The 67701-nt window shown below is 45.7% G+C and overlaps 2 protein-coding genes across 2 annotated transcripts; both read right to left on the reverse strand.

Moving 5' to 3' along the window:
• Window positions 1-49819: 49819 nt before the first annotated feature.
• Window positions 49820-50899, reverse strand: LOC124663858 (CASP-like protein 1C1-1). The gene is made up of 5 exons (XM_047201508.1): window positions 50745-50899; window positions 50558-50663; window positions 50328-50454; window positions 49946-50012; window positions 49820-49859 (listed from the first exon to the last, which is right to left on the reverse strand). The coding sequence occupies exons 1-5, from the start codon at window positions 50897-50899 to the stop codon at window positions 49820-49822; spliced, it is 495 nt and encodes a 164-aa protein (XP_047057464.1).
• A 3333-nt stretch (window positions 50900-54232) lies between these two features.
• On the reverse strand, window positions 54233-59915 carry LOC124665118 (40S ribosomal protein S15a-5-like). The gene is made up of 3 exons (XM_047202519.1): window positions 59717-59915; window positions 55635-55795; window positions 54233-54667 (listed from the first exon to the last, which is right to left on the reverse strand). Exons 1-3 carry the CDS (start codon window positions 59844-59846, stop codon window positions 54569-54571), a joined length of 390 nt encoding a protein of 129 aa, XP_047058475.1. The 5' UTR covers window positions 59847-59915; the 3' UTR covers window positions 54233-54568.
• Between the last annotated feature and the right edge of the window lie 7786 nt (window positions 59916-67701).

The following is a 67701-nucleotide window of genomic DNA, read 5'->3' on the forward strand; positions in this document are numbered from 1 at the left end:
ATAAAGTTGCTGAATTGGCGCCAGTCTCTAATAACCAGGCCTTGATCAGTCAGTCGGCGTAGGACAGTCAGCGTCTGCCAGTCGTCGTGGGCCAGTCGGCGTATGACAGTCGGCGTCTGCCAGTCGTCGTGGGCCAGTCGGCGTATGACAGTCGGCGCTAGCCAGTCGTCGTGGGCCAGTCGGCGCGCATTTACCATGAAGACACGTGGAGGAGCCAACGGCTGGATTTCACGTTGACCGAGGCGTGAGCCACTTGCATGCTGTTTGACCGTTGGGCCTGACGTGACCGCTAACGGCTAGTTTAACGGCTACTCAGCCGGAACCGGCGCGGATCTCGACCGTTGATTGCGGGGCGGCGATTCCGGGACGAGTTAACGAACAGATTTCATCCTTAATCTGGGCGAGTGCGGGTGGTATAAAGGATCACCCCTGGGATTAGGGTTCGTCACTCCTCCGCACTCTACTCCCATCCTCTTCCCATCTCACCTTCATTCCAAACTCCAGACGTATCCATGGCGACGAAGGGCTGGGGCAAGTCGAAGGTCACGCGGGAGTCTCTCCTCCCGTACGTTGCGTCCGGGGTCATCCCCGAGTTCAACAAGGAGCGGTGGCGGGTTCCGCCGGCGAACGAGGTGGAGCCCCTCCCGCGGCCTGGGGAGTTCGTGCTCTTCCTGAGCTTCCTTGATCGCGGGTTCGCTCTCCCCACTTCCGATTTCTTCCGGCAGCTGCTGGCCTTTTACAGCATCAAGGTCTCCGACCTCGGTCCGCACAGCGTCCAACAGATTTCTCTGTTCGTGGCATTGTGCGAATGCTATTTGGGCTGTCCGCCATACTTCCCGCTGTGGGTGTCCATCTTCCACGGGCGGGCGACCCGGGCCAACAAGAACAGCGAAGCTCTCATCCCGAACGGCGGGATCACCTTCCAAGTGAAGTCCGGGGAGAGCTTCATCGACATGGCGCTTCCCAAGAAGGCGCGATCCACTGTGGCGCCGCTTCTGGTTTTATGCCAAGGAGTACACTCCTCCCGGCGAGGTCTGCATTCCTCAGTACAGCCCCGAGCCAAGCGTCCCGCGGCGCCTTAACGTCCGGTCGCTACCGCGCGAGCAGGAAGAGGTGGTGAAGGAGATGCGCCAAGCGATCCAGGCGCTGAAGGATAGTGGCCTGACGGCGGTTGATATGTACAACTGCTGGCTTGGTCGGCGGCTGATCCCCTTGCGGTGCCGGGCTCACCCCATGTGGGAGTACCGGGGGCAAAACGACTGCACCCGGTCGACAGCGACTGAGTGGGACGAGGGCGAGTACCGGAAGGCGCTCGCCAAGGTCACCACGGCCACTTTTACCTCCTTCGAGGACGGCCTGCAGCCCTTCTCTGAAGAAACCCCGGCACCCCAGGTATCATTTTAGAATAGGGACTCCGCATGGATTGGCCTCATTTTCTTGTTTCTGACCCGTTTCCTTGATTCAAATGCAGCGCTGGCAGAAAATCGCCGACCACCTTCCCCCCCTTGCCGGGAAGGAACCACCAGAAATGACCGAAGGCGAAGAGGAGGAGGTCGATGATGAGGAGGAGCGCACCGAGTCGGACTCCGAGGCGCGAGATTTCATCAGACTCCCGCGCGACGAAGAGGAATGTCGGGTCCTCGTCCCGAGGCGCGGTTGAGGAGGAGGCGACCTCGCGTCCGGAAGGCGAGGCGGAGCCTTCCAAGGAAGGGGCCGAGCCGCTGTCGAAGCGCTTGCGCCCCACTCTTCTGGAGGGTTCTATGAGGCTTCAGCGCCCTCTGAAGGATGCGATCGACGCGGGAGCTCGGGCCGGCCCCGGCGTAAAAGCAATCCCCACCGTGAAGTAAGTGCTTCTCTCCAGACTTATTCTCCTTGTGGCGGGATTGGGTGTCGACTCACCTTGCCTCCCTGTAGGTCCAAGAAGAAGACCTTGGTGAAACCGGCCGTGGCGGGGGCAGCGGCCACAAAGGCGGCTGAGGCGAAGAAGAAAGCCGCAGAGAAGAAAGCGGCGCCGTCCGATCTTGGGGGCGCGGGATCGGCTCCGGAAGAGCCTGCCGCCGCGAGCCAAGCTGAGAAAGTGGGCGCCCGCCACACCGAGTCCACCGCCAAGGTCTTCCCTCTACCCAGCATGGCTCATGGGGGGATGGCGAGTGCAGCGACCGAGTCGGACGCCGTTCCGCCCATGGTGGAGAAGGGGTCAGCGGTCGTCGAGTCGACCAAGGAGCAGGAAGCGCCCGAGGTCGAGGATATCGTCGTCGAGAAGGGCGGCCTCTCGGAGCCATCGAAGGAGCGCCGGTCCAAGGCTGCCAGGGACCGAGCCCCACCTGGTGACTCCGACACTCGGGTGGGTGAGGCGCCGTCGACTGAGGCGGTGACGCAGGCTGGAGAGGCGACCGGGTCGCGCCACCCGCCGCCTTCTACCTTGACCTTCGCCGAGCTCCACACGGCACTTGGTGAAGCACACGCGGTGAGTGTTTCTGAACTCTTAGTCTAGTCGCCCCCAGTCCCCGAGGGTCGACTTGGTCTGAAGGGGCGAGTCGAGTCTCCTTTTGTTTGTTTCCTTTTGTTGACCTTTTGCATTGTTCGTGAATTTTTGCAGGCGGAGGTTAAGAGATTAACCACGCTCGTGGAAGAGGCGGCTCAAAAGAACCGCAAGTTGATTGCCCTGGGCAGTAAGTCACGCCCACTCGCCTTCCTCTTTCGGTATCGCTGTTCTTGGATGAGCTTTCGGTTCTCACCATTTTCTATTTTTGGCAGCAGAGGCGCAGGAAAAGGCTCTTGCCGAGGCTCGGGAAGGATTCGTCAAGGAGTCTTTCTACCGCGAAGCCGACTTCCGGGCGACGCAGGCCGAAGAGGCCCGGAAAAAGGCGAAAGCGGAGGTGGCCGATCTGACCAAGGTCCTGGAGCAGAAGGGCCGGGAACTGGAAGACGTCATCACCGAGTACAAGGGGAAGCTGACGGCCGCGACTGAAGCGCGGGACTCCGCGCGTGGGGCTGCCGCGTCTCTGCGGGAGGAGATTGCGGCCTTGAAGCAGCAGCACGCCAAGGAATTGGCTGCAGAAAAGGAGGCGTCCGAAGGCACCGTCCTGGCGGTACAGGCCGAGAAGACCAATTTCGAGGCTTTCGTCCGGGAGATGTCGCGGCAGATTCTCGGTAAGCCCCTGTGCTCAGGTTTGCTGCTTTTTTTTATTTGCCGAGGCGTCGAGTCTCCGGTCGCGGCAGCTTGGCTTCGGGGGCCAGTCCCCGAGCATGGCGAGTCGGCTTCGAGGGCCGGTCCCCGAGCATGGCGAGTCGGCTTTGGGGGCCAGTCCCCGAGCATGGCGAGTTGGCTTCGGGGGCCAGTCCCCGAGCATGGCGAGTTGGCGTTGGAGGGGAGTTCTCATTTTTCCCTTTGTGTTGTTGATGGCAGGTACGTGCGACTTCGTGGAGACGGCGACCCCGCGGGAGTGCCTGTCGACCGCGACCGCGCGTATCATCGCCTGTGCGGGGGAGATACTGGCCGCGCTCCAGTACCTGAGTCCGCGGGAGGTGATGCCGCGGGACACGTAGTTTGCGCTGTTCGGATGTAGCGCGCCACTCGTCGTGGCTCGGTGAGCCAGTCGCTAGGCGACTCCAAAGGGGGTCATTGCGGGCGTATTTTCCTTGGCGAGCCGCGGGTCCGTTTTGCGGGGTCCCTAGTCGAAGTACTTAGCCACGCAAGTCGCCTGCCTAAGGTAGAGGAGGGCATTGTTGTGCTGTATATCGTAGCACGAGGCGGTCGCCGTGGCCCGTGGGGCTGGCCGAGCATGCGGCCCTGCTGTGGGTTCCAGTCGCCGTTTTCACCCGACAGCGTAAGGGGTGGTGGGTGGCCGGACCTGATGTTGCGACCGGTCACTCCGTCATGCCCTTGTTAGCTCGGTTACTTGGCCGATCGTGGACTTCGCTCTTCCAGCAGCGGCGACCGGAGGTCTCTCAGTACCTAATCGCTTATCGCGGCGACTGGGCCGGTATATACCGGGATGAGAGATGAAAATATCTGGCGGGTGAGGGTGAGGTAGTCGAAGCTGGAGATCAGAAATGGTCGGCGATTTTTATTAACCTCTGAATTGTCGGGCTACATTTTTGTCCTTAGGTATAAAACCGTCGGAGGAGGTTGATGTTCCAGGGACGCTCCACCTCTTTGGTGAGTGGCTCGCCTTTGTCGTCCTTGCGGACGTCGATGAGGTAGTAGGAGTCGTTGCCGAGTACGCGGCTGACGGCGAACGGTCCTTCCCAGGGCGGGGACAGCTTGTGCATCCCTTTCTTGTCCTGGATTAGCCGAAGTACCAGGTCGCCGACTTGGAAGGAGCGACTCCGAACACGGCGACTGTGGTAGCGACGGAGGTCTTGCTGGTAGATGGCGGTTCTGGAGAGTGCGAGGTCTCTGGCCTCGTCAAGGAGGTCGACGTCATCTTGGCGAGCTCGCTCGTTGTCTTGTTCGGCGTAATTGGCGACCCGAGGCGAGTCGTAGGCGATGTCCGTGGGCATGACGGCTTCGGCTCCATACACCAGGAAGAAAGGCGTGAAGCCGGTTGACCTGTTAGGCGTTGTGCGGATGCCCCATAGCACCGACGAGAGCTCCTCGCCCGAGCAACCGGCTGCGCGCTCTAGGGGCACGACCAGGCACGGTTTGAGTCCGTGAAGGATGCTCTGGTTTGCCCTTTCTGCTTGGCCGTTTGACTCGGGGTGGGCGACTGAGGCGAGGTCGAGTCGGATGCCCTTCTCTTCGCAAAAATCAGCCATCTCCCCCTTCGCGAAGTTGGTGCCGTTGTCGGTTATGATGCTGTGAGGGTAGCCATACCGATAGATGAGCTCGCGTAGGAACTTTGTGGCCGTCTTCCCGTCGCACTTCTTTATGGGCTTTGCTTCCACCCATTTGGTGAACTTGTCTACCGCCACCAGGAGGTGAGTGTATCCGCCGGGGGCCGTTTTGAATTTTCCCACCATGTCCATGCCCCAGACGGCGAAGGGCCAGGTGAGGGGGATGGTCTTCAATGCCGACCCTGGCATGTGCGATTGGCTTGCATACTTTTGGCACCCGGCGCACGAACGGACGAGGGCGACTGCATCTTCGTGGGCTGTTGGCCAGTAGAAGCCGTGACGAAAGGCCTTGGCGACGATTGAACGCGCGCCCGCATGGTGGCCGCAGTCCCCTGCGTGGATGTCGCGCAGGATGTTGCGCCCTTCCGTAGTAGCGACGCATCGTTGGAACACTCCCGAAACACTGCGCTTGTATAGCTCATTGTTGATAATAGTGAAGGACTTGCATCTGCGCACGATGGCCCGTGCTTTGGCCTCATCCATTGGCAGTGCCTGGCGCTCGAGGTAACTTATGTATGGCTCGGTCCAATCGATGCTATCGGCGGTGACTGCGACCAAGGTGGAGTCGGGAGCAGGTGGCTCGGCGATGTCCAGCTCGCGTGGTGCGCGCACCGAGGGGTGGCTGAGGATGTCCAGGACGACGCCCGGAGGGGGTTGGAGTCGCTTGGACCCGATTCTGGCTAGCGCGTCGGCTTCTTCGTTCTTGCGCCTGTCGACCCATTCGACGATGTGGCCGGCGAAGCTAGCGCCGGCTTGGTCGACGGCGCGCTTGTATGCGATCATGTTGGCGTCGGTGGCGTCGCGAGTGCCGGAGGTCCGGTCGGCGACTAGGTCGGAATCGCCGAGGCAACGCAGCCGTGTTGCGCCCATCTCTTTTGCGACTCGCATGCCGTGTAGGAGCGCCTCGTACTCGGCCATGTTGTTGGTGCAGGGCTCGAATCTAAGTTGCGGGACGTACTTCACCGTGTCGCCCTTTGGTGATGTGAGGACGACTCCGCGCCCGCCCCTTCGAGGTTTTTACAACCGTCGAAGTGCAATGTCCAGTGTTTAAGGTCCGCGGGCGAGCTTGGCTGCCGGGCCTCTTCCCAATCGGCGAGGAAGTCGGCGAGTGCCTCGAGATTTGATGGCGTGGCGCGACTCGTAGGTGATGTTGTGGACGCCGAGCTCGATCGCCCACTTGGCGATCCGGCCGGTTGCGTCGCGGTTTCGGATGATGTCGGCGAGTGGTGTTGAGGCGACCACCTTGATGGGGTGCTCGTGGAAGTAAGGGGCCAGTCGCCGCTGGGCCCTGAGGACTGCGTACACCAGCTTTTGGTAGTGCGGATACCGCTGCTTGGATTCGATTAAGGCTTCGCTGATGTAGTAGACCGGGCGTTGTACCAGTTGCTCCCTTCCTTCTTCCTTCCGTTCGACGACCATGACCACGCTTATGGCGCGATCCGACGCGGCGACGTATAGGAGCATGGTTTCTTTTGGCAGCGGGGCTGCGAGGATGGGGGCAGTCGAGAGAGCGTGCTGGAGTTCTTCCAGGGCCCGTTGCGCCTCGTCTGTCCACCTGAATGATTCTGACTTCTTGAGCAAGCGGTAGAGTGGCATGGCCTTGTCTCCTAGCCGGGGTATGAAGCGACTGAGGGCGGCGACTCGACCGGCGAGTTTTTGCGCGTCGACTAGGCAAGTCGGCTGCTTGGTGCGCATGACCGCCAGTGTCTTCTCCGGGTTGGGCTCGATGCCTCGCTTGGAGACGACGTAGCCTAGCGGCTTGTCCCGATGGGACCCCGAAGGTGCATTTCAAAGGGTTGAGCTTGATCTTGTACCGCCGTAAGTTGGCGAATGTTTCGGCGAGGTCGCTGACGAGGTCGGCCTGGCGAGTCGATTTGACCACCACGTCGTCGATGTAGACATGCACGTTGCGGCCGATCTGGCTTTCCAGGCAGCTGTTCATGCACCGCTGGTATGTTGCTCCGGCGTTCTTGAGGCCGAAGGTCATGGACGTGTAGCAGTAGGCGCCTAGGGGCGTGATGAATGCTGTCTTCTCTTGGTCTTCCTTGGCCATCTTTATTTGATTGTACCCGGAGTATGCGTCAAGGAAGCATAGCGACTCGGACCCGGCGACCGCGTCGATAATCTGGTCGATTCGCGGTAGGACGAATGGGTCCTTGGGACACGCACTCGTTGAGGCTTGTGTAGTCGATACACATTCGCCACGTCTTGTTTTTCTTTAGCACTAGGACTGGGTTTGCCAGCCATTTTGGGTGCTTGATTTCTATGATGAAGCCGGCAGCGAGTAGCCGGTTTACTTCTTCGGCGATTGCGCGTCGCCGTTCTTCTCCCACAGGGCGCATTGCCTGCCTAACGGGTCGCGCGGTGGGATCGACGTGTAATTTGTGCTCAGCAAGTTCTCTCGGGACACCCGGCATGTCAGACGGTTTCCATGCAAAGATATCTCGATTCTCACGGAGGAACTTGATGAGCGCGCTTTCCTATTGGGCGGACAGGCCCGTCCCAATGGTAACTTGCCTACTTGGATCATTTTCTACAAGATCTACTTGGCGAGTGCCTGCTGCGGCCTTGAAGGTTGTTGCGGACGAGTCGAGCTCGGTTGGCTTCTCCAGGATGGCGGGGTCGTTGCGGTCGACTGGGTACTTGGCGAGCTCGGCGGAGTTGTCTTGTTCGTCGGCGATGACGGCGTCGGCGAGCTTGGCGCTGTCATCCTCGCACTCCAGCGCCATCTCCGGATCGCCGTGGACGGTGATGACGCCTCGAGGCCCTGGCATCTTCATCATGTTGTATGCGTAGTGTGGGGTCGCCATGAAGCGGGCGAACGCCTGCCGGCCGAGTACGCAGTGGTAGGAGCTGCGGAAGTTCACCACTTCGAACGTTATCCGCTCGGTGCGGTAGTTCACGGGCGTGCCGAAGGTGACTGGCAGCGTCACTTTGCCGATCGGGAAGGCCTTCCGCCCAGGGACGATGCCGTGGAACGTAACCTTGGTGTTCTCGAGTCGTGAGTCTGGTAGGCCAAGCCGCTGGAAGGTTTCGTAGTACATAATGTTGATGGAGCTTCCCCCGTCCATCAGGGTTTTGGTAGCCGTAGTCGGCGACCTTAGGCCTGACGACTAGCGCCACTCGCCCGGGGTACTCGATGCGGGGGCGTGGTCTTCGCGGCTCCGGGTGATGCTTTGCTCGGACCAGCTGAGCCACCGGGCACGTCGAAAGTATGACCGCGTGTACCGCCACAGCCCTTGCGAGGACCTTCCTGTCCCGCCGGTCACCGACCCCGGTGAAGGTGTGGAGCGAGCCGGCGCTGCGACCGAAGCCTTCTCCCTTGTGCTGATCTTGGTCTTTGGCGCGGTCTTTGTGCTGATTGCCGCCGTCGTTTTCCTTGGCGCGGCGAGCTCTTTCTATCCGCTTCGGTGGAGTAGCAATTTCCCGTCGTGTGATTGGCGGGCTTGCCCTCCTTGCTGTGATAGATGCATGGTGCATCTAGGAGGCTGCGGGCGTCGAAGCGCTTGGGTTGGGGCCGGTCCTCACGAGGTGCGCGAGTGTCGCGCCGGAATGATTTTGGCTCGCGCTGCTCGTAGTCGGTGGTGGCGACCAGCTCGTTGTGTCCTCCCTCTCCGCGACGCTTGCCGTTATTGGACCGGCCGGCGAATCGGTAGTCGCCACGCCGGGGCTCCGTGTGTGCAGGGCGGCGATTGCGTCGTTGACCGTACTCGTCGTCCGAGTCGACTGTAGGATCTTCGTCGGCATAGCGGGTGGCGATGTCGAAGAGTTCGGAGATTGAGATATTATCCCTCGCTGACGCGACGGAGCTTGGCGCTTAATGGTTCGTACCGGCAACAGCGTCGAAAGCAATAGATTGCCGTGTCCGTGCCGATGCCGGCTGGAGGTCGTCCACATATCCCGCCGGCGTTGCACCCACCGGCGGGTCGACTCGCGTGGGCCTTGGACGCAGCGATCCAAGTCTTCTATGGTTGTGGCACGGGTGTATGCGCCGGCGAAGTGCTGGATGAATGCGGCGCGAGCTTCTTCCCGAGAGTCAATGCCGTTGACGGTGAGGGTGTTGAACCGGTGGCGATTGACGCCGTCCATCATGAGAGGCAGGTAGCGTGCTGCGAGTAGCTCGGAGTGGCCCTGGATCCCCATTGCCATGGCGTACGAGTCGATCCAGACGGTAGGGTCGATGTGTGTGTCGTACTTCTCGATGTCGCGGGGTCCTTTGAACCCCACAGGGTACGGCTCGCCTCTGATCATCGGTCCGAAGCAGGCGGGGCCGATTCGGGTGAACGCGCTCTGGCGCGGGGCTTCATCGGCGTGGCGGTCGTTCAATCGGTTGCGCGCCCGCCATTCTTGATCGTTGACGATGTGGGTTCGGGCGTCGACTGGCTGTCCGTTGGCGGCGACCATCACCCGCGCGGGCGCGGCTCGACTCGGTTGTTGGACGAGTGGGCCGCGCGCGGTGCCGGGGGCGGGCCATTGTTGGCGTTGACGATTGCGCGGTTTGCCGCGCCTCGACGACGCCGCGCGGACCGGCGGATGTGCGCGAATAGAGTCGCCCTTGCGAGTCGGCTGCGGCGTGTTGCTGCTCCAATGCCTTGGCTACCAAAGCCTTGGCGTGCCTGGACGAGGATTGCTCCGTCTCCCGTTTCGGGGATTCTAGCGAGGACAGCCTGCGCAGCTGCAACGTTGTCGGCTGGAGACGAGTGCAGTGGTAGGCCATTGGCGTCGACTTCTGCCCGAGGAACTTCGGGTGGTGGTGGTGGTGGGGGTGGCGGAGGTGCTCCGCGCGCCGCTCTATCTGCAGCAGCCCGACTTCCTTCCGGGATGTCAGGGTTTTGGACTCGGGCGACCCGGATTTCTCCGTCTGGGTCGTCGAAGTTAAGGCGTGCGCTCGGGAAAGTCGTTCGCACGGGCGCGCTCCATGCGCCGGCGGTTTCGCTGCCGGCGATAGTGGGATACAGCTCTCACTTCGTCTTGCTCGAGGCGGAATTTCTGCCTTTCGGCGAGCTCCTTTTTCCTTTGCTCCTCGAGGGCCGCCCGGTGCGCCTCGATCTCGGTTGCGGTGGCGGTTGCAGGGAGGGGAGTGGTGAAGGCGTCGACTGGATGCTCTTCTTCACCCCCTGCCATGAAGACTGCGGTTGGGTAGCGGTAGCGCGGGGCCTCGACGGAGTCCGAGTCGGAGTCGCTGCCGAAGAGGGAGAGGATGGAGTCGTCCTCGAAGCCACCTTCGAAGTCACTCGGGTGGGAGACCATGGAGATAGAGTCCTTGGTTGACGCTGTGGCGATGGAGCGAGCAGTCGGGGACGCAGCGGTGGATCCTGTAGCCGACGTTATAGCGATGATGTTGGTGAAGTCGGCGTCGATCGCAGCGATGACGGAGTCGATGACTGGGATGGTGTCGATGGAGTCGGCGGTTGGAGCAGTGTCGGTGGAGTCGGCGGCTGCCGAGGCAATGTTGGAGTTGGTAGTCGGTGCCACGACCGCCGACTCGGCATCGTCTTCCAGGGCCGCCTCAGCCTCCGCGTATACCTCGCCGGTGACCGGGCGAGTAGCAGTGAGGAGCTGCCCCGGCGCGAAGGGGTCGTGCGAGCGACTGGGGCGAGGCTCAGAGGGGTCGCTAACGCCGGCGAGCCCAACGAAGAGGTTGATGGAGCCGATCGGCACCATCCAGGCGTGCTTGAGAGGCGACGAGGCGGGTCGGTAGGTGCTCGGCTGGATGTGGAAGAAATTGCCGGTGGCGATCATCCTGCCGGAAGCAACCGGCCGCCGCACTGGCGAGTAAGGCCTCGCCGTAGCTCGGAGGCTTGATGTCCCATGCCCCACGGTGGGCGCCACTGTCGTGGATGTGGCCACGGCGGATGCTACGAGGGTAGCACTTCGTTGATGCGAGGGAAGGGAACATCGCCATCTACGGGTCGAGGTGCAAGAGACGCAAGGGTTTTACCCAGGTTCAGCCCCTCCGGAGAGTAAAAGGCCTACGTCCTGCTAGATCTTTATTGCTCAGTGGAGAATTACAATGGGGGGGCTCAGGCGGCGACTACGCCGGGAGCTTACAAAGGGAGATTGGATCTTGGATCAAGTGTCCTTTAGGGTTTAAGCTCGGGGGTTTATATAGACACCCCCGACTTAGGGTTACATGGCGATAACTCCAAATCATATTCGTTGCTATTAATCCGGGATTCGTTAACCCCCTAGCAAGTAATCTTCTAATCCAGTCGCACAGATCTTCTCCTTAGAATCGCGGCCCAGTCGCCTTTGGGCCCAGTCGCTTGGGCGACTGGCAGTCCACCCAGGCCTTCGTCTTCACGGTGAGTGGGACTGGCGACCCACCCCCTATGGGCATATCCCCATCAGTAACATTTAGGTCCAGATCCATATCTACAATACATAAGCATTTAAGGCCATATACATTTAACAAAGTGACAATTCAATTCAGCTGCATCAAAGAACTAAAGCATTTAAGATCATAAGCGAGAAAAATTTACATGTATTTTTTTTCAATTCTACATGTATTTATTCTTGATGCAAATTGATGTGACAACAGTACTTGCTACATCTTGTCTTAAATTGACATTAAAACCCTGTTTTTTTTCCAGGAACATGATACTGATGCTATGAAGTCCTACAACTAGGAATCAAGATTTCGAACAAGCATCACATTGTACATGTTTTTGGTTCAAGACAACCTGCACTACCAATTCTTGCTATTTTGCTCATGCTTCTGAGAAACAATCACTGATGGATTTATACATCCTGGGATGTGTAAACTGCTAAGTCAAATGGATATGTAAACTGCACACTTCTATTTCTTTCTCCTGACTACTACTGTCGGATTTATACATCCTGGTATGTGAATCCTTAGTTTGATGTGGATCTGTTATACTTCAAGTTTGCAGAATTGGCCTGGGTCAATTTCTTTATACATCTAACCATGAGTAACCATGAGTAACCAGAATTGGCCTGGGTCAATTCCTGGCATGTAGAAGTTTAGGATTTGGGGAGGGTAAGAAGTTACAGATCTAGCATGGGGAAGGGGTTTTTTACCTCTGTTTCCTGGGCGTGCTACAGGAGATTTGTAGCAGATCTTCTTTTATCTACTTTGTTGCATGTATTTTTGGGCTCTTTTTGAAGCTACAGGATGGAGTTTTTCTTTGCTGCTCTTGGTACACAGCAGGCAACATGCGGCGGCTGGAGGAAGAAGATGAGGGCTGGAAGAAGGAAGGAAACGAGGGGAGCGTAGGGTTTGATTGACAGCCTGTATTTTTTCCTGTAATTTTTTGTCCTTTTCTGTGGTCCAATCCACGTCCTTAGGAAACGAGGGGCACGTGGGGACAGAATTCTATTTCTGGTAGCTGTCGCTATCAACTGTGGGCCCCGCTTTCTTTTTTGGGAAAAAGCCAAATTCGGACGGGGGGCACCCTGTAGCACTACCTGGTAACCGGGCACTCCCTATCCACGTCCTTAAGACAATTGTGGACAGAATAAATTCCCTGAATGGATTATACACTGAATATGGAATAACTTTCGTGTTTATAGGAAGAAGTAACTGCCATGGATATTACGTCCCAGTTCTCTAGTACCGAATACAGACGAGGAAAAAGATGACCGGTTAGTAGATGGGATAGCTTCCGTTCTAACTTTTGCTTCAGCGTTTCAAAAGAAGTTAACTAAATTTCAGAAAAAATTAAAAAGGAAAAAAAGGATATTAGGATATAAATGAACCTATTTTATTATCCAACACAGATAAATAGAAAAAACACTTGGCCTATATGGCTACTTGGGTAATATTTTGCAACGTCAAATAAAATCTTTATAGTTTCAAAATCTTAAAACTACAATATGTTTTGTTAAAATAATTTGAAACCAAATGTTTATGAAAACTCTATTTTGGTAAAAACCCCTTTTTGGTAACCACAAAAGTTTTAATTTCTTGTGAATTTCAATCAAGACAACCATCAAGTACAAAATTTTATTTTTATTTAACATTCCAAAATTAGGAAAATTTTAGGATGTGACACTTGCCAATCTGTGGTTTTTTATAGGACTTGAAATCCTGGCTTTCCCGTGCAACCAGTTTGGTCGGCAGGAGCCTGGGACCAATGAGGAGATTGTCCAGTTTGTTCTTCACTTGTGCTGTGGAATTGACCAGCGGCAGAGGCGTGCGTGGAGTCAATTTTAGGGTGTGCTTGACGAGGACATCTCTATTGTTGATACAACCATTGTACCTGCAACAACACATACTCATGCACGACCACCATTACAAAGACCTCTCACAAGAGCTCGTGCACGTCAACATAATTATCAGGTACTTTCATTTCTAGGAACTCTTTCTAATGTACATGAGAATATGATGCAGTCTAAATTAGATGTATTTATGTTACTCAGGAATGATGGACCTAGCAAGAACGAGAAGGACGCGCATTGGGGTGTGATCGCGCATGGAGGAGAACACAAGCTTGTGAGAGTTGACGCCGCTGATAATATGGGTGGAGATTTCGGGACTTTGAAGCCAATAAAATATTGTCAGAAGGCTTGGGTGAATTATATAAGTTACCCCATCATAAAATTTGTCCAAGAGTTATTTTTGGTGTTGCGACACCTTATTTTATGGGCCAAACCCATGTATTTTTGGATTAAGTATTTTAGGGGGGTTTTAAGAGGCCATATGGGTTGAGAAAGGCCATTTAGGTGTGTTTTCGGCTAGCCCTAGCTGGTTGGATGATAACTGCAAGAACACAGATTAGATGTAGCCAGTTTTGAAATAAGAGTGTCGAACCACGAGGAGCTACTAGTAGTGATTTAATGCCCCTTGTTACTATTTATCTAGAATTACTTAAAGTTGTTAGAAATATCAAGCGAAGGATTTAATATAAAAGGAGTGTTGTAGGGTGCTTTTGTAGAGTAAATAACTGAAATTGAAGAATGGAAATGCAACTAAAGGTTATGTTTGGACTGCAATAGTACTAAAATGTTCTCGGTGGTTGTTGGTTCCACCTCTAGTATTAACTAAAAACACAAACTAGATAATTCATATATTAGCCCTAGCTCCCCTCCTTCCTTCTTCCGCGCCGCCTCCTCTTTTCTTTCGCCATCTCCCTGTGAGCCACCACAAGGTTTTTCCCGTAGTCGTCGTCGACTGCCGCCACCACCATTGACGCCTCCAAGGTCACCTGACCAGCGGGATCGACTCGCCTCTTCCCCCTCTTCCTCCTGGACTACTTCACGACGCCAAATGCACACGGGAACATCTCGAGCTCTTCCACACCAGCGTTGTCTACCCCTCGGCCACCGTCGCCATGGTCATCCGTGAGCTTACCTAAGCGGCGGAAAAGGATCACCGTGATCTCCTCATTCTTGACAACCGCTTCATGGAAATCGAGCCGCCAAGTCCTACCTGCAAACGAACCCGCCATCGCGTCTACTTCACGAACACCGACAGACGACGCCATCCATCAACTTTGTCTCCGGCCGTTTTTCTTCGACGACAACCTCGCCGTGAGCATCTACATCACCTCCACCCTTTATCCCGCGTGGTTGTCCCTTGCATCACCGATTCAACACCGTCCCTGTCTGCCACCCCCACGGACATGTTTTTTCCGGCGAAACCCGCCGCCGATATAGTGCTCAAGTGACTATTTTGTCGGTGTTGTTCGATGCGCACGACCTCAAACATGCTCAATTACCTCAGTACCACGCCATTGCACCGACCATTTCTGGTTGCCGGCAACGCACGTGTCCGCCGCGCGCAAGTGTCAATCTTCAGTAACAATTGTCGTTTTCTTCAGTTAAAATTCAGTTATAGATCTCTCTCTCTCCGCTACCGTTCACACAGACGTCGGAGCGCTCCGGCCACCGTTGCATCTGGAGCTACATCCGGCTGACATCGTCATCGTTTCGGCCAAGTCGTCTCCCTCATCGCCTCCTTCAGCCGGCCAACTTCACGCCCTTGCTGCCCTTGCAATGTTGAGGCCAAGAGATCTTGCATTGGGTATAGTATTTTTGCGCACCCAGTAATTCAATTTAGGCCTCCTTTGGGAGATCTATTGTCTTTTTGAAGTATTGTGGAAATACTTAATATTGAAATATTGAAGCGTTTGGATCTAACGAATAATGTTGTTTTCGGCTAGGCACACCCTATGACTTCCCATGTTCATCTATTTTGATTCTTATGTATGTGCCTAGCAGAGAAAAAATAGATAGCCTAGTAGTTTTCGTGATGCATGGCATGTGTTTATTGGAATGGCTATGCAGTAGTAGCAAGTGGCAAACTTTTTAGCAGCAAACTACTTGTTCTATACATGAGAGCCTATGCATGGTAACAATCCAGCAAATAGACAGTAAAACAACACTTCCCAAACTCCCGATGGCAATGGGTACCAATTACCCGCTTACCCATCAGGTTTTTACCCATTATGGTAGGACTAAGATCCAGAGCCGAATGGTGCAGCGTGAGCATTTCACATGATCCCACTCCATTAGGGTAATGGTATGGTAGAAAAGTTTAACCCATGGGTAAATAAATGATAAAAAAATCTCCACCCAATGGGTATGGCGGGTGTGGGTATGAGAATGCAAAACCCATACCCGCATACCCACCTGCCCTTTATGTTACCTCATTCGAACCTTTATTATAATCTTTAAATTTCTGTGAACCTATGAAGTTGACAAGTTTGAATTATATATTAGTATGTTCTTATGTAACTTATGTTTGGCTATAATGTTGTATTCTTTCATATATGTTGGGTTGTACTAAAATGCTGATCTTTTCACATAGCTTGTGTTGTTTTGCTGTTTATATTCATATGTCATACTGTTTGCTATCTTTTCTTATACATATGTTACATTGATGTTTCTCTTAATATATGTGGTATGTTTTGCTGTTCCTTTTTCATATGTTATGGTTTGCTGAATCAGTTAAGCAATGATATATATATATATATATATATATATATATATTGTTGTATTTATTATATGTTGTGCTAATATATTGCTTTGTTGCATTTGTTTGGACTGCAGGGTGGGTATTACCCATGTTTTTTTACCCATTCTGATACGTATATGTCTTAAAATCTGTACCAAGGTGCGGGTGCGGGTAGTGGGTAAGATTTCAGGATATGGGTGCGGCTTTGGTTAGGCTCCACCTACACCCAGTGGCCACGGGTGTCATCGGGATCCCAAACGTCTTGGTAGTTTTTGCTAAAATACTTCAATTTTGTAATACTTCAATTTTAGTAAAACTGTGTTGCTAAACTAGGCCTTATAATTGGTGTGTGATTGTTTGGTCGATCCCTACGAATTATAAGTTATTTTATTGAACTCGTTATGCAATAGCCTGCTTGTCCCTCAACTGCATACTGTATCTTGATTTCTTTGGTTCATGGTTTATGCTGCAATATTTCTGCTTGATCTCTTCTTTTTGTTCATGCCACACGTACACACCATAATCTAAGTTTCATGTTTGTGTTAATTATCTTAGCTGCGGTAGAAAAATAACACCAAACACCGGTGACACCTGTTGGTAATAAACGTCCCAAAGTCAATGATGGTAGAATGACGACGTATAATTCATACACATGTAAATTGCTCCCGTTAGCAGTGCAGACAAATAAGCCATCTAAGGGCAAAGAAAACAAGCATTCAAAAAATGACAGAAAAAAGAAATTGCCATCTGCGGATTTTGCTGAAGATTTGGATCTTCGCGGCAGTCATAGACCCTTTCTGCCGTAGTTCCTATATATTATCATTTTTTTATTAGAGATATAAATGTTTTTGATTTGCGATTACAAACTAATTGTCATCATGCTCCCTTGATTGATTTATGTGTGCTGTTCAACTTACCAGGCCAGCACGACTACTGACAATGTGGTTTCTAGTATCTTGAAGAAGCCGCGTCAACACAACAACCAGTCGTCAGATCAGCCTCTGAAACCACCAGCCATCCCAACAGCTAAGGTGCTTGTTCCTTCATCCTATCATATCTTAGTATATACAGATGTATATGTACTGTTTGATTGCAAGTGCTTGTTATCATGCTCGATCGATTGATGTATTTCCTGCTGCTCAACTGAATTACCAGGCCAACAAGACCAGAGAGAATCCACCTATTAGTATCCTCAAGCACAACCAGTCGTCAGAGGTTGCTAAGAAGAAACCTTTGAATGGAGACATCAGTGATCCATTAATGGTTAGTGCAATACCCCAATACAAGAGGGTATCAGCAATGCCGAGAGGTACAGGCTGTTGATGTCTACGGGTGCTTCTATTCTTGTAGACAGTGTTGGGCCTCCAAGAGCAGAGGTTTGTAGAACAGCAGCAAGTTTCCCTTAAGTGGATCACCCAAGGTTTATCGAACTCAGGGAGGAAGAGGTCAAAGATATCCCTCTCAAGCAACCCTGCAATCACGATACAAGAAGTCTCTTGTGTCCCCAACACACCTAATACACTTGTCAGATGTATAGGTGCACTAGTTCGGCGAAGAGATAGTGAAATACAAATGATATGGATGAATATGAGTGGCAATAGCAATCTGAATAAATTATGGCAGCGAGTAAACATGCAACGGAATAGTAAACAAACGGAGATTCGATGTTTGGAAACAAGGCCTAGGGATCCTACTTTCACTAGTGGACACTCTCAACATTGATCACATAATAAAACCACTCTACACTCTCTTGTTGGATGATGAACACCACTAATTGTGTAGGGCTACAAGAGCACCTCAATGCTGGAGTTAACAAGCTCCACAACATTCAATGTTCATATTTAAATAACCTTAGAGTGCATGATAGACCAACGCAATTACACCGAGTACTAACATAGCATGCACACCATCACCGACAGACTATGAAAGAGGGGATAGATTGCATCAATATCATCATAGTAATAGTTAACTTCATAATCTACAAGAGATCACAATCATAAACTACGCCAAGTACTACATGATGCACACACTGTCACCATTACATCACGGAGGAGGAATAGTCTACTTTAATAACATCACTAGAGTAGCACATAGATGATATTCAACTAGATCACAAAGAGAGAGATGAACCACATAGCTACAGCAGAGCCCTCAGCCCCGGGGTGAATTACTCCCTCCTCATCATGGAGACAGCGATGGCGGTGAAGATGGTGGTGGAGATGGCGGTGGAGATGACTCCGGGGCAATTCCCCGTCCCGGCAGGGTGCCGGAACAGAGACTTCTGTCCCCCGAATTGGAGTTTCGCGATGGCGGCGGCTCTGGAAGGTTTTCTCGGGTTTCGTCAATCGGTGTCGATGTTTTAGGTCAGGAGGCATCTTATAGGCGAAGAGGCGGAGTCGGAGGGGACCTGGGGCCACCAGACACTAGGGGGCGCCCCCCCTTGGGCCGCGCCGCCCACACGTGTGGGGCCCCCAGGGCTCCCCTCTGGTGCCTCTTCGGTGTTCCGGAAGCTTCCGGGAAAAATAAGATGTTGGGCGTTTATTTCGTCCGATTCCGAGAATATTTCCTTTCTAGGATTTCTGAAACCAAAAACAGCAGAAAACAGCAACTGGCACTTCGGCATCTCGTTAATGGGTTAGTTCCGGAAAACGCATCAAAACGATATAAAGTGTGAACAAAACATGTAGGTATTGTCATAAAACAAGCATGGAACATCAAAAATTATAGATACGTTTGAGACTTATCAAACATCCCCAAGCTTAGTTCCTACTCGCCCTCGAGTAGGTAAACGATAACAAGGATAATTTCTGAAGTGACATGCTATCATAATCTTGATCAATACTATTGTAAAGCATATGAGATGAATGCAGCGATTCGAAGCAATGGTAAAGACAATGAGTAAACAATTGAACCATATAACAAAAAAAATTCATGAATAATACTTTCAAGACAAGCATCAATAAGTCTTGCATAAGAGTTACTCATAAAGCAATAAATTCTTAGTAAAGGCATTGAAGCAACACAAAGTAAGATATAAGTTTCAGCGGTTGCTTTCAACTTCAACATATTTATCTCATGGATAATTGTCAACACAAAGTAATATAACAAGTGTAATAGGTAAACATGTAAGAATCAATGCACACAGTTGATACAAGTGTTTGCTTCTAGGATAGAAAGAATAGGTAAACTGACTCAACAATAAAGTAGAAGATTGGCCCTTCGCAGAGGGAAGCATGGATTACTATTTTTGTGCTAGAGCTTTTCATTTTGGAAACAAGAAACAATTTTGTCAACGGTAGTAATAAAGCATATGTGTTATGTATAAGATCTCCTATAAGTTGCAAGCCTCATGCATAGTATACCAATAGTGCTCGCACCTTGTCCTAATTAGCTTGGATTAACATGGATTATCATTGCCTAGCATATGTTTCAACCAAGTGTCACAAAGGGGTACCTCTATGCCGCATGTACAAAGGTCTAAGGAGAAAGCTCGCATTGGATTTCTCGCTTTGGGTTATTCTCAACTTAGACATCCATACCGGGAAAACATAGACAACAGATAATGGACTCCTCTTTAATGCATAAGCATTTAACAACAGTTAATATTCTCATAAGAGATTGAGGATTAATTGTCCAAACTGAAACTTCCACCATGAATCATGGCTTTAGTTGGCGGCCCAATGTTCTTCTCTAACAGTATGCATACTCAAACCATTTGATCATGAAAATCGCCCTTACTTCGGACAAGACGAACATGCATAGCAACTCACATGATATTCAACAAGGGTAAAAGTTGATGGCGTCCCCAGAAACATGGTTACCGCTCAACAAGCAACTTATTAAGAAATAAGACACATAAGTACATATTCTTCACCACAATAGTTTTTAAGCTATTTTCCCATGAGCTATATATTGCAAAGGTAAAGAATGTAATTTTAAAGGTAGCACTCAAGTAATTTACTTTGGAATGGCGGAGAAATACCATGTGGTAGGTAGGTATGGTGGACAGAAATGGCATGGTTATTGGCTCAAGGATTTGGATGCACGAGAAGAATTCCTCTCAATACAAGGCTAGGCTAGCAAGGTTGTTTGAAGCAAACTCAAGTATAAAAGGTGCAGCAAAGCTCACATATGAACATATTGTAACTATTATAAGACTTTGTATTGTCTCCTTGTTGTTCAAACACCTCAACCAGAAAATATCTAGACTCTAGAGATCAATCATGCAAACCAAATTTTAACAAGCTCTATGTAGTTATTCATTAATGGGTACAAGGTACATGATGCAAGAGCTTAAACATGATCTATATGAGCACAACAATTGCCAAGTATCACATTATTCAAGACATTATACCATTTACCACATGCAGCATTTTCTGTTTCCAACCATATAACAATGAACGAAGCAGTTTCAACTTTCGCAATGAACATTAAAAGTAAAGCTAAGAACATATGTGTTCATACGAAACAGCGGAGCGTGTCTCTATCCCACACAAACATGAATTTATTCAGAGAAATAAAATAACAAAACAAAAATAAAAGCACACAGACGCTCCAAGTAAAGTACATAAGATGTGACGGAATAAAAATATAGTTTCACTAGAGGTGACCTGATAAGTTGTCGATGAAGAAGGGGATGCCTTGGGCATCCCCAAGCTTAGATGCTTTAGTCTTCTTGAAATATGCAGGGATGAACCACGGGGGCATCCCCAAGCTTAGAATTTTCACTCTTCTTGATCATATTGTATCATCCTCCTCTCTTGACCCTTGAAAACTTCCTCCACACCAAACTTCTCATAAACTTCATTAGAGGGGTTAGTACTCAAAAACTTTAATCCACCTTGGCCCTGTAGTGACACATTGCAAGAACTCAATAAAATATTAGCTACAGCTCTCCACGTCTAGAAAGCCTCACTTAAAGTCCACAAGAGACAATGCAAAAAAACGGAGACAGAATCTGTCAAAACAGAACAACGAGTAAACACGAATTTTTAAGAGGTACTTCCGTTGCTCAAATCAGAAAACTCAAAACTAATGAAAGTTGCGTACATATCTGAGGATCATTCACGTAAATTGGCAGATTTTTCTGAGTTACCTACAGAGAATCATACCCAGATTCGTGACAGCAAGAAATCTGTTTCTGCGCAGAAATCCAAATCTAGCATCAACCTTCTATTAGAGACTTCACTTGGCACAACATTGCAATAAAATATAGATAAGGAGAGGTTGCTACAGTAGTAACAACTTCCAAAACACAACAAAACAGTAGCAAAATAAACACATGGGTTATCTCCCAAGAAGTGCTTTCTTTATAGCCATTAAGATGGGCTCATCAATTTTAATGATGCACTCGCAAGACATAAGAGTTGAAGAAAAAGAGAGCATCAAAAAGCAAGTTCAAAACACATTTAAGTCTAACCCACTTCCTATGCATAGGAATCTTGTACACAAATGAATTCATGAAGAACAAAGTGACAAGCATAGGAAGATAAAACACGAGTAACTTCAAGATTCTCAACATAAAGAGGGGAAACTTAATATTATTAAGATGCATATAATCGTGTTTCCCTCTCTCATAATAACTTTCAGTAGCATCATTGATGAAATCCAACATACCCATCACTTAAAACATTCTTATCATGGTTCATATGCATAAGAGTATCATTAATTTTGGCATAAGAAGAGTTCTTCTCATTAATAGTAATTGGAGCAAGATTATTATCAAGAATTTGAACATGGTAAACAAGTTGCATATTAAGGGAATTGTTTTTAGTAATCCAATCATAACTATGACAAGTTTCATCAGGATAGTTATAACCTATATCATAGCATTCTTTATAATAATCATCAAATATTGGAGGTATAGTGTCATCATAAGAAATAGAATAGTTATCTTTCACAGTATGTTCATCTGTGACCATACCATCGTTGTTACTAGAAGGAGATGTATCAAACATATAATGATCAGTAGCAAAAGGATTTTCAAACACCTCATCCCCAAGCTTAGAGCTTTCTATATCATTATGGGAGGAAGCATGGATAGTACTGATACTATGGCAATTATTAACATCATCATTTTCAGAATTAGTTTCCCGGAGATTTCCAATATCAAAAGTAGTGTGCTCTTTCAAATCATGATCACTAATGTAGGTAAAGGGCATAGGAAGATCATTGTACTCAGATTCATTATCATAATAATCATTAGGAGCAACATACTTACGGTTACCTATCGTTATCTCATACACGCGGGGATATGCCGTTACCTCTTTCTCTTTATTCCCCTTCTTCTTCTTCTTCTTCTTCTTCTTCTTCTTCTTCTTCTTTTTCGTTCCCTTCTTCTTCTTCTTCTTTTCTTTCTCCTCGTTCCCTTCTTTAGCGGGGAGAGGCTTGATGAGGGGCTCCTCCACATAACCTGATCTGTTTCCAGAAACAATAGAAGAAACTTGGGAGGATTCCTCCTTTCATTAATAAGTTCAAAACACACAGCGGTCCTATCATATTGTGGCAAAGTGTCATCTTCTAAAATATTTTGTATGTAAGTATTTGTATGGCGATTATCAATGCAATAAGAAAAACACCCACGCAGGACATCATCAATATCAAGATCATTCATATGTAACAAAGAGATTTTTCTTGATAACTCTTCACACCACAAAAATAAAGTAAGTTCATCATGCTGATTAGGAGTAATTTCATCATCACAATACAAATTTGCAGCACTCATGGGGTTCGAATTATCATTGGAGGAGCATTGAAAATTAAAATGACCCACTCTATGGCAAAGTTCGCAAATAAAAGGATAGATGGCACAAACCTTTTTACCAAGATCATCTAGAGCCTTAGACCACTTTCTAGTTTTTTCATTCATATGGTGGATACAATATTCATCTTCGATTTGATTAATTCCACAGGGTCTATGCATTCCACAAAAATTAACATGCTTATAAGAAACAGAAGTTTGGGCATGTTCATTACAATCATTAATAACAGTTTCATCCTTCATGCAAGTGTCTTTAAAAGGTTTATGATACTTATCAAAATTCTTCCTAGGCAATTCAAAATGAGAGGCAAAAGCTTTATAAAGATTTGCAACAACTTGAGAGTCAAGACCATAAGTAGCACTCATGCTTCGAATTTTATCAGTATCCATAAAAGTTTCAATGCATTCATAATTATAATTTATACCTGACTCTTTACCTTTGTCGTTCTCCCAATCTTCAGCGTTCTCATCAATCCGGTCAAGAAGATCCCACCTAGCTTCAACCTCCTTGCTTGTGAAAGATCCCTCCAAACAGGCATCTAGATAGTCCTTGTGGTGTCCTGAAAGCCTTGCATAAAAATTATTAATAATAACATTACGGGGGAGCTCATGAATGGGACATTTGAGCATTAGTGACTTCAATCTCCCCCATGCTTGGTAAATACTCTCTCCATCACGAGGATAAAAGTTATAAATGTAATTTCTATCAGTATGCACTTCATGAGGAGGATAAAATTTAGAATAAAAGAGAGGTACAATTTCCTCCCAATCAAGAGAATGACTATTCTTCAGCAATTTATACCAATGCGCCGCTTTACCAGACAGCAACATAGAGAATAGTTTCTTCTTCACTTCATCCATAGAGATACCTACACACTTGAATAACCCGCATAATTCATGCAAAAGCAGTAAATGATCTCCAGGATGGACAGTTCCATCCCCTTCATAGCGGTTATCCATAACACGTTCAATAATCTTCATAGGTATTTTATACGGAATACTTTCAGCAGGTGGATTTAAAATATCAAAAGCATCATTAGAGTTATTGCATATGGGAGATAAAGTATTATCAGAGCAAATTGTCTCCCCTAAAGATGGGAAGCTAAAAAGATCACAAAAACTAGCTTCCCCAAGCTTAGACTTCTCCATAGCATTAGCAGAAATTGCATTCATACTAATAACATTGCTACTATCATGCAAATAAGGTTCCACGGGTTTTTTAATTTTCGCATCAAACAATTCATATCTTAACTCAGGAAATAGATTAAAAAGCTCATTGTTGTTTTCCATTATGCCTAACTAGTGAAAAATAAAAACAAGAAACAAAAAGATGCAATTGCGGGATCTAAAGGAAATAGCTTCGAGCACTCACACACCGGCAACAGTGCTAGGAAATAGCTTAGTAGTCGGAGGATGTGAATACCTTTTACCTTACCTCCCCGGCAACGGCGCCAGAAAAGTGCTTGATGTCTACGGGTGCTTCTCTTCTTGTAGACAGTGTTGGGCCTCCAAGAGCAGAGGTTTGTAGAACAGCAGCAAGTTTCCCTTAAGTGGATCACCCAAGGTTTATCGAACTCAGGGAGGAAGAGGTCAAAGATATCCCTCTCAAGCAACCCTGCAATCACGATACAAGAAGTCTCTTGTGTCCCCAACACACCTAATACACTTGTCAGATGTATAGGTGCACTAGTTCGGCGAAGAGATAGTGAAATACAAATGATATGGATGAATATGAGTGGCAATAGCAATCTGAATAAATTATGGCAGCGAGTAAACATGCAACGGAACAGTAAACAAACGGAGATTCGATGTTTGGAAACAAGGCCTAGGGATCCTACTTTCACTAGTGGATACTCTCAACATTGATCATATAATAAAACCACTCTACACTCTCTTGTTGGATGATGAACACCACTATCTGTGTAGGGATACAAGAGCACCTCAATGCCGGAGTTAACAAGCTCCACAACATTCAATGTTCATATTTAAATAACCTTAGAGTGCATGATAGACCAACGCAATTACACCGAGTACTAACATAGCATGCACACCGTCACCGACAGACTATGAAAGAGGAGATAGATTGCATCAATACCATCATAGTAATAGTTAACTTCATAATCTACAAGAGATCACAATCATAAACTACGCCAAGTACTACATGATGCACACACTGTTACCATTACATCATGGAGGAGGAATAGTCTACTTTAATAACATCACTAGAGTAGCACATAGATGATATTCAACTAGATCACAAAGAGAGAGATGAACCACATAGCTACAGCAGAGCCCTCAGCCCGGGGGTGAATTACTCCCTCCTCATCATGGAGACAGCGATGGCGGTGAAGATGGCGGTGGAGATGGCGGTGGAGATGACTCCGGGGGCAATTCCCCGTCCCGGCAGGGTGCCGGAACAGAGACTTCGTCCCCCGAATTGGAGTTTCGCGATGGCGGCGGCTCTGGAAGGTTTTCTCGGGTTTCGTCAATCGGTGTCGATGTTTTAGGTCAGGAGGCATCTTATAGGCGAAGAGGCGGACTCGGAGGGGACCTGGGGCCACCAGACACTAGGGGGGCGCGCCCCCCTGATACGTCCCAAACGTATCTATAATTTCTTATGTTCCATGCTACTTTATTGATGATACTCACATGTTTTATACACATTATATGTCATATTTATGCGTTTTCCGGAACTAACCTATTGACGAGATGCCGAAGGGCCAGTTCGTTGTTTTTCTGCTGTTTTTGGTTCCAGAAATCCTAGTAAGGAAATATTCTCGGAATCGGACGAAATCAATGCCCAGCATCCTATTTTTCCACGAAGCTTCCAGAACACCCGAGAGCCAGCAGAGGAGGGCCACAGGGCCACCAGACGCTAGGGCGGCGCGGCACAAGGGGGTCGCGCCCCCTATTGTGTGGCACCCCCGTCAGCCTTCCGACTCCGCCTCTTCGCCTATTTAAAGGTCCCTGACCTAAAACCTCGATACGGAAAAGCCACGGTACGAGAAACCTTTCAGAGCCGCCGCCATCGCGAAGCCAAGATCTGGGGGACAGGAGTCTCTGTTCCGGCACGCCGCCGGGACGGGGAAGTGCCCCCGGAAGGCATCTCCATCGACACCACCACCATCTTCATCACCGCTGCTGTCTCCCATGAGGAGGGAGTAGCTCTCCATCGAGGCTAAGGGCTGTACCGGTAGCTATGTGGTTAATCTCTCTCCTATGTACTTCAATACAATGATCTCATGAGCTGCCTTACATGATTGAGATTCATATGGGTTTTGTATCACTATTCATCTATGTGTTACTCTAGTGATGTTATTAAAGTAGACTATTCCTCCTCCATGATGTAATGGTGACAGTGTGTGCATCGTGTAGTACTTGGCGTAGTTTATGATTGTAATCTCTCGTAGATTATGAAGTTAATTATTGCTATGATAGTATTGATGTGATCTATTCCTCCTTCATAGTGTGATGGTGACAGTGTGCATGCTATGTTAGTACTTGGCGTAATTGCAATGATCTATCATGCACTCTAAGGTTATTTAAATATGAACATTGAATGTTGTGGAGCTTGTTAACTCCGGCATTGAGGTGCTCTTGTAGCCCTACGCAATTAGTGGTGTTCATCATCCAACAAGAGAGTGTAGAGTGGTTTTATTATGTGATCAATGTTGAGAGTGTCCACTAGTGAAAGTATGATCCCTAGGCCTTGCTTCTAAGCATCGAAACTCCGTTTATTTACTCTTCTGTTGCATGTTTACTCGCTGCCATATTTTATTCAGATTGTTATTACCACTCATATACATCCATACTACTTGTATTTCACCATCTCTTCGCCGAACTAGTGCACCTATACATCTGACAAGTGTATTAGGTGTGTTGGGGACACAAGAGACTTCTTGTATCGTGATTGCAGGGTTGCTTGAGAGGGATATCTTTGACCTCTTCCTCCCCGAGTTCGATAAACCTTTGGTGATCCACTTAAGGGAAACTTGCTGCTGTTCTACAAACCTCTGCTCTTGGAGGCCCAATACTGTCTACAAGAATAGAATCACCCGTAGAAATCAAGCACTTTTCTGGCGCCGTTGCCGGGGAGGAAAGGTAAAATGCACTCATTCTCCGGTCCCAGGTAAAAGTACTTTTCTGTTGCCATTGTGTGAGTGTTCGAAGCTATTTCCTTTAGATCCTGCAATTTCATCTTTTTGTTTCTTGTTAAACACTAGTAAGGCATAATGGAAAACATCTGTGAGCTTTTTGTACTATTTCCTGAGTCAAGACATGAATGGTTTAATGCGAAAATTAAAAAACCTATGGAACCTTATTTGCATGCTAGCAATGATATTAGTATGAATGCTTTAAACACCATTGTTGCTAATGATATAGAAAATTCTAAGCTTGGGGAGGTCGGTTTTGATGAAAATGATCTCTTTAGCCCTCCGGGTATTGAGGAGAAAGTTTATGTTGATTATGATATGCCTTCTATTTATGATGATTATAATGATAGTGGTCTTCTAGTGCCGCCTACTATGGAGAGTGAATTTTATTGTGATTACACTATGCCTCCTATATTTGATGATGAGAATAATAATGATAGCTACTTTGTTGAATTTGCTCCCACTACAATTAATAAGAATGACTATGCTTATGTTGGGAGTAGTAATTATTTTATGCATGAGACTCATGATAAGAATGTTTCATTTGATAGTTATATTGTTGAGTTTGTTCATGATGCTACTGGATATTATTATGAGATAGGAAAATATGGTTGTAGAAATTTTCATGTTACTAAAACACCTCTCTATATGCTGAAATTTTTGAAGTTACACCTGTTTTATCTTTCTATGCTTGTTGCATTATGCTTCATGAATTTGTTTATTTACAAGATTCCTATGCATAGGAAGCATGTTAGGCTTAAATTTGTTTTGAATTTGCTTCTTGATGCTCTCTTTTGCTTCAACTCTCATCTTTATGAGTGCATCATTAAAACTGCTGAGCCCATCTTAATGGCTATAAAGAAAGCACTTCTTGGGAGATAACCCATGTGTTTATTTTACTACAGTATTTTTGTTTTATATTTGAGTCTTGGAAGTTTTTAATACTGTATCAACCTCTTCTTATCTTATTTTATTGCATTTGTTGTGCCAAGTAAAGTCTTTGATAGTAAGGTTCATACTAGATCTGGATTACTGCGCAGAAACAGATTTCTTGCTGTCACGAATTTGGGCAGTGTTCTCTGTAGGTAACTCAGAAAAATCTGCCAATTTACGTGAGTGATCCTCAGATATGTACGCAACTTTCATTCTATTTGAGCATTTTCATCTGAGCAAGTCTGGTGCCTCTATAAAATTCGTCTTTACGGACTGTTCTGTTTTGACAGATTCTGCCTTTTATTTCGCATTGCTTCTTTTGCTATGTTAGATGGATTTATTTGTTCCATTAACTTCCAGTAGCTTTGAGCAATGTCCAGAAGTGTTAAGAATGATTGTGTCACCTCTGAATATGTGAATTTTTGATTATGCACTAACCCTCTAATGAGTTTGTTTCGAGTTTGGTGTGGAGGAAGTTTTCAAGGGTCAAGAGAGGAGGATGATACAATATGATCAAGAAGAGTGAAAAGTCTAAGCTTGGGGATGCCCCCATGGTTCATCCCTGCATATTTCAAGAAGACTCAAGCATCTAAGCTTGGGGATGCCCAAGGCATCCCCTTCTTCATCGACAAATTATCAGGTTTCTTCTCTTGAAACTATATTTTTATTCGGTCACATCTTATGTGCTTTACTTGGAGCGTCTGTGTGCTTTTATTTTCATTTTGTTATTTTCATTCTCTGAATAAATGTTTGTGTGGGAGAGAGACACGCTCCGCTGGTTCATATGAACACTTGTGTTCTTCGCTTTATCTTTAATGTTCATGGCGAAGGTTGAAACTGCATCGTTAATTGTTATTTGGTTGGAAACAGAAAATGCTGCATGTGGTAATTGGTATAATGTCTTGAATAATTTGATACTTGGCAATTGTTGTGCTCATATAGATCATGTTTAAGCTCTTGCATCATGTACTTTGCACCTATTAATGAATAACTACATAGAGCTTGTTAAAATTTGGTTTGCATGATTGATCTCTAGAGTCTAGATATTTTCTCGGTTGAGGTGTTTGAACAACAAGGAGACGATGTAAAGTCTTATAATGCTTACAATATGTTCATATGTGAGTCTTGCTGCACCGTTTTATACTTGAGTTTGCTTCAAACAACCTTGCTAGCCTAGCCTTGTATTGAGAGGAATTCTTCTCATGCATCCAAATCCTTGAGCCAATAACCATGCCATTTCTGTCCACCATACCTACCTACCACATGGTATTTCTCCGCCATTCCAAAGTAAATTACTTGAGTGCTACCTTTAAAAATTCTATTCTTTGTCTTTGCAATATATAGCTCATGGCAAAATAGCCTTAAAAACTATTGTGGTGAAGAATATGTAGCTATGTATTTTATTTCTTATAAGTTGCTTGTTGAGCGGTAACCATGCTTCTGGGGACGCCACCAACTATTACACCTTTGTTGAATATCATGTGAGTTGCTATGCATGTTCGTCTTGTCTGAAGTAAGGGCGATTTTCATGATCAAATGGTTTGAGTATGCATACTGTTAGAGAAGAACATTGGGCCGCTAACTAAAGCCATGATACATGGTGGAAGTTTCAGTGTGGACAATTAATCCTCAATCTCTTATGAGAATTTTAACTCGTTGTTGTATGCTTATGCATTAAAGAGGAGTCCATTATCCGTTGTCTATGTTGTCCCGGTATGGATGTCTATGTTGAGAATAATCAAAAGCGAGAAATCCAATGCGAGCTTTCTCCTTAGACCTTTGTACAGAGCGGCATAGAGGTACCCCTTTGTGACACTTGGTTGAAACATATGCTATGCAATGATAGTCCGTGTTAATCCAAGCTAATTAGGACAAGGTGCGAGCACTATTAGTATACTATGCATGAGGCTTGCAACTTATAGGATATCTTATACATAACACATATGCTTTATTACTACCGTTGACAAAATTGTTTCTTGTTTCCAAAATGAAAAGCTCTAGCACAAATATAGTAATCAATGCTTCCCTCTGCGAAGGGCCTTTCTTCTACTTTATGTTGAGTAAGTTTACCTACTTCTTTCCATCTTAGAAGCAAACACTTGTATCAACTGTGTGCATTGATTCTTACATGTTTACCTATTGCACTTGTTATATTGCTTTGTGTTGACAATTATCCATGAGATATACATGTTGAAGTTGAAAGCAACCGCTGAAACTTATATCTTCCTTTATGTTGCTTCAATACCTTTACTTTGAATTTATTGCTTTATGAGTAACTCTTATGCAAGTCTTATTGATGCTTGTCTTGAAAGTATTATTCATGAAAAGTCTTTGCTATATGATTCATTTGTTTACTCATTATCTTCATCATGCTTCGAATCGCTGCATTCATCTCATATGCTTTACAATAGTATGATCAAGATTATGATAGCATGTCACTTCAGAAATTATCTTTGTTATCGTTTACCTACTCGAGGGCGAGTAGGAACTAAGCTTGGGGATGCTTGATACGTCCCAAACGTATCTATAATTTCTTATGTTCCATGCTACTTTATTGATGATACTCACATGTTTTATACACATTATATGTCATATTTATGCGTTTTCCAGAACTAACCTATTGACGAGATGCCGAAGGGCCAGTTCCTGTTTTCTGCTGTTTTTGGTTCCAGAAATCCTAGTAAGGAAATATTCTCGGAATCGGACAAAATCAATGCCCAGCATCCTATTTTTCCACGAAGCTTCCAGAACACCCGAGAGCCAGCAGAGGAGGGCCACAGGGCCACCAGACGCTAGGGCGGCGCGGCCCAAGGGGGGGCGCTCCCCTATTGTGTGGCGCCCCCGTCAGCCTTCCGACTCAGCCTCTTCGCCTATTTAAAGGTCCCTGACCTAAAACCTCGATACGAAAAAGCCACGGTACGAGAAACCTTCCAGAGCCACCGCCATCGCGAAGCCAAGATCTGGGGGACATGAGTCTCTATTCCGGCATGCCGCCGGGACGGGGAAGTGCCCCCGGAAGGCATCTCCATCGACACCACCGCCATCTTCATCACCGTTGTTGTCTCCCATGAGGAGGGAGTAGTTCTCCATCGAGGCTAAGGGTTGTACCGGTAGCTATGGGGTTAATCTCTCTCCTATGTACTTCAATACAATGATCTCATGAGCTGCCTTACATGATTGAGATTCATATGAGTTTTGTATCACTATTCATCTATGTGTTACTCTAGTGATGTTATTAAAGTAGACTATTCCTCCTCCATGATGTAATGGTGATAGTGTGTGCATCGTGTAGTACTTGGCGTAGTTTATGATTGTAATCTCTCGTAGATTATGAAGTTAATTATTGCTATGATAGTATTGATGTGATCTATTCCTCCTTCATAGTATGATGGTGACAGTGTGCATGCTATGTTAGTACTTGGCGTAATTGCAATGATCTATCATGCACTCTAAGGTTATTTAAATATGAACATTGAATGTTGTGGAGCTTGTTAACTCCGGCATTGAGGTGCTCTTGTAGCCTTACGCAATTAGTGGTGTTCATCATCCAACAAGAGAGTGTAGAGTGGTTTTATTATGTGATCAATGTTGAGAGTGTCCACTAGTGAAAGTATGATCCCTAGGCCTTGCTTCTAAGCATCGAAACTCCGTTTATTTATCGTTCGTTGCATGTTTACTCGCTGCCATATTTTATTCAGATTGTTATTACCACTCATATACATCCATACTACTTGTATTTCACCATCTCTTCGCCGAACTAGTGCACCTATACATCCGACAAGTGTATTAGGTGTGTTGGGGACACAAGAGACTTCTTGTATCGTGATTGCAGGGTTGCTTGAGAGGGATATCTTTGACCTCTTCCTCCTTGAGTTCGATAAACCTTGGGTGATCCACTTAAGGGAAACTTGCTGCTGTTCTACAAACCTCTGCTCTTGGAGGCCCAACACTGTCTACAAGAATAGAAGCACCTGTAGACATCACCCCCCCTTGGGCCGCGCCGCCCACACGTGTGGGGCTCCCCTCTGGTGCCTCTTCGGTGTTCCGGAAGCTTCCGGGAAAAATAAGATGTTGGGCGTTGATTTCGTCCGATTCCGAGAATATTTCCTTTCTAGGATTTCTGAAACCAAAAACAGCAGAAAACAACAACTGGCACTTCGGCATCTCGTTAATGGGTTAGTTCTGGAAAACGCATCAAAACGATATAAAGTGTGAACAAAACATGTAGGTATTATCATAAAACAAGCATGGAACATCAGAAATTATAGATACGTTTGAGACGTATCAGCTGTGAAGATGACAATCTTGGCTCTGGCAATCACGAGAAACTTACATTACCACCTGATGCCTCACTTACTAAGGTGCTAGTTCTGTCCATCCTGCATATTCATCAATGTAGACATAAATGTTTTTCAATTGCGAATGCTAATTAATATTTTGTATTCTTCCTTGATTGATCCAAGTTGTGCTTGCTACCAGGGTATAGCGATTACTACTGCTAGTAATACTAAGACGGCCCCAGTAAGAGTCACAACCCTTGCGGCCACAAAAAGACCATTATCTGAGCAGCCACCTCCTAGAACTACTAGGGCCTCTTCCAGGAGAGATACCGATTCACAGTGTCCACTTCGTAGAACTACCAGGTCCATATCCACAACCAGCAACAACATACATGACGAATCTGACATCGATGTAGATGAATCTAGTAGCCAATGCAGAGTCACCAGAAGTCGTAATCCTTAGAACTCTCCTTCTGTTGATCATGGTCAGTTATGCTACCAATTGCTAACTGCATTTAGCATGTTGTACTGCAAGTCCTTTCTCGCATTTTGCTATCTGTGGTTGCTGAGGCTGTGTGCCTCCCTTGTTTGTTGATAATATTGCTACAGGTCAGGGCAGCGAAAAATGATGATTCAGATGAAGCAGACGAGGACCCCGTGGTGCCATCCGAGAATGACACTGTTGATAAAGGCATGTTCATGTAATTTGTTTGTTCCTTACAGAGTCTATTTGGTGTAACACCATTATTATCTCATCAGTTGTTTATATGTGTAGCAGTAAGGGGGCCAAACATGGGAAAAGGACTGACCAAATTGACCCGTTCTCGAGGATCCAAGCTGCCTCTGATAATAACAAGAGGGAGGACAGGGCCGACATCAACGCTTATCGACGCAAATTTTGTAAATGAGTGCAACATTGCAGTCAGGAACCATATTCCTGTATATATGCATTGGAAGAAGTACCACCAAGACCCAGAGCTCCTATGTGACTTCTATGGAGAAATGGCGGTATTTACAAACTGCATTCCTTTGCCTCCTTTTACTGTTTATAAAGCTTTATTTCTCAGAAATTGTCATTCTTATGCATGTTCATCCATACCACTAGGGGAAATTTTCAATGGACACAAAGCAGTCACCAGTAAAAGGTGCCTGCAACAAGCATCTTCAGAATGGTGTACGTCAGTTTCTGCACAATCTGAAGAAAAAATACTTTGATGGCATCCCACTTTCGGAAGTGCTGATTACAGGACAACTAATAAGGATTGGTTGGAGCTTATGGAGCACTGGAAGTCTCCCCACAACATTGTCAGTATATTTTTTAAAATCAAAGTTTTTACTTGTACATGCATATGCATGTATATCGTTAGTAATTCTACCTTTCATGCAGAGGATCAGTAGTATAAATAAGACCAACCGTTCTAAGGTTCAGCTCCACCAAACAACCGGGTCGCGCAGCTACACTGCACACATGGAAAATCTGGTATGTGAAGACCTGTGTTGTTTATAGAATGATAGAGTACACAGTTCCATCAACAAGCTGGATGGGTATTTACTATGTAGCTTGTATTTTGCTGAATGCATGCACTGATCTATTGAATCACTGATTGAGTTCGCAATGTTTGGCATAGATAGTTAATATATCTAACTCCTGGTGTCATTTCCATGATGCTCACTTTGCCAAGAAGGTACATTGCTTAGTTCTCCGATGGATAGCTCAGGTGTATTTTAAACTAAATTCATTTTTTGGTAGGTAGGTGTTTGTAGGAGCTTTTGTGCACATCGTTGCTTGCGCTAAAGTCTGCTGATTCTTTCTACAATATAGATGCTCTGCATCGAATTGCTCTAAATAGTGATTAACTTGAACATCAACATATAATATCGCACACATTATTGGTTATTCACAAAATCTTTTATAGAACCTATAAGTTGGCTGCATGTATGTGTTTGTTTTTAGGGAGACTCGTACATGGGTAAAGAACCAAGTCATGTGGATCTGTTCAGGGAGACACACCGCAGCAAGGACGACTGCTACTTCTCTGAAGTACAACGTGTTCTGGTGAGTAAGCATTTATTGAGTTATCGTTGAAACGAAGTTTATACATTGCTTCATCTAACACCAATATGTCTTTTGTCTTTATTGCTAAAAAAGGCTGAGATTGAAGAAGAGATGTCTCAACCTACACCAGATGGAGAGCCAAAGAATGAGACTTGGTAAGAGAGTAAAGAAAACTATGTTTCTTCAGAATGTGGGACTCGAGCATAGACCCACGCGATCAAATATGAGCACCCTAGCTGATTTACTGGAGACAGAGCGGAGGGGAAAAGCGGACCTTCAAGATCTTGTCGACTCCTAGAGTGCTAATCTGTTGGAGCTTAACAGAAATGTACATGAACCGAGAGAGAGGCAGGCTGTCCTTGAGGCAAAGCTTGAAACGTTTACCAAGTCCGTGCGCGAGTAAACATGGTCAACTGGTGGTGGTATGGTGGACAGTTGAACTGTATTCTGGGCTGGTTGTCTTGCTTTGGTGCAAGCTAAAGTGCCCTCCGATCCATATTAGTTGACTTCGATATGGATGTATCTAGAACTAAAATGTGTCTAGATACATCCATATTAGAGTCAATTAATATGAACCGCAGGGTATTATTTTGGAGGAGCTGAACTGTTATATTGATGGTGCGAGTATGCAGTATAAACTTAAGATTGAATGTAATTTGATGCACAGTTATGTAATTATTTTGTATGTAATTATTTTTGAGTGTTTATGTATTATTTATATGTAAGGCCGCCACAAAACGGCAGCTATTTGACACGCCGGGTTTGACAGGCTGAAAGTAACGGCCCAGCTAAGATAACGTGGATGGACGTTGTTTACGGGCCGGCATTTATGGGCGTGTAGTAATGGGTCGGCTGCGATAACCAGGTCGGGCCGTGCTAACAAGCCATTATTAACACACCATTGGCTCGAAGTAACATGCCTTTTTACAATTGTTTTTTGAGATGTTGCAGTAGTAATAACGAGCCGGGGTAGTAAGGCCGCGCATTTAGGTTGTTAAAAGGCCGGTCGTAAGTGGGCCAATACAAGGACCACGTAAACTGGCTTGTCGTTATGGGCCACCAAAAATGGGGCACTCCCATAACAGACCGCAAAAATTGGGCCGTCCGTTAATGGGCCAATCCTTTGCCGGACCGCCATAATTGGGCCGTTCACTAATGGTCAATCCTATGCCGGACCGCCAGAATTGGGCCATCCACTAATGGGCCATACCCATACCGGACCGACACGGCCGTCAATTAATGGGCTGCTGTAGTGACTACAAACATGGGCCCAAATTTCAGTTCCGTGCCACGTGTGGTCCTGCATGTGGGCCCCAATTGTCCATGTGTTAGAAGTTCATTGTGCCATGTGTCAGGACGTTAGTGGGCCATCCGCACGCACATGTTGGTATTCCGTGTGACACGTGTCGACATGCCAATGGGCACGCTCGTGGCACATGTCAGCCTTCGAATGCAATTCTGCATGTACACGTGGTAGGAGGAGGTTGGTCCGGAGTTGTCACCTAGACGACAATGATGACATCATGCGACAGGACTGACAGGCCAATCATTGAACTGACATAATGCCTCGAAGGATCCGACCGGGGGACAACAATCTGCGACGGCCAAAGGCGTCACAGCGAAGCGGGCCGGGTGGGCTCTGGGCTAGCACAAAGTCGTCACGGATCCATGACGGGAAAATCTAACCATTAGTCTAGCCATCTGTGACGCGAGGTCCGCCACGGTCCTGCCAACCGTCAGCAACACATGTCCATGAAGGATTTTGCCCTTTCGCTGACGAACTAAAATCGTTATAGAAGACCCATACGTTACTAGTGATAGTTGACCAGTCAAACTAAGTCAGCTGGCCCGACCCGCAAACTAAATGGGCCGACCTGCTTAAGGCGTGACAGACCTTGTATGGGCCTACCATCTACTACGAGGTTTCAGCCGGTTAACAGCATTAACTGGCAGTTAATGGCGTCTACCACGTGTCAGTTTGCATCACGTTAGCAGTCAACAGCCTCCCGAAAACTCTTTTGCAACGGCCCGATTTTCCGTGGCCAAAGGGCGCCCAAACGCGACGCACCAAAAACTCTGTGGTAGGCCCTTAACTGACGCAGTATGCACCACATAAGCCATATCGTCAGTTAGGCCCATAGGCGATGAAAATGGGCCTATACATGACGAAAATTTGGCGTTGTAGATCAGAACTTTTCTTGTAGTGAATGTTTATTGAGATACGTGAAGTCGACGCACGTGAGAAGGACCTCAGTGTTTTTCTTCTGGACCAACACTGGATTAGCAACCCAAGTGGCCTCGGTTTTTATGTCCTTGAATTTCTGACAGCATGGCCTGGCGGTTTGACTCGGAGAAACGGCGCAAAGGTTGTTGAATCGGTATGGCTCTTGGATCCAGATTAAGTGCATGCATGCTCGGCAAGTTCCCTGGGTACTCCTGGCATGTCAGCTGGACACCATACGAAGATTTCCCAGCGCTCACGGAGGAACTCGACGAGCGCGCTTTCCTATGTGCTATTCAGACTGGCCGCGATGGATGTTGTCTTCTTGGAATCTATCGGGTGGACTTGTACTTCCTTGGAATCTTTAGAGGTGTCGAAAGCTTACTCTTGCAAGGATCTACCCCTTCTCGCAACACATCGTGGTTGGTGGTGAATTTTGTTGCCTCGAACTCAGTTTGCATTCCAAACGACTCGGAAAGCTTGTGGAAATACATATCTGACACAACGAAACTTCCACAGATCGTTATTGGACACTTGGATCCAGGAATCCTCCACAATAAGTATGTGTAATGCAGTACTGCCATGAATATGACGTACGCGGGTCGTCCCAGAAGGGCGTGATACTGTGACGGCCAGTCTATGACCTCAAACTCGAGCCTTTCTTTTCTGAAAATTTCGACTGTTCTGAACTATACGTCGAGTCATATCTTGCCCAAAGAACAAGTTGGCTTCTCAGGCGTGAAAACGCGTGTCCGTTGGCATCAGATTTGCTAGTCAAATGTTCATCTTTCTCAACGTATCTGCATAGATTAGATTTATGCTGCTCCCTCCATCGATCAATACTCGAGAAACATCATATCCTCCAATAACTGCTGGTAGTATTACCGCTAAATTTCCTGGCCGCGGCACCTGGGGTGGGTGGTCTTCTATGCTGAATCCTATTGGCTGACCCGACGAATTAAATTACTCAACAATTGGTGGTGGTGCCAGCACTGCCATGTTTACCTGTCGAATAATCAGCTTTTGCGACCGATTCAATGATCTGCCCTTTTGGATCATTGTTACTGCTCCCCTTGTTTGCGTAAACTCCCTGTCAACATTTGAGGGACTCATGATCTACAACTGATTTTGCTGATTTCCATTGGTGATTGCTGGGGGTGGTGGCGGTAGTGGTATGTGCACCTCGCTTCTTGGTCCTTGCACATATCCCCTACTAACCGCTTCGTCTTGCATGTTCTTCATGATCCTTCACAGAGCCTGAAACGTTTGATAGTCCTTCTGGAGGTGACCCGATACCCTCCTTCCTTCGGGATCTATATAGAAGTGCATCTGGCAAGGTCCGTTTAGGATTTCTTTGGGGTGACATATTGTATGCCCGTGGATATCTGGATCGATTGCTCTGCCTGCTGGATTTTTGCGCATCTCTATTGTTGCTTCGCTGCACATTACCCCTGCGATAGTCATCGCGGTGGTTATTACCCTTATTACTGCGGAAGCCAGCTGAAACTTGGCTGGGACCGTCATATTCCGCAAAGCTGCGTAATCGTCCCCTATATTGGTTGTTGCTCCTGTTGCGATCTTCCCCGGGCAAACGAGGCCGCTTGTTTGGACAACATCTTCACCATCAACCCATCTATTTGTTGTTTCCATGAGTTCCGCAACCGTTCTCGGGTTGATCCTTCCCAGCTCTTCCACTAGGCCGCTTCTGTGAATGCCTCCGATGAACGCATCTATTGCCCTCTCGTCAGACACATGCTCGGCTGAATTTTTTATAAGACTCCACCACTGGATATATCCTCGCATTGACTCTCCTGATTTCTGCGTGCATGTTCTCAACTACTAGATCGATGCTGGTTTTTTGCATGTGGATTTGAAGTTCTGCACAAATATCCTCTCGAAACTCTCCCAGTTATCTATGGACCCCTTTGGCAATGTTCTCATCCACGATCTTGCCGCTCCACTGAGGTGGACCTGAATGCTTTGCATGGCCGTCGCTCTTGTAACACCCATTAACTTCACCGTTTCCAGATATTTGATGTCTACGCACGCTTCTATTCCTGTAGACAGTGTTGGGCCTCCAAGAGCAGAGGTTTGTAGAACAGCAGCAAGTTTCCCTTAAGTGAATCACCCAAGGTTTATCGAACTCAGGGAGGAAGAGGTCAAAGATATCCCTCTCAAGCAACCCTGCAATCACGATACAAGAAGTCTCTTGTGTCCCCAACACACCCAATACACTTGTCAGATGTATAGGTGCACTAGTTCGGCGAAGAGATAGTGAAATACAAGTGGTATGAATGAATATGAGTAGTAGTAACGGCGCCAGAAAATAGCTTGCTGGCGTGCAGTTGATGGTAGTAATATTGCGGGAAGTAAAGATGCGGTAAAACAATAAATAAGCGATGATTGCGGTATTTGGAAACAAGGCCTAGGGATCATACTTTCACTAGTGGACACTCTCAACATTGATCACATAATAAAACCACTCTACACTCTCTTGTTGGATGATGAACACCATTAATTGTGTAGGGCTACAAGAGCACCTCAATGCCGGAGTTAACAAGCTCCACAACATTCGATGTTCATATTTAAATAACCTTAGAGTGCATGATAGACCAACGCAATTATACCGAGTACTAACATAGCATGCACACTGTCACCATCAAGCTATGAAAGGGGGAATAGATCACATCAATACCATCATAGTAATAGTTAACTTCATAATCTACAAGAGATCACAATCATAAACTACGCCAAGTACTACATGATGCACACACTGTCACCATTACATCATGGAGGAGGAATAGACTACTTTAATAACATCACTAGAGTAGCACATAGATTAATAGTGATATAAAGCACATTGCAATCATAAAGGAATATAAATAAGCACTTCACTATGCTATTCTGAATTACTCTTTGGCAAGATAATGAACACTAATTCATCATGTAGGCAACCTTAAAGATGTATTCCCAAGTACTAATAAACACCCCACGCTGTCACTGTGAGCATTCATAGGAGGTACTAACACACCACAATTTCATAGAGACATCCAACTCAAATCATAGCCTAAGAGACCCACACGGTGCACACACTGTCACCTTTACACACGTGGGACAAGGAGTCTCCGGAGATCACATCTGTAAAATCCACTTGAATAGCATAACGACATCTAGATTACAAGCTCATCATATGGATCTCAATCATGTAAAGCAGCTCATGAGATCATTGTATTGAAGTACATGGGGGAGAGAGATATGAACCACATAGCTACCGGGACAGCCCTTAGCCTCGATGGAGAACTACTCCCTCCTCATGGGAGACAGCAGCGGTGATGGAGATGGCGGTGGTGTCGATGGAGATGCCTTCCGGGGGCACTTCCCCGTCCCGGCGGCGTGCCGGAACAGAGACTCCTGTCCCCCAGATCTTGGCTTCGTGATGGCGGCGGCTCTGGAAGGTTTCTCGTACCGTGGCTTTTCCATATCGAAGATTTAGGTCAGGGGGCTTCTTATAGGCGAAGAGGCGGGGACGGAAGGGCTACGGAGCCGCCAGACAATAGGGGGGCGCCCCCCTGGGCCGCGCCGCCACCTTGTGTGGTGGGCCTGTGGCTCTCCTCTGGCCCCTCTCCGGTGTTCTGGAAGCTTCGTGGAATTATAAGGTTCTGGGCGTTGATTTCGTCCGATTCCAAGAATATTTCCTTACTAGGATTTCTGAAACCAAAAACAGCGAAAACGAGGACCGGCACTTCGGCATCTCGTCAATAGGTTAGTTCCGGAAAACGCATAATAATGACATATAATGTGTATAAAACATGTGAGTATCATCATAAAAGTAGCATGGAACATAAGAAATTATAGATACGTTTGAGACGTATCAAGCATCCCCAAGCTTAGTTCCTACTCGCCCTCGAGTAGGTAAACGATAACAAAGATAATTTCTGAAGTGACATGCTACTTACATAATCTTGATCATACTATTGCAAAGCATATGAGATGAATGAAGTGATTCAAAGCAATGGTAAAGACAATGACTAAACAAATGAATCATATAGCAAAGACTTTTCATGAATAGTACTTTCAAGACAAGCATCAATAAGTCTTGCATAAGAGTTAACTCATAAAGCAATAAATTCAAAGTGAAGGCATTGAAGCAACACAAAGGAAGATATAAGTTTCAGCAGTTGCTTTCAACTTCAACATGTTTATCTCATGGATAATTGTCAACGCAAAGTAATATAACCAGTGCAATAAGTAAACATGTAAGAATCAATGCACACAGTTCATAGAAGTGTTTGCTTCTAAGATAGAAGGAATAGGTGAACTGACTCAACAATAAAGTAAAAGATAGGCCCTTCGCAGAGGGAAGCATGGATTACTATATTTGTGCTAGAGCTTTTCATTTTGAAAACAAGAAACAATTTTTTCAACGGTAGTAATAAATCACATGTGTTATGTATATGATATCCTATAAGTTGCAAGCCTCATGCATAGTATACCAATAGTGCTCGCACCTTGTCCTAATTAGCTTGGATTAACATGGATTATCATTGCATAGCATATGTTTCAACCAAGTGTCACAAAGGGGTACCTCTATGCCGCCTGTACAAAGGTCTAAGGAGAAAGTTCGCATTGGATTTCTCGCTTTTTATTATTCTCAACTTAGACATCCATACCGGGACAACATAGACAACAGATAATGGACTCCTCTTTAATGCATAAGCATTCAACAACGATTAATATTCTCATAAGAGATTGAGGATTAATTGTCCAAACTGAAACTTCCACCATGAATCATGGCTTTAGTTAGCGGCCCAATGTTCTTCTCTACCAATATGCATACTCAAACCATATGATCATGAAAATCGCCCTTACTTCAGACAAGACGAACATGCATAGCAACTCACTTGATATTCAACAAAGGTAAAATAGTTGATGGCGTCCCCAGAAACATGGTTACCGATCAACAAGCAACTTATAAGAAATAAGATACATAGCTACATATTCTTCACCACAATAGTTTTTAAGGCTATTTTCCCATGAGCTATATATTGCAAAGACAAAGAATAGAATTTTAAAGGTAGCACTCAAGTAATTTACTTTGGAATGGCAGAGAAATACCATGTAGTAGGTAGGTATGGTGGACACAAATGGCATAGTTTTTGGCTCAAGGTTTTGGATGCACGAGAAGAATTCCTCTCAATACAAGGCTAGGCTAGCAAGGTTGTTTGAAGCAAACTCAAGTATAAAACGGTGCAGCAAGACTCACATATGAACATATTGTAAGCATTATAAGACTTTACATTGTCTCCTTGTTGTTCAAACACCTTAACCAGAAAATATCTAGACTCTAGAGAAACTAATCATGCAAACCAAATTTTAACAAGCTCTATGTAGTTCTTCATTAATGGGTACAAAGTACATGATGCAAGAGCTTAAACATGATCTATTTGAGCACAACAATTGCCAAGTATCAAATTATTCAAGACATTATACCAATTACCACATGCAGCATTTTCTGTTTCCAACCATATAACAATGAACGAAGCAGTTTCAACCTTCGCCATGAACATTAAAAGTAAAACTAAGAACACCAGTGTTCATATGAACGAGCGGAGCGTGTCTCTCTCCCACACAAGAATGAATTTATTCATAGAATAAAAATAACAAAAAGAAAATAAAAGCACACAGACGCTCCAAGTAAAGCACATAAGATGTGACGGAATAAAAATATAGTTTCACTAGAGGGGACCTGATAAGTTGTCGATGAAGAAGGGGATGCATTGGGCATCCCCAAGCTTAGATGCTTGAGTCTTCTTAAAATATGCAGGGATGAACCACGGGGGCATCCCCAAGCTTAGACTTTTCACTCTTCTTGATCATATTGTATCATCCTCCTCTCTTGACCCTTGAAAACTTTCTCCACACCAAACTCAAAACAAACTCATTAGAGGGTTAGTGCATAATCAAAAATTCACATATTCAGAGGTGACACAATCATTCTTAACACTTCTGGACATTGCACAAAGGTACTGAAAGTTAATGGAACAAAGAAATCCATCCATCACAGCAAAAGAGGCAATGCGAAATAAAAGGCAGAATCTGTCAAAACAGAACAGTCCGTAAAGACGAATTTTTAGAGGCACCGAGACTTGCTCAGATGAAAATGCTCAAATTGAATGAAAGTTGCGTACATATCCGAGGATCACGCACGTACATTGGCAGATTTTTCTGAGTTACCTACGAGAGAACCCTGCCCAAATTCGTGACAGCAAGAAATCGTTTCGCTCAGTAATCCAAATCTAGTATGATCTTTACTATCAAAGACTTTACTTGGCACAACAATGCAATAAAATAAAGATAAGGAGAGGTTGCTACAGTAGTAACAACTTCCAAGACTCAAATATAAAACAAAATTGCTGTAGTAAAATAAACACATGGGTTATCTCCCAAGAAGTGCTTTCTTTATAGCCATTAAGATGGGCTCAGCAGTTTTAATGATGCACTCGCAAGAAATAAGAGTTGAAGCAAAAGATAGCATCAAGAAGTAAATTCAAAACAAATTTAAGCCTAACCCACTTCCTATGAAAAGAAATCTTGTAAATAAACAAATTCATGAAGCATAATGCAACAAGCATAGAAAGATAAAACAAGTGTAACTTCAAAAATTTCAGCATATAGAGAGGTGTTTTAGTAACATGAAAATTTCTACAACCATATTTTCCTCTCTCATAATAATATCCAGTAGCATCATGAGCAAACTCAATAATATAACTATCAAATGAAACATTCGTATCATGAGTCTCATGCATAAAATTATTACTACTCCCAACATAAGCATAGTCATTCTTATTAATTATAGTGGGAGCAAATTCAACAAAGTAGCTATCATCAAATATAGGAGGCATATTGTAATCATAATTAAATTTATCCTCCATAGTAGGCGGCACCAGAAGACCACTATCATTATAATCATCATAAATAGGAGGCAAAGTATCATCAAAGAAAATTTTCTCCTCAATGCTTGGGGGACTAAAAATAACATGCTCATCAAAACCAGCTTCCCCAAGCTTAAATTCTTCCATAGCGTTAGCAACAATGGTGTTCAAAGCATTCATACTAATAACATTGGCATTATCATGCATATAAAGTTCCATAGGTTTTTTAATTTTCTCTTCAAACGCATCATGTCCTAATTCAAGATAAAGTTCATAAAGATCTCTCATATTTTTGTTGTTTTCCATTATGCCTTAGTAGTGTAAACAAGAAACAAAAAGATGCAATTGCAGGATCTAAAGGACATAGCTTCGAGCACTCACACACCGGCAACAGTGCTAGGAAATAGCTTAGTAGTCGGAGGATGTGAATACCTTTTACCTTACCTCCCCGGCAACGGCGCCAGAAAATAGCTTGATGTCTACGCACGCTTCTATTCCTATAGACAGTGTTGGGCCTCCAAGAGCAGAGGTTTGTAGAACAGCAGCAAGTTTCCCTTAAGTGAATCACCCAAGGTTTATCGAACTCAGGGAGGAAGAGGTCAAAGATATCCCTCTCAAGCAACCCTGCAATCACGATACAAGAAGTCTCTTGTGTCCCCAACACACCCAATACACTTGTCATATGTATAGGTGCACTAGTTCGGCGAAGAGATAGTGAAATACAAGTGGTATGAATGAATATGAGCAGTAGTAACGGCGCCAGAAAATAGCTTGCTAGCGTGCAGTTGATGGTAGTAATATTGCAGGAAGTAAAGATGCAGTAAAACAGTAAATAAGCGATGATTGCAGTATTTCGAAACAAGGCCTAGGGATCATACTTTCACTAGTGGACACTCTTAACATTGATCACATAATAAAACCACTCTACACTCTCTTGTTGGATGATGAACACCATTAATTGTGTAGGGCTACAAGAGCACCTCAATGCCGGAGTTAACAAGCTCCACAACATTCGATGTTCATATTTAAATAACCTTAGAGTGCATGATAGACCAACGCAATTATACCGAGTACTAACATAGCATGCACACTTGTCACCATCAAGCTATGAAAGGGGGAATAGATCACATCAATACCATCATAGTAATAGTTAACTTCATAATCTACAAGAGATCACAATCATAAACTACGCCAAGTACTACATGATGCACACACTGTCACCATTACATCATGGAGGAGGAATAGACTACTTTAATAACATCACTAGAGTAGCACATAGATTAATAGTGATATAAAGCACATTGCAATCATAAAGGAATATAAATAAGCACTTCACTATGCTATTCTGAATTACTCTTTGGCAAGATAACGAACAATAATTCATCATGTAGGCAACCTTAAAGATGTATTCTCAAGTACTAATAAACACCCCACGCTGTCACTGTGAGCATTCATAGGAGGTAATAACACACCACAATTTCATAGAGACATCCAACTCAAATCATAACTCAGTGAATAAGTATTCTGTGAAATATAGCCTAAGAGACCCACACGGTGCACACACTGTCACCTTTACACACGTGGGACAAGGAGTTTCCGGAGATCACATAAGTAAAATCCACTTGAATAGCATAACGACATCTAGATTACAAGCTCATCATATGGATCTCAATCATGTAAAGCAGCTCATGAGATCATTGTATTGAAGTACATGGGAGAGAGAGATATGAACCACATAGCTACCGGTACAGCCCTTAGCCTCGATGGAGAACTACTCCCTCCTCATGGGAGACAGCAGCGGTGATGGAGATGGCGGTGGTGTCGATGGAGATGCCTTCCGGGGGCACTTCCCCGTCCCGGCGGCGTGCCGGAACAGAGACTCCTGTCCCCCAGATCTTGGCTTCGCGATGGCGGCGGCTCTGGAAGGTTTCACGTACCGTGGCTTTTCCGTATCGAAGATTTAGGTCAGGGGGCTTCTTATAGGCGAAGAGGCGGAGTCGGAAGGGCTACGGAGCCGCCAGACAATAGGGGGGCGCGCCCCCCCTGGGCCGCGCCGCCACCTTGTGTGGTGGGCCTGTGGCTCTCCTCTGGCCCCTCTCCGGTGTTCTGGAAGCTTCGTGGAATTATAAGGTTCTGGGCGTTGATTTCGTCCGATTCCGAGAATATTTCCTTACTAGGATTTCTGAAACCAAAAACAGCAGAAAACAGGAACTGGCACTTCGGCATCTCATCAATAGGTTAGTTCCGGAAAACGCATAATAATGACATATAATGTGTATAAAACATGTGAGTATCATCATAAAAGTAGCATGGAACATAAGAAATTATAGATACGTTTGAGACGTATCAATATTCACCCAGCCAATCCTCTGGATTTTGAAGTTCGTCGAACTTTTTGTAACTACCAGGTAGTTTAAAACTAGTAGGTACTTGAGTCTTGCAAACCCTACGGGTAAAGCAAGGGAGTCCTCATAGCTCCTCCTCACTATCCTCCGTTTCATGGCGATTTTCTCGGCATCTATTTTCACGACCTCTTTCTTCTCATGCTCTATCGACTCGTGCCTGAGCCGCGCTGTTTCTTGCCTCGCCCTCTCTCTGAATGTCTCAAGACATCGGCGCTGCCTATCGAGGGTGGTGTTGTCTTGGATTGTTGCTGTGTGGAGATCTTGCGGGATGTTAAATGACTTCTCTACCCGCTATTGCTTCTCCTATAACTCTGGTACAAAGATGATCGAGGATCGCCCTGAGGTGGTCTAGTTGCCATAAGGTATGCACGTGTCACCATGTAAGATGCTTCTGGCGTCTTGGGCGTTATATGCCCTCTCGGATCTATCGACATAAAAGACATGTCGAGATCTTGGATCAGATGTTCTCCTCGCTCTGCTTCGGGTATCCCTGCCATCTGAGACCTTGCTCTTCCGCGATGGTCTCTGTGGTTATTTGCTGAGTTCCCTGAGTGCGTGCTCAGGTTAGCTCTGTGGTGCGACCGCGGCGGCTTTCCTTTCATCAAGTTTATCTTGCATCTTTTGTAACTCGCGAGTTGCGCGACCGAGTTTGTATTGATATGCTGCTAGCTCCTCTGCCGATGCTTGTGTCTTCATTGGCTTTGTGCCGTTTATAGCCCTTGTGGCTCTATCCGACACAGCTTGAGACAGCTGCACCTTCTCTCTTGGCTGGGCTCCAACATACTTGTTTCATGTTCCCCTCGTGAGATCTGCGGGATCGACATAGGGGTTGCCTAATGGGTCGAAAGCCTCATATTGCTCATCTTCTTCTACCTCGCGACCCGACGCCATGAGCATGCAGATTTGATGGTGTGTCGAGTCTGCACTATCGTTGAGTTCGGGGTCTTGGATCGTCGGGTTCGTGCTACGTGGAGCTAGACTTAGCACCTGCTCGCCATGCAAAGGGTAGGTGACACCGTCACATGGATCGGCGAAGACCTCCTTGTTAGCGGTGAAGTTGGTGTTGTTGGTGAAGTCGAAGTTGGTGAAGCTGTCAGAATCTCTATCTTGTAGATCGGTTTTCGCGGCCTACCCAAAAGTCATCCTGCCGAAAATATCAGCGAGTTTTCCACTATCAGCGGACTTGGTGACGCGTGATGGCGAAATCTCCTCATCGCTTGACTCGACTGATGATGTTGACGTTCTTGAGGATTCAGACTTGGCCGCCGACGGTCCCGAAAAAATCGGTGCCGAAAAGCGATGTGAGCCGTCTTTCCGACGAGGAAACGAAAGCTCCCGAACGTCATCTCCATTGCTCCTTCCAGATTGGCATATGCAGGCAAACGGGCGGGAGGGTGAGGAACAAAATCGACAAGACCAGATTGGGTCTATTTACCTCCTTCCATTGCGTTGCTTGCTGCCGATGATGATGATGAAGATGCCATCGAGATCAGGACCTTGCTACCTCCAATCCCCACAGACAGCGTCAATTGATGAGGTATCAACTCGTCAATGCCTACGGATTGTAAACTTAGGGTTTCGTGGAAAGTAGAGGGCAAGCAGAACTCGAAGATGGTCAGACGAAGAAAAGGCGTCCAACTAGTAACAATATGGTGGCTATGGTTTACAATTCATCGATCCTCTTTTCGCCCTCGACTTCACCCTTATATAGGAGGCGAAGCCGAGGATTTCCGTGTGGTACAAGTACATAAAACATCGAGCCGTATTGGACCTTTCCATATACTCACTACTAGGAAAAGGCCTAGCCGTAAGATGGGTTTTAGTGGCGCACCAGGAGGGCAGTGCGCCACTACTACTTAGCAGTGGCGCACCGGAAAGTGGTGGGCCACTATTAAAAATGTAGTAGTGGCGCACCTCTCTGCGGTGCGCCACCACTAAGTTTGACCATGGGTTTGACCCAGCCTTATACATAGCAATGGCGCACCGTCCGGAGGTGCGCCACGGCTATTTCATGTAGCGTGGCGCACCTCTACATGGTGCGCCACTGCTAAGTGGTGCCCAAACATTTCCACCACCCCCCCCCCCCCCGTGGATCGCCTTTTCGAGTTTGGAAAAAATAAAAGAAATAGATAGAAAATTCAAAAAATTAAATCCTTTGAAATGCCCATGTAATATGTCATCTAGGTTTAGGGAAAATTGACAAAAATGAATTTCGATATATTATGCAAAATGGCGTCATCTTTCGGTAAAATGGGATTTCTGGTTGCATACGACCTCCGATGAAAAACTTTTTTATATCAAAATTGATCTACTCGAAATTTCCTATTCGAATTCAACGGCCTACGGCCGTTTGGAGAAAAAATGGATTCGTCAAATTCAAAACAGAAACAGGACTTTTTTCAGGTTTTAGATTTTGGGCAAAAAATAGAAAAAAATAGCGGTGGCGCACCCATGCCTTGGTGCGCCACTGCTAAGCTTCCCGCCCACGAATTTCAAAATGCATGGGAGGAGCCGGCCACTTAACCCCCTCCTCCCTCCTCCCTCCTCCTCCACACATTCTCCTTCTTTCATTCTCCTCTCCTCCTCCTGCTCTCCTCCTCTCCTCTCCTCCTTTCACTCCGGCGGCCTCCTCCTCTCCTCTCCTCCTTTCACTCCGGCGACCTCCTCCTCTCCTCTCCTCCTTTCACTCCGGCGACCTCCTCCTCTCCTCTCCTCCTTTCACTCCGGCGACCTCCTCCACTATGTCGAGCTCCGGTGACCTTACTTTCCGGCGAGCTCCTCCACTATGGTGACCTCCGGTAACCTTACTCTCCGATGACCCTCCGGCGACCCTCTAGCCTCCATTACCTCTGGCCTTCGTCCTCTTGTTCATCCTCTCCTACATCTCCTCACCTCTCTTCACCTCTCCTACGTCCCTCATGCATCATCACCGGCGGCTAGGCTAAGAAAAATGAGAATGAACATTGCACAAATAATTCTAGCAACAAGAACGAGAAAAAATAACGAGCCAAAAAAATTCGAAACAAAATGTGCCAGATCCGGATCCGGATCCCGATCCGGATCCGGATCTAGAAATTTCAAATTTTAGTAGTGGCGCACCTTTTTTCTATCCAGGTGGCGCACCTCAGACGTTTAGGAGTGGCGCACCATGAAGCTAGTAGTGGCGCACTACCTGGTGCGCCACTGCTAAGCCAAATAGCAATGGCGCACCACTAGTGCGCCACTACTAAAAGTTAGCAGTGGCGTGATAGTAGTGGCGCACCACTAGTGCGCCACTGATGGGTAAAAGTGGTGCGCCACTGATTGCCCTTTTCCTAGTAGTGACTATTACAATTTTCCCTATATTGACTCTACTTTCTTGGGCTTCACATCTTCGGCTTTGTGGGCCTCTAGATCTCCGGGTCCACCAACTTCAACTCAAGAATACAAATAGACGTACACCCGTGGTATGTCCCTTAGGCATACCTATATCACATGTTGACCAAGCATATGTAGACAATTATAGACGATACTCACCCCTATGTACCTCGCTGTGGCAGAACTCCTTGGTCCAAAAGTATGACGGACATTTGTTTGTTTAGCATGATTTAGAGCATTTTTTCGAGCTTTTTTACACGCGAGAAGCATTTTCGACAGTATGCGATGTGGTGTTCTGTACTTGTGGATTTTATGCTCAAATTTCAGGAGCAATGTGAAATAAGTAGCAAATTTTCTAGGGCTTCGCCATACGGAGTTCTTATGAACAGTTAGCTTAGATGGTTTATTCTATGCACAACCTAAACCCGTGTAGAAGGGGCCCAAATTGCTTGGTGGCAAAATTCATGTGGTTGATGCTTTTGCCTTTGTTTCAAAATAAAAGTTCAGTTGTACATGTGCCCTCTCCCGGTGCAATGTGCATCCCTTTTTTGATTTTTCGAACGATCAAGGAAACAAGTTCTCAAGTCGTAGAACTGGTGCTTTTACTCCATGACATGCCTACAGTACCACACACTTTCTTTAGATGGAAGTAAGCACCCGTTCTGTTCCGTCTGTAACATCTCAATCCACAAGTACAGAACACCACATCGCATACTGTCGAAAATTTCATAATTTAATGCTCAATTCAGGTGGGATTAAAATGCTTCGCGCCGCTGGGATGCCCTTACAAATAAGGTGTACCTCTTCAAAGAAAACTTGTGATCCATGTCACGAGCTGATGGAGCGTGGGAACCTGCAGTAGGCTCTACATGTTCGGCCAACCCTTTCCTCCGATTTGTTTAGGGTAGCTGTTGCCTGTTGGTATGCTAATATGCGCTCTTGATTGTGTATCATGACTTGAACACTACACCTGGCTAGTTAATGCAAAAGGAGATTCTGCAATCCTGTCAGTTGACTCAAATACAAAACAATGTAGTCGTAGTTAAACAAGAACGAGATACTGACAAGTGACATCTCAACTAAGTCTTACCTGATTGCTTGATATACGATCAAATGAAATATCGATCCTGGCCAGCTCACGGTGACGAGAACATTGGCTGTCTCAAGCACCACAGAACATGATTTATTTCACAGAACCATTTTCATATTGACATGCCATGTCGATGAAGGCTTTAGTTCTACCAAATCATTATGTACTAGCATAATTTATGTCTAAAAATTCCAAGAAAATGGAGTTGTCGATTCTCATGGTAGGTTTCTGGGACAGCATGCAGTACTTTTAGTTTATTCTGTTCATGCTGGACACAGAAAAGCAAATATGTCTAACTACTGTTCATGGTGTAAATGGAATACAGAAGGACGAGGAAGTGGAGGGCGACCGCAACGAAGCCACAGGCCAGAGCCCCCGTGACATGGTCGCAGAAGGTGCTCATTATCCCGCAGATCGGCTGCCAGCCGGCGCAGGCTGTTCCCGTTCTTCCCGATAGACGATGTGGCAGCGGCCGCGGCTACGGCGCCGGTGAGCAACATGCCGAGCATCTGCGGCTCACCAGACAGCAACCACACAGCAAAACAAATTAAATGAGCTAAATCAGAGATAGTTGAGAGATGGATGGCGTACGTGGTGCTACTATGGACTTACCGCGTCGGCCACGAGCACCAGCTTCGCAGCGGGGCTCGGCGCCGTCGGCACGACGAGGACGAGGAGGTTGTAGGCGCAGGCGACGACGTTGGCGACAACGAAGAAGCTGCGAGAGGATACGCGGCGTTTCGTTAACCTTGGCTGGCACGACGTACGCGCAGTACATATATAGATGATATATACTTACATCAAGGACTGCAGGTACTGGAACTTGGCCTGCACCTCCAAGCCGAAGACGGTGGCCGTCTGGTGGCTCGTGGCCATGACTATCGCCGCGACGCCGGCGGCGGCGGCGGTGGCGACCCTGAGCACAACGGGGACGAACCGCCGTGCTTTGGCCATGGTTTTCTGTGGGCTACGGAGAGTTGCGTTTAGGTGTTTAGGGGGCTGCAGGCGAACTGTTGAAGTTGAAGGCTGACAGATGGTGATGTTCGGTATAGGCCCGGTTTCATGCAGGAAGGAGTAGGTGAAAAAGGGCGTCGTAGCTAGGGACTTGATCGAACTACTACGTGTCTGCAACTAGGTGTGGTTCGTGGTCTATTATTCCAGTCAACGTGGTTGTTATTACCTTAAATTATGAAATTGATAGACTACCTCGTTCTTGAGACTTGAACTCAACAAACCTCAAGAATGATGGGAAGGGGCTAGGATTAAATTATGAAATTTTCGACAGTATGCGATGTGGTGTTCTGTACTTGTGGATTTTATGCTCAAATTATGTGCCATCCATCTCTCAACTATCTCTGATTTAGCTCATTTAATTTGTTTTGCTGTGTGGTTGCTGTCTGGTGAGCCGCAGATGCTCGGCATGTTGCTCACCGGCGCCGTAGCCGCGGCCGCTGCCACATCGTCTATCGGGAAGAACGGGAACAGCCGCGCCGGCTGGCAGCCGATCTGCGGGATAATGAGCACCTTCTGCGACCATGTCACGGGGGCTCTGGCCTGTGGCTTCGTTGCGGTCGCCCTCCACTTCCTCGTCCTTCTGTATTCCATTTACACCATGAACAGTAGTTAGACATATTTGCTTTTCTGTGTCCAGCATGAACAGAATAAACTAAAAGTACTGCATGCTGTCCCAGAAACCTACCATGAGAATCGACAACTCCATTTTCTTGGAATTTTTAGACTTAAATTATGCTAGTACATAATGATTTGGTAGAACTAAAGCCTTCATCGACATGGCATGTCAATATGAAAATGGTTCTGTGAAATAAATCATGTTCTGTGGTGCTTGAGACAGCCAATGTTCTCGTCACCGTGAGCTGGCCAGGATCGATATTTCATTTGATCGTATATCAAGCAATCAGGTAAGACTTAGTTGAGATGTCACTTGTCAGTATCTCGTTCTTGTTTAACTACGACTACATTGTTTTGTATTTGAGTCAACTGACAGGATTGCAGAATCTCCTTTTGCATTAACTAGCCAGGTGTAGTGTTCAAGTCATGATACACAATCAAGAGCGCATATTAGCATACCAACAGGCAACAGCTACCCTAAACAAATCGGAGGAAAGGGTTGGCCGAACATGTAGAGCCTACTGCAGGTTCCCACGCTCCATCAGCTCGTGACATGGATCACAAGTTTTCTTTGAAGAGGTACACCTTATTTGTAAGGGCATCCCAGCGGCGCGAAGCATTTTAATGTCCGCGAGCGTCCGTTTGCGTCGCGCTGCAGACGCAAAAATGACCGTTTTTGTCCACGCATCTGTTTGCGTTTGGGGTCTGCTCCAGCGGGGCGACGCATTTAATTTTTTTTTCCTTTCTTCCCTCTTCTCCATTTAAACATAGTTTCAAATATAACATTTTAAAACATGATTTTACACAAACTAACACATAGTTTGGAACATGGTTTACACAAACTAACACATAGTTTGAACCATGGTTGATACAAATATAAAATTTTTAAAAAAAGAAGCCAGTTGTGTTGATTTCCGTATGTTCGCTGCCAAGAAAGAACATTCAAGGGCACCCAGTCACCCAAACTGGAAAATCCAGCGGAGGAGATGGTGCCCTTATTGGTTCTACCGATGAAGCGAACATCCAGAAACCTCGACTACTGGCTTCGTCTGGCCCGTACCCAGATTCGCTGCAAAGAAAGAACACTCAACGTTCTAACTATCGGTGTCGGAGCCGGAGTCGTCGGTGTGGTAGTGCTGCGGCGAGGCTGTGTCGTCGAACACCTTGACGATCATCTCGCCGTCCCCCTCATAGAGGAAGGTGAGCTGGCAGCCGGGCTCGAGGTCGAGGTCACGGGCGAACTTGTCCCACCCCGTGTGCAGGTACATCTTGCCCTGCCCGTCGAACAGGACCTCCACGGTCCAGCGGCAGAAATTGCAGCTGGCCTCCCGTAGCTGCAAGTGCGCCGGCTCGACGCCGTCGACGAACTCGGCGAACTTTTCCGGTAGCCGCTTGATGGCGAGTGGGTCATCGTCGATGCAGAGGAGGAACTCGAAGCAGCGCTCCTCCTGCGAGGACGAGGAGGGCGCAGGCGACGGCGAGCGTGGGGCCGTAGCTGCTCCACCATGGCGGCCCCTGCCCCGGCCACGGGGGCGCCCAGGGCCGCGGCCTCGACCGCCTCGCCGGCCACCAGGACCGGCCATGGACTTCCTCGCGGGCTTGGCTGCGTCGCAAGAACACCTAGGCGGCGCTACGCTCGAGCTTTGTGGCGGCTAGGGTTTCTTTGGAGGAGTGGATGAGGAAGAAGAACGCGCACCCCCTTTATATAGGCCGGCGGCATGCGGTGGCCGCGGGACGCGTGGCGTCGCCATTAACGTGGTTGGCGGAGGTGGGCGGCCGCTCGGTAGCCGAGGCATCGTCGCCATTAACGTGGCGCAGAGTGCCGAAGCGACGCAGCTTTGCAGTCGATGGCGCGTTTGAGAAGATGCATCGACGCAGGGTCGCTGCCAGGCGGGCCCGCCTAAACGTCCGTCAGACATGAGCAGACGTTTCCGGACGTCCGAAGAGACGCATCCGAGGCGCATATTTGGGTCAGGTTTGCGTCTCCGCGGACGGTCCGATCACTTTGCGTCGCCCCGCTGGAACAGGCTCCAGACGCATTTCCAGTCACGGCGGACGAAAACGAGCGACCGTTTGCGTCGCGCCGCTGGAGATGCCCTAAGTGACGTGGCCGCCTGTGAAGCTGTGAATGGCACCAGTCATGCGGGATTCACTGTTAGTAGGACTTAGTCTCAGAGGGCTCTGCATTGACACATTGCTGAAACCAGTTTGGCTTCAACATTAAGAGCAACAGTTTTCAGTAGAAAGCTGCAGGTATCATTTCAAAAGGCGTCCAAGTGAAGTAAGAGTAGTATACTTTTCAAAAAAGCAAATATAAAAGGCCAGAACATTGTAAAAGAAAATACAGATTATGCAGTGAAGTAAAGTGTGTTTTGAACAAGTCAATTACAGTGGCTTTGAAAATTAAAACTGCAAACACGACTGTCCATAATGCGGAAATGCCACTCATATCGCTTTTGACCAACCGCCAAAATAACCATGAGGATTAACTGCTGCCAGTCACGTATCAATTGCGCTTCAGGTAGAAAACAGTACATCCAGAGGCCAGAACACCGCACCACATCATACCAGAAACAAGATATTCAAGAGAATAGCCTCCCACCCTCGCATCATTTCAGCCATTTCTTATCCCCTACCACCACCATAAAAGGTGCACACTGATTCAAAACATTTTCTGCATTCACCATTGCTTCATTCGCTACTTGCATGAGTAACATATGCAACATCCAGTGTAACATATGCCTCAAGCAAGAAAGTAAACATATCCCAAGCTAACAGTAAGTTTTCAATACCCCGTACAGGCAAGATATTGAAAAAAGCATATGCAACATATGCTCCAACTAGGGTGCTACTCGTTTATTTCCAAGTATAGGGATGCATTACACCTACATAAATATCTGTCCTGGAGAAGGATTACACTGTTTATGTTGGTGTCATGAGAAAGATAACAAGGCACCCCACAGGCTGATTCAGCATGAGATAACTATGTCCTTCTCAATGGAAGTAACCGAGGACCTGGCCACCTACATTCTGCTTAATTGCTTCTTCGTGATCTAAAACACCATTTGGAGTGGTCACCACAACATAGCCCCACTACACAGCAAACAAGACGAAGAAAGGAAATGCGTTAGAAATAACACAATATCTCTGCAAAACGAATAGAGAATGTTGTGTTTCCAAGTTATACTATAGACATGTAAACTGTATATGGAGAATTTTGTATAAAATAAGTAAATAAATAGCACATAATTAAGCAGGACAAATAACCATTCAAAAGCTATTTTATCACAAGCATGCAGAAGCTAGTTTAGCTAGAAAAATTTGTGTTGACAAACACACTTAGCTCAAGTAACTCCAAAACTCAATAGGAGTGACTGAAGGAGATCCAAATAAATAACATTAAGAACGTTTAAGCTAGGTAACAGTACCAGCTAGTTGTTTAATATAATCTCCATGAGAAAGTGTGCTTCCTCTCTAAGTCATCTATGAAATATGAGTAATCATATTTTGTGACGAAGTTAATTCAACATAAGTTAGAAAGCCCTACAGGTGTCAACCTGAAAGAGATAACCAGTGAAGATTTTCACTCGCGTTGCTTTCCAAAAGAAATACTTGATCAGAGACACTTGAAGAGTAACGCTAGATTCATCTATGCTTACTCATTCAGTTCCTAAAAAATCTGTCACAGTGACAGGTTGATAGATCTGTTGCCTTGGAAATACTACTGCGAGAGATAACATCTTCATGTTGACAACAGAATTTGGTTACATGTTTTCAATACTTTAGGTACTAGTAAACGCAAGATACTCCCTCTAATCTAGCCAGCGTTTAGTTGCTCGTAGACAAGTGTATATTTCATATAAAATATTTTATATTTTGTTACTGCAAATAGCAGAATACGTTCAGCAATAAGCATTGAAACTAGCAAATTATGATATGCCATATCTTCATCTTTCGTTTTCTCTCGAAGCAAATCGCAGTATCAAAATAGACAAAACAAGATAGCTGTATCCCACAGCTTACGAGCATATGAATGTTCAAAAATATCAAACAGGAGTACCTGCCGTGTTGGAAGCATCCGAGTTCTGTATTTTTCTATTTCCGTCGCTCTGAGGTCCTGTCTGTAAGTAAGAGCTTTGCAGTCTTTAATCCTCCCCTGAAGTTCCACAGTAATTTTCCCCACCCTGTGTGGATCAAAGACCTCGAAATTTTTTATGTAACCTGATAGAAAATTTTAAAAGTCAACCGAACAATTTCAGGGAAAACAGGAACGCAAAGATGCTTTTGCTAAAGTTAAAAAATTTGATTTAAATAATAGATGGTGGGCAAACATAAGGGACTAAACAACGCTGAAGTCTACAAGTACACGATATATATTTTCCTTTCCTTTCAGAGGCTGCAGCAAAATAAAAGAAGGGGAAGGCAATACACTACTCCAAATCTCTTATTTTCCACTTTTACTCCATAAATAAAGGTGCATAATGCCTACACTACTAGGCGCCATTCTTCTTCCTCTCTAAGAACAAGGAGATAGCTCATATATTAAAGCAGCAAGTTGATATAATCATGCAAAGCCTACTCTTACACATAGAGTGGAGTTGATCCATACAATACTCCGCTACACCTTTCTGCCCTACCAAAAGACACTAAATTATGAGTGTTCACATTTTCAGCTGCGACTGTTCTTGATGATGTTCACCTCCAGGGTACAAGCAATAAAACGATCTTCCGTATCTGTACTAAAAGTAATAGGCGCCATCCTAGCAGTAGCAGTAGCAGGTAGTCGAACAAAATAAGCACAACTAGATGCAGTACACGGTACTATTGGAGGGGAATGCTTGCAGATTCATTGAAAAGTTAAAAGCCTAAGGTATGGAGAACATAAAGCAACCAATAGATATGCTATCATCTGGTGAATATAACATGTCAAGCCAAACACTAATTCAATGCTAACATCCCTCATCTTCCAAACACCAGTTCGCAGATTCACACATTTAACACTAATTTAATGAAAACAGATTATGTCACCATACACCCTGTCCATTTCAGAACAAGTTAACAATAAACTAGCACATCGCATCGTCATCTTCCAAGAGCTCTCAGCTCCCTGGAATTAGGAAGACGTGATTGTTCCAAGTCGATCATGTTGTTTTCCGGACCTACATGTCAGCGCATGTGCCCTCATTGAGTTGCCGACGCTGTGCGCATAGGTTGATTAAACACACAGTAAAACAAACGCCCAGATTCGATGGCCCCTGCCCGCGCCGTTATCTTCCTCCCCTCCTCCGCCTGCTGCCGCCTCGTTTCCCCCGAGACAGCCGCTGCCGCTCCATGCTGCACCTACTCCCGCCCCTCATGCTTGCATCTATGGCAGGGCTTTGGTCTCCGCCTCTCACGCTCGCCATCTGCTCTGACTCCTCAAGCACCGCGCCTCTTCTTCGACCAGTGGCGGCAGCAACCCCAAAGAGCACCCTGTCCTGCCCCTCCTCCAGGAACTCGTGTTGGAGATGTTTCATTCGTAGGATTTTTTTGGTTCTCCCTCAGATTCATATCCCTGCTGCCCTGCGACCTTCGACTTGATATAAAGAGTTATGACCCCCCCTTCTAAATTCATCTGTATCTGGGTTATGAGCTAAGAAAACCAGTTAATGGCTCCACACTCACTGGGGTTTAAGCATAAGAATGTGACTGGCAAAAGCTGCATATATATCTTGTGCTGAACTTGAATTGACTCAGCATTTGTTGAATATTCTGTGGCTAAAAAAATGTGGAACTTGACTGGGGACATGCCAAGTTATGGTAAGACCTAAAAGGGACTAAATATACATGCTTAAGAGTCACCATTGTTTCTAACATCTGAAAGAGATATTTTACTATGAAAGTGGCTTGTGCTTGTCATATTAGTGAGTGATTTTGCAAGTTTATGGTGGGCACTGTGGGTATGTTCGAATTTGACTTCTAATGAATTTCTACCCCAATTTGATTCCTAAATGTGCAATTTGCAACCTTGGATTTCTTGTGGAGAAGGACATATTCTGTACAGTCCTTAGACAGGCATAGTTTTCATGTACAGACAGTTCATGCAGGCAACCTTCAACTAACAAGAAAAGATTGAAAATCAAATAAAGGGCAATGAAGGAGTTGTTAATCCATGTTTTATCATAATAACTGGTGGGAAAGCAAATGGTTTTACACATATGCTAAATGTGCAGTCATACAAATTTCTGGTGCCATTGACATTTACACAGTAAGAAAAAAAACTAGCCACCTAAATTCTCTTTGTGTCTCATGTCCACTAGCAGATGGACCATGACAATCCCAAGAACCTATATGGGCTACAATCACTACTATTCCCTATCGTTTCAAAATGAACTTCCGTTTGATCATAGGACCTCAAGTTGCCTGATTGCCATAAGGTCTGATGAAAGTTCTCCAGCACAGAATTGCCCTCTGTAGTTCAGACAGTTATCGCATGATTTCAGGAATCTCCCAAGCCATGGCAATAACATAGCACGCTTGCCTTCCAAAGGGAGTGTCAGGATGGTCTCCCTAATCCCTCGGTGGTAATTTTGGCGGTTCAAAGAAATGCATATATTATGACAATATTATCCATGGTACAAATTATTACCGAAAACATATCATTGTCAAGATCATAGCTATTATCTTTGTTTCCTTTGGCTGGAGGTAAGCACCAAATTAGTCCTCCACTTTCACTGTCACGTATATATCTCAGTGACGCAATATTTTGTTCTAGGGCTCGCAAGATGATTACATGCAACTGTGCTATACTTTTGTTCCCAACTTCACTTGCATGTATACAAACATTTTGATTTGATGAAGCATTATGTGCTATTGTTTTTATACCCAAAGAACCAGGTAAATAATGCAGTTATCCCATTAACCTTTGAGCAAGATTTATTCCAGATCTTAGATAAGAGTCTTGGTGTGGCATGATTTTCCACATACTTTAGCGTTGGATTTATCATGTGCCCTTCTGAGTTGAGCTTGAGGTCTTTAGATTCCATAATTACCACGGTTGTTCATTTCCCTATCGTGAAAGACAAGGTCTACGATAAAAGATTTTCATGTATGCCATGGTTTTCCCCCTCCTAACAGTTGCTGCATAGCTAAACAGTCAACACCATTGATGTCTTCGTCAGCGCCAGATAATCTTGTAATGGCATATATGACATATTACTTTAATACTATCATATTTAGAGATTTATACATGTGAATAAGCTTGATTTGTGCTACTTACAAATGAGTGACGCGGTGGAAGATACGTATTCAGTAAAGAGTATGACCAGGACAAGAGTAGTGTTACCTATTTTTGTAGTAAATCAGACAAATTACTTACAGTTCATAAATTTATGAAAAGCAACAAGTATCTCCTTGCAGGGTTATGCAAACATCTTTGACTATGTAAGTTGTGAAGCCATTTACTGACATATCTGGTGAAGTGGGGCCTGAAGAAGCTGATTCCAATGGTCAAGTAACTGAAAGTGAAATCTGGTTCTCCTATAGTGACGACACAAACAGAAAGAATGCAGCAGCGGAGTTCAGGATTTCTATTGAGGTTCATAGAGAAGAAGTGAGAGTTCGCAGGTCATTGTCTAGCTGTTGGGTCGACGTTAGTGATAACTCATTTTCATCACAAACAGAGCTTTTATTGTTTTATATTTCCTTGACTAATGTACAGTAGTTCTTTTTCTCGCCCAATCACTTAGAGCCATGGATGGCAATTCTCAATCTGTTATTGATTTTATGCATCGGCATCACGTTGCCTAGAAGTACATTTTTTTATATGCGGTCTCTTTATTTGCTAGAAAAATAATTTATCTATGTAAATCTGGTTCCGAAAAGATAAATTGACTCCACTTCCTTATGGGTATGAAACTGAAAAATATGGCATTTCCATATACTTCATATACTGTAAATATATATTCACCGAACCACGATGAACCACAAAATACAGCATTTCCTCCTAGCTCAAGCCAAATACGTGCACATCAAGCAAAATAAATCAAGAACTGCACCATGGATGAAATCCTCGCTCTTGTTGGGGCGTGAGAGGAGATATGCTGAGATGCGAGGGACGATGAGGGCAGGCCGATGAGAGGGAATGCAGGGAGGTGTTGTTACCTCGGTGCTTCATGATGTTGAGGAAGGAGATCATGACGCCGGAGATGGGCTGGAGCTTCGCCGTCGCAAACCCGCGCCGCTCCGCGTTCACTATGGTGCGCAGCGCGTCGTTAAGGATCCTTCGCCCCATGGCTTGCTCTCCTCGCCTCTTCTAGCCGTAGCTCGCTGCGCTCTCTGCCGTCTCTACCAAAGCCGCCGCCGGTGCTCGCGAACCAGAGGGATGGAAGCAGGGCAGAAGGCAATGAGCTTGGTCGTGGGCCAGGCGTTAGGGCTCGTTTGGTTGCAGGTGCAGCCCATCTCGGAGGTTTCCGCGTCGTTTCCCAGGCCGAAAAAACACGGGCCGAACTGGGCCGGGCCAATCCTGTCTCGCTTGCGCTCTCTCGCGAAAGAGAGGCGGCGGCGCTGCCTCCAGCCTTGTTCCTCCGACGACCGACGACGGTGGTCCGGCAACAAAGGTTGCCCCCTTCACCACTTCCTACTATCCCTTGCATCCATTCCCTTACCGCACCGTACTGATGATCTTGCTGCTCCAGATCAACCTCGTTGCTGGAGGTGCACGAACTTGCTCCATATATCAAGAAAAGTGAGAGGAGTTCTACTTCGGCTACTTGTCATTCTCAGATTACTGTTGAGAACATCAGCACAACCTCCTTCCCCTTCTCTCCCAAATTTAGGATATTTCTGGCTGCAATTGTAGCAGTGATTTCCTTGTCTTGGTTTGATATCTGCGGGTGTTCTATTGTACATATTGAATGTGTGTGTAGAGGGAGTTGAGCGTAGGCTACAGGCATAATTTTTTTGAAATTGTAAGAGGACCGTCCCCAAACGGCGCTGGATCGAGCGTTTGGGGGACGAGTTTTGTTCGTGCCGCGTTTGGGGGACGTCGCTCCCCAGTCGCGTCTCCCAAAGGTCGTCCCCATCGAGGAATTTAAATAGTTTGCATTCAAAAGAGATCGTTTCCGCCGAAGTCGTCGCGATCAGAGTAGCAGCGATCAAAGTACTGGGCGCGCGATCATATTACAGGCCGATGATAGAATTAAAAGAAGGGGTTGTTGTAGGACGATGCCGACGCCGACAGCGCATCCTGAGTCGACGTAGGCCCGTCGATCACGATGAACTCGTCGTGATCTGCCCGGTGTACATGCTCCATCGCCGACGTCGAGGCAGAGGCCGACGCGGGTGTAGTAGCGGATGCGTATGCCGGCTCTTGCTCCGGGGTTGCCGCTGCAGCTGCCTGGGCCGCCGCCTCGGACTCCGCCTCGGCCGCCGCCATTTTGGCTTCGATGTTGAAGAAGTTGTGCGCCGCCCACGTCCGGGGAGACATTCCTTCTGTCGACGCTCTCAGCAGGGACATGTCGTCCCTGTGTTTCTTCAGCTCCATCTTCTCCTCTTGCCTCTGATGTCTACGCACGCTTCTATTCCTGTAGACAGTGTTGGGCCTCCAAGAGCAGAGGTTTGTAGAACAGCAGCAATTTCCCTTAAGTGAATCACCCAAGGTTTATCGAACTCAGGGAGGTAGAGGTCAAAGATATTCCTCTCAAGCAACTCTGCAACTACGATACAAGAAGTCTCTTGTATCCCCAACACACCTAATACACTTGTCAGATGTATAGGTGCACTAGTTCGGCGAAGAGATAGTGAAATACAAGTAATATGGATGAATATGAGTGGTAATAACAATCTGAATAAAATATGGCAGCAAGTAAACATGCAATAGAACAGTAAATAAACGGAGTTTCGATGCTTAGAAACAAGGCCTAGGGATCATACTTTCACTAGTGGACACTCTCAACATTGATCACATAACCGAATAAACAAATACTACTTTCTCTACACTCTCTTGTTGGATGACAAACACCATTCATTGTGTAGGGCTACAAGAGCTCCCTCAAGCCGGAGTTAACAAGCTCCACAACATTCGGTGTTCATATTTAAGTAACCTTAGAGTGCATAATAGACCATTGCAATTATACCGAGTACTAACATAGCATGCACACCGTCACCGTCAGGCTATGAAAGGGGGAATAGATCGCATCAATACTATAATAGTAATAGTTAACTTCATAATCTACAAGAGATCACAATCATAGCTTATACCAAGTACTACATGATGCACACACTGTCAACATTACATCATGGAGGAGGAATAGACTACTTTAATAACATCACTAGAGTAGCACATAGATGATATTCAACTAGATCACAAAGCTCATGATCACATAAAGATCACATGAGAGAGAGAGGTGAACCACATAGCTACGGTACAGCCCTTAGCCTCGGGGGAGAACTACTCCCTCCTCATCATAGGAGACAGCAGCGTCGATGAAGATGGCGGTGGTATCGATGGAGATGCCTTCCGGGGGCAATTCTCCGTCCCGGCGGCGTGCCGGAACAGAGACTTCTGTCCCCCGAATCTTGGCTTCGCGATGGCGGCGGCTCTGGAACTTTTCTCGTATCGTGGCTTATCCGTGTAGGGTTTTCGCGACGGAGGCTTTAAGTAGGCGGAAGGGCAGCCTCGGAGGAGTCCTGGTGGGGCCACACCATAGGGGGGCGCCCCCCTTGGCCGCGCCGCCTTGTGGGGTGGGGCCCCCTGGCTCCCCTCTGGCCCCTCTTCGGTGCTCTGGAAGCTTCCGGGAAAAATAAGATACTGGGCGTTGATTTCGTCCAATTCCGAGAATATTTTCTTTGTAGGATTTCTGAAACCAAAAACAGCAGAAAACAGGAACTGACACTTCGGCATCTCGTTAATAGGTTAGTTCCGGAAAATGCATATAAATGATGTAAAGTGTGTATAAAACATATGTTTATCATCATAAAAGTAGCATGGAACATAAGAAATTATAGATACGTTGGAGACGTATCAGCATCCCAAGCTTAGTTCCTACTCGCCCTCGAGTAGGTAAACGATAACAAGGATAATTTCTGAAGTGACATGCTATCATAATCTTGATCAATACTATTGTAAAGCATATGAGATGAATGCAGTGATTCGAAGCAATGGTAAAGACAATGAATAAACAACTGAATCATATAGCAAAGACTTTTCATGAATAGTACTTTCAAGACAAGCATCAATAAGTCTTGCATAAGAGTTAACTCATAAAGCAATAGATTTTTAGTAGAAGGTATTGAAGCAACACAAAGGAAGATATAAGTTTCAGCAGTTGCTTTCAACTTCAACATGTTTATCTCATGGATAATTGTCAACACAAAGTAATATAACAAGTGCAATAGGTAAACATGTAAGAATCAATGCACACAGTTCACACAAGTGTTTGCTTCTAAGATAGAAAGAAGTAGGTAAACTGACTCAACAATAAAGTAAAAGAAAGACCCTTCGCAGAGGGAAGCATGGATTACTATTTTTGTGCTAGAGCTTTTATTTTGAAAACAAGAAACAATTTTGTCAACGGTAGTAATAAAGCATATGTGTTATGTATAAGATATCCTATAAGTTGCAAGCCTCATGCATAGTATACCAATAGTGCCCGCACCTTGTCCTAATTAGTTTGGATTTACACGGATTATCATTGCATAACATATGTTTCAACCAAGTGTCACAAAGGGGTACATCTATGCCGCATGTACAAAGGTCGGAGAAAGATCGCATTTGATTTCTCGCTTTTGATTATTCTCAACTTAGACATCCATACCGGGACAACATAGACAACGAGATAATGGACTCCTCTTTAATGCATAAGCATTCAACAATGAATAATATTCTCATAAGAGATTGAGGATTAATTGTCCAAACTGAAACTTCCACCATGATTCATGGCTATAGTTAGCGGCTCAATGTTCTTCTCTAACAATATGCATACTCAAACCATTTGATCATGATAAATCACCCTTACTTCAGACAAGACGAACATGCATAGCAACTCACATGATATTCAACAAAGGTGTAATAGTTGGTGGCGTCCCCGTAAACATGGTTACCGCTCAACAAGCAACTTATTAAGAAATAAGATACATAGCTACATATTCTTCACCACAATAGTTTTTAAGGCTATTTTCCCATGAGCTATATATTGCAAAGACAAAGAATAGAATTTTAAAGGTAGCACTCAAGTAATTTACTTTGGAATGGCAGAGAAATACCATGTAGTAGGTAGGTATGGTGGACACAAATGGCATAGTTGTTGGCTCAAGGATTTTGGATGCACGAGAAGAATTCCCTCTCAATACAAGGCTTAGGCTAGCAAGGTTGTTTGAAGCAAACACAAGTATAAAACGGTACAGCAAAACTTACATAAGAGACATATTGTAAGCATTATAAGACTTTACACCGTCTTCCTTGTTGTTCAAACACCTTAATACTAGAAATTATCTAGACTCTAGAGAGACCAATCATGCAAACCAAATTTTAACAAGCTCTATGTAGTTCTTCATTAATGGGTGCAAAGTACATGATGCAAGAGCTTAAACATGATCTATATGAGCACAACAATTGCCAAGTATCAAATTATTCAAGACATTTTAGAATTACTACATGTAGCATTTCCCGATTCCAACCATATAACAATTTAACGAAGAAGATTCAACCTTCGCCATGAATACTATGAGTAAAGCCTAAGGACATATTTGTCCATATGCAACAGCGGAGCGTGTCTCTCTCCCACACAATGAATGCTAGGATCCATTTTATTCAAACAAAAACAAAAACAAAAACAAACCGACGCTCCAAGCAAAGCGCATAAGATGTGATGGAATAAAAATATAGTTTCAGGGGAGGAACTCGATAATGTTGTCGATGAAGAAGGGGATGCCTTGGGCATCCCCAAGCTTAGACGCTTGAGTCTTCTTAAAATATGCAGGGGTGAACCACCGGGGCATCCCCAAGCTTAGAGCTTTCACTCTCCTTGATCATATTGTATCATCCTCCTCTCTTGATCCTTGAAAACTTCCTCCACACCAAACTCGAAACAACTCATTAGAGGGTTAGTGCATAATAAAAATTCACATGTTCAGAGGTGACATAATCATTCTTAACACTTCTGGACATTGCACAAAGCTACTAGACATTAATGGAACAAAGAAATTCATCCATCATAGCAAAAGAGGCAATGCGAAATAAAAGGCAGAATCTGTCAAAACAGAACAGTCCGTAAAGACGGATTTTATTGAGGCACCAGACTTGCTCAAATGAAAATGCCCAAATTGAATGAAAGTTGCGTACATATCCGAGGATCACGCACGTAAATTGGCATATTTTTCTCGAGCTACCTACAGAGAGGCAGGTCGAAATTCGTGACAAAGAAAGAAATCTGCTTTCGCGCAGAATCCAAATCTAGTATGAACCTTACTATCAACGACTTTACTTGGCACAACAATGCACAAAACTAAGATAAGGAGAGGTTGCTACAGTAGTAAACAACTTCCAAGACTCAAATATAAAATAAAAGTACCGTAGTAAAAACATGGGTTGTCTCCCATAAGCGCTTTCTTTAACGCCTTTCAGCTAGGCGCGTAAAGTGTATATCAAGTATTATCAAGAGATGCAAGTATCAACATTACCTTGGGCTTTACCCTTACCTTTCTTGTTCTTTTTCTTACTCTTTGATTTGGGGAATATATGTCTACCCCCGGTGTAGAGGTGAATTTTAGGTGCCTTCTCCCATATCTATGGACTCGCTCCCAATAGTTTCAAGCAGGGATCTTCCGAGTGTGATTTGTCCTGCTCTCGCACATTCAATAACAAGATAATCAATGGATATTGTTCTCCCAAGAACGGTTGTATGCACACCCGCAGCTATTCCTTTAGGAATTATAACAGAAGTTATCAATAAGAGTTATTCCTTCTCCCTTCAACGAATCCCCAAAGTTTCAAAGATTCATGAATACTCTTAGGCATTAGGCAAAATTCAGACATAATATCACAATTGGCATGAAGAGTTTGGTCACCGATAACAATTTTAATAGTAGGATCCCATAATGAAGGTTCAGAGTTCACTAAAACTTGATCAAGACGGTTACGAACATATCTATAATTTTCATTTAAGCGAGATGCACTTGTCTCAAGAGTGTTTAATCTATTATAAATGCTAATAAGGGCTGAATCAAAGTTATTAGCTGAATCATGTGATGCAACCAACTTCTTTATGGCATTAAAAGCTTGATCCCCATTGCAATGAAGGAAATCTCCTCCCACTACAAGCATCCAAGGCATATCTATAGCGAATCATAAGACCAAAATAAAAATTACTAAGGAGCAAACTTAGAGTCATTTGAGGTTCAACTTACGATAAGAAGTAAAAATTCTGGACCAAGCATCTTTAAAACTCTCCTCATCCCCTTGTTTAAAAGTGAAGACTAATTCCTCGTGTGAAGAAGTAATAGGTGCAGTAACTAGACATGGTAACAAAAGTAAAATGCAAGTAACTAATTTTTTTGTGTTTTTGATATAGAGTGCAAGACAAGTAAATAAAGTAAAGCTAGCAACTAATTTTTTTGTGTTTTGATATAATGCAGCAAACAAAGTAGTAAATAAAATAAAGCAAGACAAAAACAAAGTAAAGAGATTGGATTGTGGAGACTCCCTTGCAACATGTCTTGATCTCCCCAGCAACGGCGCCGTAAAAAGAGCTTGATACGCGTACAACACGCGTCCGTTGGGAACCCCAAGAGGAAGGTGTGATGCGTACAACGAGCAAGTTTTCCTCGAAAGAAACCAAGGTTTATCGAACCAGGAGGAGCCAAGAAGCACGTTGAAGGTTGATGGCGGCGGATGTAGTGCGGCGCAACACCAGGGATTCCTGCGCCAACGTGGAACCCGCACAACACAACCAAAGTACTTTGCTCCAACGAAACAGCTGAGGTTGTCAATCTCACCGGCTTGTCAGTAACAAAGGATTAGATGTATAGTGTGGATGATGATTGTTTGCAGAAAAATAAGAGAACAAGTATTGCAAGAGATTGTATTCAATGTAAAAGAATGGACCGGGGTCCACAGCTCACTAGAGGTGTCTCTCCCATAAGATAAATAGCATGTTGGGTGAACAAATTACAATCGGCAATTGACAAATAGAGAGAGCATGACAATGCACATACATGATATGATGAGTATAGTGAGATTTAATTGGGCATTACGACAAAGTACATAGACCGCTATCCAAAGATGCATCTATGCCTAAAAAGTCCACCTTCAAGTTATCATCCGAACCCCTTCCAAGCATTAAGTTGCAAACAATGTACAATTGCATTAAGTATGGTGCGTAATGTAATCAATAACTACATCCTCGACATAGCATCAATGTTTTATCCCTAGTGGCAACAAAGCACATCCACAACCTTAGAACTTTCCGTCACCGTCCCGCATTTAATGGAGGCATGAACCCACTATCGAGCATAAATACTCCCTCTTGGAGTTAAGAGTAAAAACTTGGCCAGAGCCTCTACTAATAACGGAGAGCATGCAAGATCATAAACAACACATAGGTAATAGATTGATAATCAACATAACATAGTATTCTCTATCCATCGGATCCCGACAAACACAACATATAGCATTACGTATAGATGATCTTGATCATGTTAGGCAGCTCACAAGATCCGACAATGAAGCACATGAGGAGAAGACGACCATCTAGCTACCGCTATGGACCCATAGTCCAGGGGTGAACTACTCACTCATCACTCCGGAGGCGACCATGGCGGTGAAGAGTCCTCCGGGAGATGATTCCCTCTCCGAGCAGGGTGCCGGAGGCGATCTCCTGAATCCCCCGAGATGGGATTGGCGGCGGCGGCGTCTCTGGAAGGTTTTCCGTATCGTGGCTCTCGGTACTGGGGGTTTCGCGACGAAGACTATATGTAGGCGGAAGGGCAGCCTCGGAGGGGTCACGGGGGGGGGGGGGCGCGTCGCCCTAGTGTGGCGGCGCCCCGTGGCCCCACTTCGTCTTCTCTTCGGTCTTCTGGAAGCTTCGTGGCAAAATAGGCCACTGGGCGTTGATTTCGTCCAATTCCGAGAATATTTCCTTACTAGGATT

The sequence above is a fragment of the Lolium rigidum genome, chromosome 6, assembly GCF_022539505.1.
Source record: "Lolium rigidum isolate FL_2022 chromosome 6, APGP_CSIRO_Lrig_0.1, whole genome shotgun sequence".
Taxonomy (NCBI): Eukaryota; Viridiplantae; Streptophyta; class Magnoliopsida; order Poales; family Poaceae; genus Lolium; species Lolium rigidum.

What these genes read in the sequence shown, in the direction of transcription:
- LOC124663858 (XM_047201508.1), bottom strand. Translation starts at nt 50,899, where the DNA reads ATGGCCAAAGCACGGCGGTTCGTCCCCGTTGTGCTCAGGGTCGCCACC. An exon ending in TGAGCACCTTCTGCGACCAT is followed by an intron (nt 50,013 to 50,327) that starts GTCACGGGGGCT and finishes TGCTTGAGACAG; the next exon opens with CCAATGTTCTCGTCACCGTG. An exon ending in ATCGTATATCAAGCAATCAG is followed by an intron (nt 49,860 to 49,945) that starts GTAAGACTTAGT and finishes GTCAACTGACAG; the next exon opens with GATTGCAGAATCTCCTTTTG.
- LOC124665118 (XM_047202519.1), bottom strand. Translation starts at nt 59,846, where the DNA reads ATGGGGCGAAGGATCCTTAACGACGCGCTGCGCACCATAGTGAACGCG. An exon ending in CAACATCATGAAGCACCGAG is followed by an intron (nt 55,796 to 59,716) that starts GTAACAACACCT and finishes ATTTTCTATCAG; the next exon opens with GTTACATAAAAAATTTCGAG. An exon ending in GGATGCTTCCAACACGGCAG is followed by an intron (nt 54,668 to 55,634) that starts GTACTCCTGTTT and finishes TTTGCTGTGTAG; the next exon opens with TGGGGCTATGTTGTGGTGAC.